This window comes from Oncorhynchus mykiss, chromosome 22 (genome assembly GCF_057628025.1).
Source record: "Oncorhynchus mykiss isolate SJ-2025 chromosome 22, ASM5762802v1, whole genome shotgun sequence".
Taxonomy (NCBI): Eukaryota; Metazoa; Chordata; class Actinopteri; order Salmoniformes; family Salmonidae; genus Oncorhynchus; species Oncorhynchus mykiss.
Window position 1 is genome coordinate 21,185,713 of NC_143043.1, and position 71,734 is coordinate 21,257,446.

The following is a 71,734-nucleotide window of genomic DNA, read 5'->3' on the forward strand; positions in this document are numbered from 1 at the left end:
GTACAAGACGAGACATGGTTTGTGTTCAAAGTCATTTTCAAGCTTCTTTAGAATACATTAAAGCATTACAGAGAACGTCCTCTGTCAACACACTTTCCATCTATACAAAGCCCATTAGTTCATGCATTGCTTAGCCACAGACTAGTGAATAGGCAGCTTTTATTGGCCCAACTAACACAGAAACACACCTCAACAACTGTTTGAACAATCAATATGCCATACAGTGTTTTGAGTCCAGACCTGGGTTTAAATACTACTTGAAATCGTTCAAATACTTAAGTGTTTGCAGAGTCTGCCTGGAGTGCCAGATGGGCAGGGTTTGCAACTGTGTCGAATATTCTAGTGGTTCTATTAAGCCAGGCAAGCTCAATCAACCACAGATAAAATATTTGGAATAGTATTTGAACCCAGGTCTGTCTGAAACATGTCATTCCCAAATGTCATTCGTAAACTGACTGGTCATCACTTAATTCTACCACCTCACCACTACAACGGACTGAAATGCTGTATGCTGAACATATTCATATCAAACACTCTTGTTTTCGTCCGAGTTCACTGTCAACAAACCAATGTTTTGAGTGCCCTCTACACTTAAGATCTGCTTTAATCTCTCTCCTTTGCCTTCATATCGACCATCCCCAAGTCTCAGGCAGCTTTTTAAAACGGCACTTGTAAACTTACCTGCTCCACCTCCCCTGGGTGCAGTCGGTTCATTTAAAACCCATTGAATTAATTATTCAAGGGTATTATATTTCACATTCAATCTATTTCCTGCATCAGCGATGCTGATAATGGCTCCCAGAAGATTTGGGGGTGCCATGCATCCCTTGTTTATTACACACACTGCCTTCATAAAAGCACCACAGATAAATACTACACACTAAAATCAACGCTCAAAGGTCCAGCAGTGTTAGACATGCTCTGGAATTTTGGCGACTACTAAGTTTCTTTTCTTTATCTTCCGCTTTAGGCTGGTTCTGTTAATGTGTAGTTCATACATGCATAATCTATGAGCGGAATTACTGTTACCTCAATTTGCCACAAAACCGCTAGTTTGAAAGCAACCGTTTTTGTAGAAGCTGTGCTGCACCACCCCCCCCCCCCCCCCCCCCCCCCCCCCACACGTGGGCCAGCCCCTAGCAATTCAAGTTCAACCAATGAGCTTCAGTCCCTCGCCATATGATTGACAGCTAGCAAGATGAACACGATGCACCCACAGCAGAGAGCAAGAGAGAGAGAAATGACATGCCACACATGTATGACTTAGTACACAATTTTCAGGGACCACTTTAGGCTTGTGAGCGCTACTTTCAGAACTACTACTACCCTTTAAGCAAAGTACACCACTAAATTAAAGTTCTGTACTTAGCAGAGTGGTGTACTTAGCAAATGGTATCATTCCATTTGAGGGATTTGATGTTGACACTGGAATGGCCACCACTCAAGATTGACAGAAGCAGGCAAGGCTTTTAAGCAGAAAACTTCAGAATCGACCACCTAATAGCAACTTTTTCCAATGGCCAAATCATTTAGGGTTAATACCCATGCCCAAGACCCCATTGTCTTTGCTCAATTATTTTTGGATAACATCCTTACATAAAGGAATAGTTTGTGATTTTGGCAATGAAGCTCTTCCCCAGAGTCAGATGAACTTGATACCATTTGTATGTCTCTGTGTCCAGCATGAATGAAGTTAGAGGTAGTTTCGCAAACCAATGCTAACTAGCATTAGCACAATGACGAAGACTAAAGGAACAGCTAGAAATCTAGTCTTTGAACTGACGCTAGTTAACAATTGCGCTTACAATAATTGGCAACTTCCTTCAAACTGCACGCAGACATAAAAATGGTATCCACGAGTTCATCCGACTGTAGCGAAGTAGAAAAAGGGCTTCACAGACAAAGTCCCGAACAAACCCTTTAAGACAGGTATTCCAAAACTGGGGTACATGCAATGCCGTCGGGGGTACGCCAAATAAAAATGTGATTCACTTTTTTTTTTAATATACAGTGGGGAGAACAAGTATTTGATACACTGACGATTTTTCAGGTTTTCCTACTTTCAAAGCATGAAGAGGTCTGTAATTTTTATCATAGGTACACTTCAACTGTGAGACGGAATCTAAAACAAAAATCCAGAAAATCACATTGTATGATTTTTAAGTAATTAATTTGCATCTTATTGCATGACATATGTATTTGATACATCAGAAAAGCAGAACTTAATATTTGGTACAGAAACCTTTGTTTGCAATTACAGAGATCATATGTTTCCTGTAGTTCTTGACCAGGTTTGCACACACTGCAGCGGGGATTTTGGCCCACTCTTCCATACAGACCTTCTCCAGATCCTTCAGGTTTCGGGGCTGTCGCTCGGCAATACGGACTTTCAGCTCCCTCCAAAGATTTTCTATTGGGTTCAGGTCTGGAGACTGGCTAGGCCACTCCAGGACCTTCAGATGCTTCTTACGGAGCCACTCCTTAGTTGCCCTGGCTGTGTGTTTCGGGTTGTTGTCATGCTGAAAGACCCAGCCATGACCCCTCTTCAATGCTCTTACTGAGAGAAGGAGGTTGTTGGCCAAGATCTCGCGATACATGGCCCCATCCATCCTCCCCACAATACGGTGCAGTTGTCCTGTCCCCTTTGCAGAAAAGCATCCCCAAGGAATGATGTTTCCACCTCCATGCTTCACGGTTGGGATGGTGTTCTTGGGGTTGTGCTCATCCTTCTTCTTCCTCCAAACATGGCGAGTGGAGTTTAGACCAAAAAGCTATATTTTTGTCTCATCAGACCACATTGCCTTCTCCCATTCCTCCTCTGGATCATCCAGATGGTCATTGGCAAACTTCAGACCGGCCTGGACATGCGCTTGCTTGAGCAGGGGGACCTTGCATGCACTGCAGGATTTTAATCCATGACAGCGTAGTGTGTTACTAATGGTTTTCTTTGAGACTGTGGTCCCAGCTCTCTTCAGGTCATTGACCAGGTCCTGCTGTGTAGTTCTGGGCGGATCTCTCACCTTCCTCATGATCATTGATGCCCCACGAGGTGAGATCTTGCATGGAGCCTCAGACCGAGGGTGATTGACCGTCATCTTCCATTTTCTAATAATTGTGCCAACAGTTGTTGCCTTCACACCAAGCTGCTTGCCTATTGTCCTGTAGCCCATCCCAGCCTTGTGCAGGTCTACAATTTTATCCCTGATGTCCTTACACAGCTCTCTGGTCTTGGACATTGTGGAGAGGTTGGAGTCTGTTTGATTGAGTGTGTGGACAGGTGTCTTTTATACAGGTAACGAGTTCAAACAGGTGCAGTTAATACAGGTAATGAGTGGAGAACAGGAGGGCTTCTTAAAGAAAAACTAACAGGTCTGTGAGAGCCGGAATTCTTACTGGTTGGTAGGTGATCAAATACTTATGTCATGCAATAAAATGCAAATTAATTAATTAAAAATCATACAATGTGATTTTCTGGATTTTAGATTCCGTCTCTCACAGTTGAAGTGTACCAACGATAAAAATTACAGACCTCTACATGCTTTGTAAGTAGGAAAACCTGCAAAACCGGCAGTGTATACTTGTTCTCCCCACTGTATATAATAATAATTTCTTCCCATTTTCAAACAGTCCATTTATATTTTCCAACAGGGCTATATATTTGGGTGAGGTTTTTTTCTCGCCTGAGTAGCCTCGTTTCACTGCCAAAAATAAAATTAAACCATCCAGTGTTCAGCGAAATAACACAATGTCAAATACAGGTAGCTTTGTCAAATGATTAACATCCAAACCATTACTCTCTTGTGGGAATTCCACGTATGTAGCCAAACGTAGCTGCATTCACCAAGAGGCTCTTGCTGCCAAGGGAATGCCTGACACCTTGAAAGATGCTTTGGACACTACAGTGAAAATGGTTAACTTTGTTAAAGCAAGGCCCTGAACTCTCGTGTATCTTCTGTGATATGCAATGATATGGGCAACGACCATGTAACGCTTTTACAACATACAGAAGTGCACTGGTTATCAAGGGGCTTAGTATTGACACATTTTTTTTAAATTGAGAGACAAGCTTAATTACGCAGGTACTTTCCCGAAACAAATGACAACAAACAACTGCATTCGTTATCCCTTTCATGCCCTGTCTCCAGTCCACTTACCGATATTTGAACAAGAGAGCCTCATCGAAATTGCAACAAGCGGTTTTGTAGAAATGTAATTTAATCAGAAGCCACTGTCAAATTTCTAGATTGGCCTGCGCTCAGATTATCCTTCCTGTAACGGTTTTCCGTATGAGAAGGAGAGTCGGACCAAAATGCAGCGTGTAGATTGCGATCCATGTTTTAATGAACAAACGTAAAACACGAATCAATGCAAACACTACAAAATAAAGAACGTGATGAACGTAACGAAAACCTAAAACAGCCTATCTGGTGAAAAACACATAGACAGGAACAATCACCCACAAACACACAGTGAAACCCAGGCTACCTAAATATGGTTCCCAATCAGAGACAATGACGAACACCTGCCTCTGACTGAGAACCATATCAGGCTGAACATAGAAATAGACAAACAAGACATGAAACATAGAATACCCACTCAGATCACACCCTGACCAATCAAAACATAGAAAATACAAAGTAAACTATGGTCAGGGCGTGACAGTACCCCCCCCCCCCCCCAAGGTGCGGACTCCGGCCGCAAAACCTGAACCTATAGGGGAGGGTCTGGGTGGGCATCTGTCCGCGGTGGCGGCTCTGGCGCTGGACGTGGACCCCACTCCATGACAGTTTTAATCCCCCTCCTAAACGTCCCTAAATAGGTTACCCACCACAATGATAACATGGGACAGAGGGACAGCTCGGGACAGAGGTAACTCGGGACAGATGGGTAGCTCAGTACTGAGAGGAAGCTCAGCACTGAGAAGAAGCTCAGCACTGAGAGGAAGCCCAGGCAGGTAGTAGAAACTACCAGAACCTGGCTGGCTGGCGGTTTCAGCAGATCCTGGTCGACTAGCAGATCTGGAAGAATCTGTTCGACTGGCGGATCTGGGAGAATCTGGTCGACTGGCGGATCTGGGAGAATCTGGTCGACTGGCGGATCTGGGAGAATCTGGACGACTGGCAGATCTGGGAGAATCTGGACGACTGGCAGATCTGAGAGAGTCTGGACGACTGGCAGATCTGGAAGAGTCTGGACGACTGGCAGATCTGGAAGAGTCTGGTCGACTGGCAGATCTGGAAGAGTCTGGTCGACTGGCAGATCTGGAAGAGTCTGGTCGACTGGCAGATCTGGGAGAGTCTGGTCGACTGGCAGATCTGGAAGAGTCTGGTCGACTGGCAGATCTGGGAGAGTCTGGTCGACTGGCAGCTCCATGCTGACTGGCTGCTCCATGCTGACTGGCAGCTCTGGCTGTTCCATGCTGACTGGCTGCTCCATGCTGACTGGCAGCTCTGGCTGCTCCATGCTGACTGGCAGCTCCATGCTGACTGGCAGCTCCATGCTGACTGGCAGCTCTGGCTGCTCCATGCTGACTGGCTGCTCCATGCTGACTGGCAGCTCTGGCTGCTCCATGCTGACTGGCTGCTCCATGCTGACTGGCAGCTCTGGCTGCTCCATGCTGACTGGCTGCTCTGGCTGCTCCATGCTGACTGGCTGCTCCATGCTGACTGGCGGCCATGGCTGCTCCATGCTGACTGGCGGCCCTGGCTGCTCCATGCTGACTGGCGGCCCTGGCTGCTCCATGCTGACTGGCGGCCCTGGCTGCTCCATGCTGACTGGCGGCCCTGGCTGCTCCATGCTAACTGGCAGCTCTGGCGGCTCCTTGCAGACTGGCAGCTTTGGCGGCATCCTGCAGACAGGCAGCTCTGGCGGCTCCTTGCAGACTGGCAGCTCCTTGCAGACTGGCAGCTCTATGCAGACTGGCAGCTCCTTGCAGACTGGCAGCTCCTTGCAGACTGGCAGCTCCTTGCAGACTGGCAGCTCCTTGCAGACTGGCAGCTCCTTGCAGACTGGCAGCTCTATGCAGACTGGCAGCTCCTTGCAAACTGGCAGCTCTATGCAGACTGGCAGTTCTGAACAGGCGGGAGACTCCGGCAGCGCTGTAGAGAAGGAAGGCTCTAACAGCGCTAGACAGGCGGGAGACTCCAACAGCGCTGGAGAGGAGGAGGGCTCCGACAGCGCTGGACAGGCGAGGCGCACTGTAGGCCTGATGCGTGGTGCTGGCACTGGTGGTACTGGGCCGAGAACACGCACAGGAAGCCTGGTGCGGGGAGCTGCTACCGGAGGGCTGGGGTGTGGAGGTGGTACTGGAAAAACCGGACCGTGCAGGCGCACTGGAGCTCTTGAGCACCGAGCCTGCCCAACCTTACCTGGTTGAATGCTCACGGTTGCCCTGCCAGTGCGGCGAGGTGGAATAGCCCGCACTGGGCTATGCAGGCGAACCGGAGACACCGAGCGCAAAGCTGGTGCCATGTAAGCCGGCCCAAGGAGACGCACTGGGGACCAGCTGCGTAGAGCCGGCTTCATGGCATTAGGCTCGACGCTCAATCTAGCCCGGCAGACACGCGGAGCTGGAATATACCGCACCGGGCTATGCACCCGCACTGGAGACACCGTGCGCACCACTGCATAACACGGTGCCTGTCCGGTCTCTCTAGCCCGCCGGTAAGCACAGGGAGTCTGCCCAGGTCTCCTACCTGGCGTAGCCATACTCCCTGTTAGCCCCCCCCCAATAAATTTTTGGGGCTGCCTCTCGGGCTTCCTTGCCAGCCGTGTTCCCTCATATCGCCGGCTCCTCTCTCCGGCTGCCTCTGCTCTCCTAAGTGCCTCCACCTGTTCCCATGGGAGGCGATCTCTTCCAGCCAGTATCTCCTCCCAAGTGTAACAGCCCTTGCCATCTAAAACGTCCTCCCATGTCCATTCCTCTTTACGCTGCTGTTGCTGCCTGTTGACACGCTGCTTGGTCCGTTGGTGGTGGGTGATTCTGTAACGGTTTTCTATATGAGAAGGAGAGTCGGACCAAAATGCAGCGTGTAGATTGCGATCCATGTTTTAATGAACAAACGTAAAACACGAATCAATGCAAACACTACAAAATAAAGAACGTGATGAACGTAACGAAAACCTAAAACAGCCTATCTGGTGAAAAACACATAGACAGGAACAATCACCCACAAACACACAGTGAAACCCAGGCTACCTAAATATGGTTCCCAATCAGAGACAATGACGAACACCTGCCTCTGACTGAGAACCATATCAGGCTGAACATAGAAATAGACAAACAAGACATGAAACATAGAATACCCACTCAGATCACACCCTGACCAATCAAAACATAGAAAATACAAAGTAAACTATGGTCAGGGCGTGACACTTCCTTGGCAAATTGCGCTGTTAAGACACTGATGCCCATTGCAACCACGTACCTATGTGAAAGTGGATTCTCGGCCCTCACTAGCATGGAAACTAAATACAGACACAGACTGTGTGTGGACAATTATTTAAGACTGAGACTCTCTCCAATACAACGCAACATTGAGTTACGTGCATCCTTTTCAAATGAACAAATAAGGTTTTATATGTAAGATGGTTAAATAAAGAGCAAAATTATTGATTCTCATTATATTATTATTTGTGCCCTGGTCCTATAAGAGCTCTTTGTCAATTCCCACGAGCCAGGTTCTGACAAAAACTCACACTCATTCTTATGTTTAATAAAGTATAGTGTGTGTGTGGCAGGCTTACAATGATGGCAAAAAACAACATTTGAGAGTGCGCTGACCCTGGTGCTAGAAAGGGTACGCGCTGGAGGTTGAAAGTTTGATGGGGTACAGGAATATAAAACGTTTGGGAACCACTGCTTTAAGACATAGGCCTAAATATCTCAGCCGAACACTACTCAACTTGCATCAGTCGTCTTGCCTAACCAGACATTTTTACAAAATACTCTTGTTTATTGAAGTGCATTGCCACTGATAGCTACTGGCTGAGACAAACAATATAGCAGAAATGTATATACTGAAGGTATAATTTGATTACAGATGGTTGAGATTGTGTTAATGTCCAGCCTGAATGCTTCATAAGACTAGACCCTCTTAGGGCCATGTTCTTCCTTTTATTTAGACTGTGTGCTTTAGACTGGATGGGACAACAGTTTAAATGAATTATGAGGACCCAGCGTGAGAAAGGAGGTGGTCAAGACTGTTTAATCACTGAGGCGAGAAACAGAAGCTTGCCCAAATGGAGCCTCATTACTAAAATCATCTTTAAAATATGCATGTGAACATGTGACTTCCAAAAGACTGTAAACATGGTTGCTTAACACAGGGCTATATCTTGTAGTAATTTCAAGTAAGTTTAATAGTTTATTATACTTACTTATAGCATCTCCCTGAAGTCCAATTCCTCAATTTGAAAGAAACCAATCAACAATGGTGGAACTCATAATATAATAGAAAACAAAATCCCGTAAGAGCTTTAAATGGTATGCTTATGATGGAGCAAAAACTATTTTCTCTACAAACATTAACAGCAATAATGTGTGTTAATCCGAGGACAATCATTTGCAATGTCAATTTAAACCACAAATGATGGCTTTCATAAATGAATGCATGTTTTCTCCAAATGAACGTACCAAATGAATCGAATGTCTTATCGCCAACTGATTATTTTAAGGGTTTTCAAAACAATGCAAATAGGAATACACTCCGGAAAATAAGATTTTGCATTCAACACAACACTCCCGATCAGAATAACATTTTTATCAACAGGGCACGGGGAGAGCATTTAATTTAGAGAGAGAATCACTCCATTTCTAAAAATCACACTGGAATTATATGCAACGGGTGGGGAGAGAGAGAGGGGCACAAAGAGAATGGAAGTGTGTGAGAGAGGAAGCAAAGATAGAGAAATAGTGGTGGGTAAAAGAGAAAGAAATGAGAAATTGCTTTATACAAAGGATTCATTAAAATACCTCTAGTCTATGCTCGTTCAAATAGACAGCTAGAATGGGTTGGCAATGTCGGAGTGTGAGTGGGGGCTCACCTACAAGATTAGGCCAACATTATCTTTCTCCCAGATGTAGCGTTCCTATTTGCATCACAGAAAGTAAAAATGTACATCTTATACAGTACCTTTTCGAAAATGTCCATAAAAATCTACTCAGCCTTGTGTTGAATATTCAAAAACATTTACAAATGCACTTTTGCTAGGCATAGGCCATATCAATAAAGTGTTTTTCCATTAGTTCTCACCAATGTACTTTTCTTATTTTAAAAATTATTGGTACATTAGTGTTATGAGGGAGACTAGCCAATCCTTATTATTTTGTAAGTGTTACAGTAACCAGGTTTCCATCCAAACATTTCATGCAGATAAAAGTTGTCGTTAGAACCTCCTAATGTCGACAAAACAAAATAAGTTAGACAAGGAGGTATATTTATTTTGTTGGTGAAGTAGATTATGCGACAGTGGAAACTCATGTATGAGCAAATGATGATAGAAAGAACATAATGATGCAGTAAACTTGGGAGTCACGAGATGTTGTAGCCTACTATTACCACGACATGGAAAAGCATGTCGAGTTCTTAGTCAGATAGAATAAGTTATGATGAACTACATAAGTTATTTCACAACGTATGGTGTTTAAGTGCACGATGATAAGCTTCAACCAAATGTCCAATAGATAGATGGTTGGCTATCATTTGAATGATGCTGGGGACATGATCCATGCTTGGGATTATTTACTTTTCTTTTATTAAAAAAGAGGATCTTGGTTTTATCCATCATATAACCAAGCCTGTCCACTGTTTCAGCAAACTTGTCTACAGAGCATGCGCCAAAACCAGATTGGGCAAGTATGCCATTTATCGCAACAGTTTGTGACAAAACCATCCTTAAGAGTTGAAAATGCAATGGATACACAATCCCCCTGCCGAGAGCGCTAATGGACACTATGTCACTGTTTGAGCATTTGTTTATTTGCTTTCTGGAGTCATGCTGTCTGACTCTCACCCATACTCACCCTTTCATTGAAAATAAGAATTTGTTCTTAACTGACTTGCCTAGTTAAATAAAGGTTAAATAAAATAAATAAATAAAAACTCTCCCCCTCATGTGAGAGATCGATATCTCCTGCAACTCATGGCTTCAGCCAATCGGACAATGGCCATGTGTCTCACCCCTGTGCACGCTCTAGCCATGCAGTCTCTCCAGGTCCTGATTGGCTAGCCAGCCTGCCCCACACTCTCCAAGGGAGTAAATATTGCCAGGTACGGTGTTATTCCAGTCTGTGAGTGTGGGTGTATATATGTGCATCGGATGCGTGGACACAGAAAACATACCCATGTTCATCTTCTCCTGTGTGTGATTAAAGTTCCTGTGTGTGTTAACTCTTGGGCTCCTTTATTCCCCTCTAACCGGGGGCGGTATCAGTGAGTCACAAACCAATAAAATACGTAGAACTGGGTCACTGTCTTTCAACATTAAAAGTCGTGTTGATGGAAACACATCTGGTGGGAAAATGCACATATTTTTCTATGCAGACTTTAGAATATTCTCGTGAAAATCTGTCGCCAATTGGATGGAAACCTAGCTGGTGGTAAACTTTAATTCCCAGGTAAAATCTCTACAAATGTCTCAAAGAGGCTTTCTAATCCGTCTAATAAATGGTGTTATTGACTTAAAGTCAATAATCCAAAATCAATATAAACAGGATATTAAGACCCTGGCAAAACATTCTGTTCAAACTAATAAAGTGTTCAAACAATGTCTGAGATTAGCTCAAAATGAACAAATGCTGAAGGCACACCTGTATCTCAAATTTAGAACTAACCAAACAGGGAGGCTTGAGATCTGACTTATACTCAAGGGTCTCATATCACATCAAAATTTGGGGCTCTAAATTTAACTGATTCAGAGCCCGCTAACTACAGTTTGTGTAATAGAGTAATTCCAAAAATGAGGGGGGAAAAAGCCTTTGATACCAGCAAACAGGTCATTTTTTATTGCGAGTCGTGTAACGTCAAACAAACATGACAAAAGGTTGCAACAAACATTGTCCTAATCACTGAGACCACACAACCACACACTAAGACAAGGTACTGACATCCCTAGAATGAATAGGCCTACCACAGTGTCCTCTACTGGGCGAAAAAACAATGTCCCACATCGCCTCGGCGCTACAGGATCAGTATGCACCTAAATGGAGCTAGAGGATCAGTATGCACATGTATGGAGCTACAGGATCAGTTAACACATGTATGGAGCTACAGGATCAGTATGCACATGTATGGAGCTACAGGATCAGTATGCACATGTATGAAGCTACAGGATAAGTATGCACATGTATGGAACTACAGGATCAGTATGCACATGTATGGAGCTACAGGATCAGTATGCACATGCATGGAGCTACAGGATCAGTATGCACATGTATGGAGCTACAGGATGAGTATGCACATGTATGGAACTACAGGATCAGTATGCACATGTATGGAACTACAGGATCAGTATGCACATGTATGGAACTACAGGATCAGTATGCACATGTTTGGAGCTACAGGAACAGTATGCACATGTATGGAGCTATGCAAACGCTATCTGAGGGAAATGATAAAACAAAAAGAGCACAATTAATGCTGCATTATTAATCAAACAATAAGCCCTGCTCTGGCAACTTTCTAGAGATTGAAACATCAGATTGGTTTGATTTTTTGGTTTTGTATGCCAATGTTGAGAATCAAGAAACAATGTAGAAAATTATTTTATAGCCTGTAAAATGCACAGTCAATGACTATTATCTCATCACCCAAGATATTTCATGCAATCAATACAAAGGCTATAGAAGTAGCCTAACTGGGTCAACAACAGCCTATCCCAGTTCCAATTTATCAAAATAGCACAGTATAATGTTATACATTTGTCTGGGGTTTGCAACTATTTCAAAGTCTTAAAACAATAAGGCTCCCCCAGTTTGCCTTTCTCACAAGGCTTATACAACATGTTTTTTAGGGTGACGTAGACGGAAACGTTTCATATTTTTCTGCAGGAGATGTAGGCGTATGAACAGTCAGGTTATAGGGAAAATATCATGGTCACTTTGCTAAACGTGTTATCCAGGAGCCAAGGTGTAGAACCTCAAAAGCGTTGCTTTTTTTTTAAACATACCCCTTGTGCTCAATCAGAGCAGGGTAGCTGAGATTTGTTAGTGAAGATAACTATAGTTTGACACGGCATCAATATAACACTTATCATATAGGGGCTGTCTGACAGCTGCTGCCAGCAAAGAAGAAAAATACATCTCCGAGGACACCAAGTTCCTACGATGCTTTAATCTTAAAATGTAGAGAGTGTGCAAAATGATGTTCTTATGGAAATGATGCAAATAATAACACTACCATCTCCTATAAATAAGTGACAGCATTACATTCTGCAATCAAACTAATGGCATTCCTTCTTAAGAATGATGGTGTGCATGCATTAAAGCAGCATACATTAACATCTGCTCATGAGAACATCCACCAAAGGAATTACAGCCCTGCATTAGGCCAATTTACAATTCAGGAATAGACTGCTACCCTGGTGTGACCCCTCTGCATCTGGAAATGTACTGCCAGTACTATGGATATGGAAGAAAGGACTAAAAACCTCACAAAATTAACCTTAGACTAGGCCTACTGAGTAGATTTACAGGTTCACAGCCAACCTACATAATTGAACACTGGATCCCATATTTTATTGCACTGCAATAATGCACATTATAACATAATTCATATAGTAAACAAAAACAACGTAGCCTGCATATTTAATTTACCCTTACCTGATTTGGTGGCGGGAAGAGTAAGATGTTTGCGAAGTTAACGTTTCAATCCCAACAAGGCTATTAAATACTGCAATAGATTTTTGTTCATCTCCATAAGAAGTACTTGTAGGCTAATAAATATCCTACTGTTAACGCCGAGCTGACTGACTGGCCTAGCTTCCAGACCTCGTGGTACAATGCGAGCTGACAGTTCTGGGTCTGGTAATAACTGGTGGGTTTTTCCTGAAATGCCAAGTACCACGACAACACATTGAAAAATACAGGTTATTAAAATCATAGGCTAGCTAGCCATTGCAATAAATACTGTTTTCCAGCTACACGTGGCAACATGAGGAACACGGGGTCAATGACTACAAATAAAAACGAATGTGAATACCAACAAAAAAAGTAACTTTTCTTTTTTTTAAATTGGAGGATATCGTCATAGATTGAGTCTTTTGGGATAATGGTTCCATTTGACAATACGCACTAGCTCAAAAGCCGGCAGGTGGCGATATTGAGTCGTGTCATTTTACATGATTCAATCTCGCCATCTGCCAGCCTTTGGGCTAGATACCCACTTGGACGTCACTAGTTACCACAGTCAGTCATAAACCCCGCATATTTCTACAATTTCTCTTAAAATCTGATTTTAAATCTAACCATAACCACACTGCTAACCTTAAATTAAGACCAAAAATAAAATGTTGGTTTTCATGAAGTTTGACTTTGTGGCTGTGTTATTTAGTGGAAACCTACGCACTGGGATATAGTTTTTCGGCACCAACCGTTCGATAACGTTTGTTGCAGCATTTTAACTACAAGCATATTTATGGTCACTTCGATAATATCCAGCAACAAGGGCGTGCGTTTTGTAGTTATAACGTTGTATGTTGAGTGGTGAATTCCTAATATTTATTCGTCAAATGTTCATGTGATATTATATCCACATTTGTGGAAGTGTTTTATTTGTTAGCCATCGATATTGAAACAAGTGAAAAGTAGGCTATTGATTATTTAAGCAGTAATACATGAGAGGCCATATGTTTTGACATGTTTATCATGGATGTGATGCGGTCATAACCAGGAAGCGAACGGAGTGGTGTGGAACACAACAGCCATGATTTTTTTTTAAGTCATAGCACATGGCCTCTTATGTATTAATGCTTTCATACAACGGTTACCAGCATAAAACATCTAGATTATTTCCCAAACTATCCATTTTTTAACAAAACGTGATGCTACATTCACTAACACTGCTTTCTGCATGTATAACATTAACGCTGGGCTCAGGTTGTTGGTCCACGTTCTCTTCTTGTTTAATATCTTTAATATCCTCCTCTTCTTGTTGGCACCATTCATTAAACGTTTGTGGATAAAACAAATCAAAAGTAACTCTAAAATCATCCATGACGAATTACAGGTGCTAAGAATCGTAGTTGTAAAAGTAGTTGTGATAGTGTGTTGCTAGGTAACGATGTAAAGATGCCACTTTATAAGAAGGTGGCCATGTGTATGTTGTCTCATATTTCATGGGCAGGAGAGGCTCTAACAATGGGAATTCCAAACCACCTGTTGTATAATACAATATTAATGTTCATTCATGAAATAACCTACTTGTTCAGGTGCATTTTGGATTATCCCAGTGTTAGGGATGGGCATAGGGACGGGCCAGAAACATAAAACATATATTTTCTATAAATAAATAAAAATGTTTGAATTATCTAACCAGTTTTCATTGGGAAGACATATTAAGTGTTTTTATCAAAAGCAAGCACTTTTGCATGGTAAAAAACAGAATCCTATTAATTACCATACATGCTTTATTAAGTAACTATTGTTTTGAGCCAACTTGGACAGAGCTGTGCAAAACACGCCTACAAAGGCACCCAGGCAAGATTAATTGTACCCTCTTATTGGTTTCCTAAAGCAGAGGTTCCCAACCTTTTTTTGGTTACTGTACCACCGACTGAATTTTGCCCAGAGTATTGCTAAATTTCCCCCCATGTGTATTTTACCAGTAGGTCTATGGTCTCATGAGTCTTCTCAAGTACCCCCTGTGGATAGGCCAAGTATCCCCAGGGGTCCTTAGTACCCTTGGTTGGGAACCACTGCCCTAAAGCATGCTCATTTGACAGCGTGCTTCCTACCTAAAAGGTAGGATGTAGAACTATTGTTTGTGTTTAGGCCATTGCCCTATGCTTCTCTGAATTGAGAATTCATTTACTTAGATGCATACTTTTCTATCATCAGTGAGAACAAGAGTTTCTATTGGACACATTAAGGTAGGCCCCTCCTCATTTCGTTCTGATTGCTTCCGTTTGGTTCTGTTTGGTTCCTAGTGAATACACCCCTGATGTTAACTTTCCATAAGCTAATGCTGCGTTTGCAACCAAGTGGGAAGTGGGGAATTTACCACATATAGGACTGGGAAAAGGAACTTTGAACGGCCCTCCAACTGGTAGGTACTAGTGAGAAAACTTGTCCATCATCCTGAGCTCATATTTCTCCCACATGCTGACCTCTGACGTCACATACTAAGGAAATTACCTTGATAAAAGCATGTTCGGCAGTTAGATGCAACAGCAAAACATTATTTATAAAAAGCAATCTATTAATATGCACTCTAAAAATAAAAGGTTCCTGGAGTATCCTTTAGGGGTTCTTCAAATTAAAACTGTGGGGGAACCCCTATAAGTTCCTCAAAGAACCCCTTTAAATGAATCCTCGAAGAACCTTTTGAATAACATTTTGGCGTTAATTTTTGAACAACCCCCCTCCCCTATTATTATTATTAATAATAATAATGCTATTATTGTTTTGTTAGTCATCTGTATAATTACATTTTTTTCATCCTCCCTACACCTCTGATGAATATAACAGGAAATCTGTTCGATCACCATGCACTGCAAAATCATTCTGGCTAAGGATAAGGAGAACAACATATATTGGACATGGGGCTCTGCTGGGAGTTTACCTCATATTATTATTAATAATAATAATACACACAACAATAGCACAATACTTTAGTTGTCAGTGTTCATTATGATGAACCCCACCTCCTATGGGGTTCTTGGAAGAACCTTTTGGGGGCAATTTTCAGTACTAAGAACCCTAAGCTTCTTAAAAAACTTTGAGGATCTTAGAAGGATCCTTGTTGAACCCCTAATTTTTTGACAATAACAATAATTTGTTTACAAGCATGATAGCTGTACTTTTAGTTTATGGTTTACGCAGCTTGTTGGCCAAACAGCGTTTCGCAATGAGTTCAAAGTACTTGAATATATCAAAGCATTATTTACGACTTCACTACTGGTAAATTCCCACCTCCCACTTGGATACGAATGCAACATTATCCTGGGACTTGTAAATAAGTGAATGCCCAGTCAAATTAATTTTTGTGTGTAGGCTACATGATATAAATGTTGGCACATTACTCCACTATGCCATTTTGCTTTTGTTCAGTTCAGAACATTACAGCCCCTAAAAAGATGTGACAAGACAAAATGTTGAATGGTACACAATATGGCTTCAGACATGTTGTCACTTGAGACACATTTCAAGACGTATTCCATTCTAATGCGTCAAACTAAAAGACATGTTCATGTGTGAATGGTTGTGAGATGTTATGGCCAAATCTTGCAATTCGCATGTACACATTTCATGTCATGGCATATTCTCTTTTTTTGTTCTATCATTATACACATTTGGAACATAGAATGATGTCTAACACAAGACTTGTCACTTTGGTATTTTCTTTTCATGCCAGAATTCATTGAAGTAGTGAAAAACTATGATGCCACCAAGAGGAAATGGCTACCTGCGGAGCTGGAGCTGAAGAGACACAAGGAGCTGATGGTGAAGTCAGACATAGCCCAGGCTGCCCTGGAGGTTAAACTGAAAAAATGTCGCAACCAGGTCAATGTGGAGATTAAGAAGCGCTATAAGCCCGAAGCAGACTTTCAGCACTTGGTATGGATCCCTTTAACTTTGTTAGGCTGTCCTATTGGAGCTCATGATTTAGACTTTGAGGTCAATAATTCATTATCATTAGGTCATTATCATGGTACGTGTCCGATTGTTATTAGCACCATCATCTCGAACTTCCCAACATGCTTCTCATAAACTGAAGCCACTTACAGTTTGTTGATCAATAAATGCATGGTTTATTTGGTTAATGTTGTACTTTCTGCAGTCTGTAAGATGATGGGATAAACTTTTACCTTAAATGTCATACAGTACATTCGGAAGGTATTCAGACCCCTTTACTTTTCCCACATTGTTAACTTACAGCCTTATTCTAAAATGTATTAAATCGTTTTTTTCCTCATCAATCAACACACAATATCCTATAATGACAAAGCAAATATCACATTTACATAAGGATTCAGACCCTTTACTCAGTACATTGTTGAAGCACATTTGTCAGTGATTACAGCACTGAGTCTTCTTGGGTATGATGCTACAAGCCTTGTACAAATGTATTTGGGGAGATTCTCTCATTCTTCTCTGCAGATCCTCTCAAGATCTGTCGCTGCACAGCTATTTTCACGTATCTTCAGAGATGTTTGATCGGGTTCAAGTCCGGCTCTGGCTATGTCCTGTTGGAAGGTGAACCTTCGCCCCAGTCTGAGGTCCTGAGTGTTCTGGAGCAGGTTTTCATCAAGGAACTCTCTGTACTTTGCCCCGTTCATCTTTCCCTCAATCCTGACTAGTCTCCAAGCCCCTGCCGCTGAAAAACATCCACACAGTATGATGCTGCCAGCACCATGCTTCACTGTAGGGATGGTGGCAGGTTTCCTCCAGACGTGACACTTGGCATTCAGGCCAGATAATCTTGTTTTCTAGGTCTGAAAGTCCTTTAGGTGACTTTTGGCAAACTCCAAGCGGGCTGTCATGTGCCTTTTACTGAGGAGTGGCTTCCAATTGGAAACTCTACCATAGAGGCCTGATTGGTGGAGTGCTGCAGAGATGTTTGTCCTTCTGGAAGGTTCTCCCATCTCCACAGAGGAACTCTGGAGCTCCATCAGAGTGACCATCGGGTTCTTGGTCACCTCCCTGACCAAGGCCCTTCTCCCCCAATTGCTCAGTTTGGCCGGGCGGCCAGCTCTAGGAAGAGTCTTGGTGCTTCCAAACATCTTCCATTTAAGAATGGAGGCCACTGTGTTCTTGGGGACCTTCAATGCTGCAGACATTTTTTGGTACCCTTTCCCAGATTTGTGCCTCGACACAATCCTGTCTTGGAGCTCTACAGATATTTCCTTTGACCTCGTGGCTTGGTTTTTGCTCTGACGTTGACTGTCAACTCTGGGACCTTATATAGACAGGTGTGTGCCTTTCCAAATCATGTCCAACCAATTGAATTTTCCACAGGTGGACTCCAATCAAGTTGTAGAAACATCTCAAGGATGAATAATGGAAACAGGATGCACCTAAGCTCAATTTCGAGTCTCATAGCAAAGGGTCAGAATACTTATGTAAATAAGGCATTTCTGTTTTTTATTATTCATAAATGTGCAAACATTTCTAAAAAACTGTTTTTGCTTTGTCATTATGGGGTATTGTGTGTAGATTGATGAGATTCTTTTCATTTTTTTTTACCACTTTTAGAATAAGGCTGTAACTTAACGAAATTAGGAAAAAGTGAAGGGGTCTGAATATTTTCAGAATGCACTGTATATCCACACAGCAGCGACAATTGCAACTGATGTGTGATATACTGGTTCACGACAGGAAGTCCAATGCATGCCTAAATGATGAGCAGAGATCTATGCTGGCCAACTTCAACCACAGGGGAGCCAATGTCACCCAACACAAGAGCAAACAATAGGCATAGTATAGTCATATCCCAGTTCTTTTTAAAATGACCTCATACTTTATTAATTTGGGTTTTGTTTCTTGATATCTCATTCGATTATCTGTCATTGACGAGTCTTCATTCCCGTCTCACTCTGATATTAGTTATGATAGAACTGATGATGACACTTTATCACTGAAAATCCACATTTAAACCAAGATTAAATTATTTCATATGTACCCTTATATGACCGTGTAAAAGCTTGTGGCTTGTGGATGGTCCGTGTATCACTCTTTCACGTAGTGTTTCAATGTGTACAGGTCCTGGATGTCACAGTGGTAAACCACTTAAGTCGAGGGCAAGAGAAAAAAGGGTAAGTGTGGACCAGAGGAGGCTAGTGGGAGGAGCTATAGGAGGATGGGCTCATTGTAATGGCTGGAATGGATTTAAGGGAACGGAGTCAAATGTTGTTTCCATATGTTTGATGTGTTTTGTTACCAATCCATCCTCCCATCAGCGTCCTATGGTGTGGACCTCTTGAGGTTTAAGTTATGATTCATTTTGATAGATCTTTGACCCATGTTCTGCACTTTTGGGCATTCCAAGTTATCTTCCATGACACCGAATGCAGGTGCTCCCGCTGGAAAGACAGGAAGAGTAGGTGGTCGCTCAGAAGATCACCTTGGGGGAAGACGAGTGGAAAAGGTAAGCAGAGGCATAATGTGGATTTGACCCATACTTTTCATAAAAACAAGGCTGCAACATGGAGGTCTATGGATTGGTTAACTTTAATAATTAGAAAACAATTCAATGGGGTTTCAGTTTCAACCACATAAAAACGATTAACTGAATTGTTCAAGTTGAAAATCGATTCTTTGTCCTTTGTTTCAAAATTGATGCTTCTGGTTTTACACTAAATCTTTTACTAATAAACGATATCTTAACCGCCATCGATAAGAAACATTACTGTGCAGCCGTATTCATTGATCTGGCCAAGGCTTTCGACTCTGTCAATCACCACATCCTCATCGGCAGACTCGACAGCCTTGGTTTCTCAAATGATTGCCTCGCCTGGTTCACCAACTACTTCTCTGATAGAGTTCAGTGTGTCAAATCGGAGGGTCTGCTGTCCGGACCTCTGGCAGTCTCTATGGGGGTGCCACAGGGTTCAATTCTTGGACCGACTCTCTTCTCTGTATACATCAATGAGGTCGCTCTTGCTGCTGGTGAGTCTCTGATCCACCTCTACGCAGACGACACCATTCTGTATACTTCTGGCCCTTCTTTGGACACTGTGTTAACAACCCTCCAGGCAAGCTTCAATGCCATACAACTCTCCTTCCGTGGCCTCCAATTGCTCTTAAATACAAGTAAAACTAAATGCATGCTCTTCAACCGATCGCTACCTGTACCTACCCGCCTGTCCAACATTACTACTCTGGACGGCTCTGACTTAGAATACGTGGACAACTACAAATACTTAGGTGTCTGGTTAGACTGTAAACTCTCCTTCCAGACCCATATCAAACATCTCCAATCCAAAGTTAAATCTAGAATTGGCTTCCTATTTCGCAACAAAGCATCCTTCACTCATGCTGCCAAACATACCCTTGTAAAACTGACCATCCTACCAATCCTCGACTTTGGCGATGTCATTTACAAAATAGCCTCCAATACCCTACTCAACAAATTGGATGCAGTCTATCACAGTGCAATCCGTTTTGTCATCAAAGCCCCATATACTACCCACCATTGCGACCTGTACGCTCTCGTTGGCTGGCCCTCGCTTCATACTCGTCGCCAAACCCACTGGCTCCATGTCATCTACAAGACCCTGCTAGGTAAAGTCCCCCCTTATCTCAGCTCGCTGGTCACCATTGCATCTCCCACCTGTAGCACACGCTCCAGCAGGTATATCTCTCTAGTCACCCCCAAAACCAATTCTTTCTTTGGCCGCCTCTCCTTCCAGTTCTCTGCTGCCAATGACTGGAACGAACTACAAAAATCTCTGAAACTGGAAACACTTATCTCCCTCACTAGCTTTAAGCACCAACTGTCAGAGCAGCTCACAGATTACTGCACCTGTACATAGCCCACCTATAATTTAGCCCAAACAACTACCTCTTTCCCTACTGTATTTAATTTAGTTATTTATTTTGCTCCTTTGCACCCCATTATTTTTATTTCTACTTTGCACATTCTCCCATTGCAAATCTACCATTCCAGTGTTTTACTTGCTATATTGTATTTACTTTGCCACCATGGCCTTTTTGCCTTTACCTCCCTTATCTCACCTCATTTGCTCACATCGTATTTAGACTTGTTTATACTGTATTATTGACTGTATGTTTGTTTTACTCCATGTGTAACTCTGTGTCGTTGTATGTGTCGAACTGCTTTGCTTTATCTTGGCCAGGTCGCAATTGTAAATGAGAACTTGTTCTCAACTTGCCTACCTGGTTAAATAAAGGTGAAATAAAAAAATAAAATAAAAAAAAATAAGTATTGGCCTTCACAATGCAAAAGCAGTCCAGTTTTCTGAATGTTATTTGAACCACCTGGAGTGGAACTAAGGCCTTTTTACCAGGGAGACAGTTACGTGGTTCAGCCAGTCTATCTTAAGCCCTTGGCACAAAAACATTAGTTTATTTTTAGTTCAAACATATAGATTCATTTGATCAGCCGGTCGTTAGGTCTTTGAAAATAAATCATTAGACATTGTGTGGGACAGAAATAACCTTACTGGATAATCAATTAACAGAGAACCCTTAATATACACCATGATTTGTCTAGTGTTACAGTTATCAAAACATTAATGCGGAATCATCTGATGTGTTCCTGGCCATTGTGTCCCTGTAGTTGGGCCTAGTGTGTTGTCACTTCCTATTAGCTGGCATATTAATCAGGCCCTCTGCTCAGCGTCATCCTCTCAGTGCACAGAGCAGCACACCCGTCTGCTCAGGTGGAAAAAGCACAGGACCATTCACATTGTGCGTCCCAATTGGCACCCTATTCCCTATATAGTTAACTACACTATATATACAAAAGTATGTGGACACCCCTTTAAATGAGTTGATTTGGCTATTTCAGCGACACCCATTGCTGACAGGTGTATAAAATAGAGGACACAGCCAACTTTAAACATCTGCTATCTGAGCAGCTAACCGATCGCTGCAGCTGTACATAGTCCATCGGTAAATAGCCCACCCTATTTACCTACCTCATCCCCATACTGTTTTTATTTATTTACTTTTCTGCTCTTTTGCACACCAGTATCTCTACCTGCACATGACCATCTGACCATTTATCACTCCAGTGTTAATCTGCTAAATTGTAATTATTCGCCTACCTCCTCATGCCTTTTGCACATAATGTATATAGACTCTTTTTTTCTTTCTTTTTTTTCTCTACTGTGTTATTGACTTGTTTATTGTTTACTCCATGTGTAACTCTGTGTTGCTGTCTGTTCACACTGCTATGCTTTATCTTGGCCAGGTCGCAGTTGTAAGTGAGAACTTGTTCTCAACTAGCCTACCTGGTTAAATAAAGGTGAAATAAATAAAAAATAAAATCTCCATAGCCAAACATTGGCCGTAGAATGGCCTTACTGAAGAGCTCAGTGACTTTCAACGTGTTACCGTCATAGGATGCCACCTTTCCAATAAGTCAGTGCCCCACTCAACTGTAAGTGCTGTTATTGTGAAGTGGAAACATCTAAGAGCAACAATGGCACAGTTGAGAAGTGGTAGGCCCCACAAGCTCACGGAACGGGACCGTCAAGCATGTAGCGCGTAAAAATCGTCTGTCCTCGGTTGCAACACTCACTACCAAGTTTCAAAATGCCTCCGAAAGGTCACTGGTTCGAATACCTGAGCCTTCGAGGTGCCCTTGAGCAAGGCAGTTAACCCTAATTTCCTCCAGGGGCGCCTTACTACTAAGGTTGACCATGTAAAACAACAATTTCACTGAACCTATCTGGTGTATGTGACAATAAAACCATTTTTTACATTTTTTTTTACTACTTTTAGTGCAGGAAGGAATATGGTATCATCTGGGATGTAGCCTTTCTGACTGCCTTGTCACATTTTTTTCTCCTCCCACATGCACTGTAGAGATCGCTTCACTCTGAGGGAGCAAAGACTACTCAGCACTGTGTGAGTTCATTCAATATGAGTAGGCCCACTCATTAATCTTGAAAATGGTAAGTGTTTCATACTTTTAATCAGGAAGTTGAGACTACGATTGTGAAAGCAACCGTCACAAACCCAGAGACTTTCCGGCAAGAGCATTTGGAAAGGACAATAAAGCCTACTTAACTCAATCCCTGTGGCTCAAGCTGTTTTTCCCCAATTCCCATGCAATAAAATTGTCAATGTTCTTGACTCCCAATGATGAAACCACTGATGACCCTGAAACCACCGTGGAGCTCGACACCATAGCAGAGATGGAAATGACCACCACCACAGAGCCCAGACTCAAACGGGTCTTCACTCCCACTTTGAGACACTACTTCCTGTCTAAAACTGTCTCATTGATACCATCTTCTCATGTTAAACTACAGTTGAAGTCGGAAGTTTACATACACCTTAGCCAAATACATTTAAACTCAGGTTTTCACAATTCCTGACATATAATCCTAGTAAAAATTCCCTGTCTTAGGTCAGTTAGGATCACCACTTTATTTTAAGAATGTGAAATGTTGATTTATTTCAGCTTTTATTTCTTTCATCACATACCCAGTGGGTCAGAAGTTTACATATTAGTATTTGGTAGCATTGCCTTTAAATTGTTTAACTTGGGTCAAATGTTTCGGGTAGCCTTCCACAAGCTTCCCACAATAAGTTGGGTGAATTTTGGCCCATTCCTCCTGACAGAGCTGGTGTAACTGAGTCAGGTTTGTAGGCCTCCTTGCTCGCACACACTTTTTCAGTTCTGCCAACAAATATTCTATAGGATTGAGGTCAGGGCTTTGTGATGGCCACTCTAATACTTTGACTTTGTTGTTTCTTAAGCCATTTTGCCACAACTTTGGAAGTATGCTTGTGGTCATTGTCCATTTGGAAGACCCATTTGCGACCAAGCTTTAACTACCTGACTGATGTCCTGAGACGTTGCTTCAATATATCCACATAATTTTCCCCTCATGATGCCATCTATTTTTCATGATGCCATCTATTTTTTTGAAGTGCACCAGTCCCTCAAGCAACAAAGCACCCCCACAACATGATGCTGCCAAACAGTTCTATTTTTGTTTCATCAGACCAGAGGACATTCATCCAAAAAGTACGATCTTTGTCCCCATGTGTAGTTGTAAACCGTAGTCTGGCTTTTTTATGGCGGTTTTGGAGCAGTGGCATCTTCCTTGCTGAGCGGCCTTTCAGGTTATGTCGATATAGAGCTCGTTTTACTGTGGATATAGATACTTATGTACCGGTTTTCTCCAGCATCTTCACAAGGTCCTTTGCTGTTGTTCTGGGTATGATTTGCACTTTTCGCACTAAAGTACGTTCATCTCTAGGAGACAGAATGCGTCTTCTTCCTGAGCGGTATGACGGCTGCGTGGTCCCATGGTGTTTATACTTGCGTACTATTGTTTGTACAGATGAACATGGTACATGCAGGCATTTGGAAATTGCTTCCAATAATTAACTAGACATGTGGAGGTCTACAATTTATTTTGATTTTCCCATGATGTCAAGCCGTCGGCACTGATTTTGAAGGTCGTCCTTGAAATACATCCACAGGTAACACCTCCAATTGACTCAAATGTTGTCAATTAGCCTATCAGAAGCTTCTAAAGCCATGACATAATTTTCTGGAATTTTCCAAGCTGTTTAAAGGCACAGTCAACTTAGTGCATGTAAACTTCTGACCCACTGAAATTGTGATACAGTGAATTATAAGTGAAATAATCTGTTTGTAAACAATTGTTGGAAAACATACTTGTGTCATGCACAAAGTAGATGTTCTAACCGACTTGTCAAAATTATAGTTTGTTAACAAGAAATTTGTGGAGTGGTTGAAAAACAAGTTTTAATGACTTCAACCTAAGTGTATGTAAACTTCCAACTTCAACTGTACCCAGCGACTCTTGAATAGAAATTGTTTGTACTATTTAGAATATGTATAGAACTTTTAACCGTCTGGGCTCTATTCAGTTGATTAGTCCAGAAACGTGTGAGCCATGTCGGAAGAGGATCCAGTTCGGATAGATGGCCATGAAGTCCAGGGACTGCTTTGTGGTAGCTCATCCCGAATGTAAACAGAAGTGCCTGAACTACTCTGTCTCTGCCTCATGTGGAGCTCATGGATCTGAAGTACCTCAACTCAATATTCCCAAAAGTTCCAACCTTGCTTTGTTCTGTTTGTTAAAAATAAGCATTTCTCATTCATTTGCAGGACACGTTAGAGAGCTTTGCCCCACCTACCCAGCTTAGGATCCCTCAGATAATTGTTCAGTGCGTGAATGAAATTGAGAAAAGAGGATTGGCGGAGCAATATTATTCTCAATCTGGAATAGTTTCTATTCAGACATTTATATTTGACTAGTTATCAGCATGTTTGACTTCCTCCTCCCTCTGTTGTTGCAGAAAGGCATTTAACGTGTTCCTGGGGGTGAGCGTATGGTGAAGCAGCATGCCCAGCAGAGTGGATGACATACACATCATTTCCTGAGGAAACTGAAGGAGTCTCTCATCACCTTCAGGCTGCATAGAACCTTCATGGAGGCCTGTGGTATGTGATCACTTTTAATGACAGGGTTGGGGTCAATTCGGAATTACTGAATTTAATTCAATTCAAACAATGAATTTGAATTGGCTACACCTCACAGCAAGCATAATTTGAATTGCATTTGAATTGAAGGAAGCAGAATTGAATTCAAAGCTGTGAGATGTGAAACATGAAAGTTTCATTCAGCTGACAAAAGGATAGGCCACTTATTATTGCAAAGCGTACAACAAATAAAGACTATGATGATGTGTAGAATAAATATGCCTTTTGAATTTTGTTTCACAGTCATCAGGGAGTTGTCAAATATTACAACAATAACCATCTACCCTAAATGGGTCAGGTTAACGCATTCTCCAACACTTGGTACCTAAGGGTTTGCGAGGCGATTTTTTGATGCTCATTAAAAATCCATCCATGAGCGTTACTGCCAAATGCACTGCATCAATCATTATATTCATGTAGATTACACAGCTCAGATACTTTAGTGCGGCTTCAAACCAGAGGCCAAATCACTGTAAATGTTTGAGTGCAACACTCAGAAATCCTGCTTTACACACTCAGGGTCGAGTCCTAACTTCCACTTAATTCAAATTCTCACTTCGTCTCCCAATGACATCAAAATGCATGACTATAAAGTGAAAATTCTACTGAAGTGGAAGTTATGCTTTGCCCAACACAATGAACAGTCACAGGGTAATTTCTTGGGGTGCGACCAATTCAAAAATGTCATTGTAATTAAAGGAACCCCCCCACCAGAGGAATTTGCCACCACTATTTTAACGTAATTTCCTGTCCTGGAGAGGAAATGCACGTTTAGGTTCCACCTTCAAATTCAGAATTGACCCTAACCCTGTTTAATGATAATCAATTACCCTATGGCTCTTTATAAACTTCCACTTAAGTAGAATTTTCACTTTAGCTTGAAAATTTGAGTTGAGTGGAAGTTAGGATTCCCTCTGAGTGTGTGAAGCAGGATTTCTGAGTGTTGCACGCAAAGTGATTTGGCCTATGGTTTGAAGCCACACTAAAGTATCTAAACTGTGTAATCTACATTAATATAATGATTGATGCAATGCATTTGGCAGTAATGCTCATGGATGGATTTTTAATGAGCATCTCAAAATCACCTCGCAAACCTTTAGGTATCAAGCGCTGGAGAATGTTTACACTTAACCTCTTAACCAGGGCAGATGGTTATTTCCTTGTTGTAATATGACTCCCTGATGACTGTAAAACTCCCTGATGACTATAAAACAATCAACACTCAATATTTCTCCCAGCCCAGTTTGTCTACTTCCAGCATATTAATTTCAATCTTATATATGGTTTTGAGTGAAGAGTAAGTGGTAATTTGTGGCATGCTGGGAATGAGCCCATTTAAATCACTCTCTTGCTCTCTGCCTCAAAGCCGATTGACTTCAGGACATAACACCAACCCTTTTGTAAATTGCATTGAGATGTCTGAAGGAGCCCAGGGCATTTGCCATCCACAAAACGACTAATGCTACAAACTAACTAGAATGTATCTCTAGAGGCCTTCTGAGTCATAATGGAGTGAGTGAATCAACAAAGAGATAATTGCCAGAGGGAGTGTAGATTATTTTGAGGTATAACGTTATTGTATGTCTCTCAGCATTTTTCTCTGCTGTTCTTTGTCCTAAAGGGCCTCACTGATGGGTTGTGTATCGCTTACAGAGATTACAGATGATGACAACAGCGCAGCAATCATTTACCAGGCCATAGCAGATCTGCCAAAGCCTAACAGAGACACTGGTTTTCCTCATGCTGTATCTGCCGAGGTAACACCTAAGGGTGATGGGATACCTCCCTGTGTCTTTAGAGTGATTATTATTTTTTCTCCCCGAGAGGGTACCATTTCCTTAACTTACAGTTCCATAAATGACGAATCCCATAACTTGTCAGGAAATTGAGCAAAATTGGACCACTCAGATGCAGGTTATTGCAAGAGTAAACAGAAAGTTTATATTCGATAAGAGGTTAATGTCTTCTTAATAAGTTTATTGCACACTGCCTTACTGCCCACTGTAGAGTCCTGCAGAGCCAGAACAGAACAATTTGTCCAGGATGTTTGGACCAACCATTTTGGGACATGGAATGGCAGAGCCCTTCCCCACAACCCTTATGAGAGAAACAAACACAAAGCCAAAAGGTGGGCACTGTCTTGTGTATAAATGTCATGCAATTGTGATCTTCACTATTTCACAGTGTTTCAGTATTTAAAAAAAAATAAAAAAATCAAGTGTCACATTGAGTATTTCCATTGATCTGGTCCTTTCAGTGCTGTAACATTTCTGCAATGCTACCCATGTAGATGCATGCAGTATGTGTAATACCTCTGCATTTGTGAACCAGGTTACTGTCGATTTCATCATCTCTCTCAGATCACAGGCCGAATGCTGTCGTTCCCTGCTGAGAACTGGAAACGCCACCTCATGGTGTAGAACCAGGTTATATCAGTGATCGATGCCAATGTCAGCCACAGCATAGACAGAGGGCAAACAAACAACCTGTCACCAACACTCAGCTGCTGTGTGCTATTGAGAAACTCCACCGTCAATGACTACTCAACAGCCCTTGCCCAAATGTAACCAGGGTGATGTGTCAGTTTTAATGTACACGATGCTGGATTAGGACAAAAGCTGAATCCTCATGGTGCCTCCAACACGTATCTACCATCTCTTCAGATTGTCTGTTTAACCCGCCGACTTCCCCTGAGCTGTGTATATACCCTAAGACTCCTACCCATGGTTCCCTAAAGGGCAGAATGAAGAATGCCTTCAATACGTAAGACCACTTTTATTTAATTAAAATTGTTTTTGAAATCTTTTAACACTTTTGAAATTTGTCAAAATAGTTTTGCGGATAGCATATGACAATTTGCTACCTTTTCTCATTGTCCTTGTTAGAATTTGCTTTTTTGCAGTAGCAGGGCAAAGACTGATACGGTTAAAGTTATTTACATCCCTCAACTGATATCACTGTGGTTTCCTGACTTCTTTAAATTGGATTAGTTTTGTGTGGATAGTTCAGTGGAACGAAGAACGTTGGTATGTTCTTGGGAAAATAAAAGCACTTCACATTTGACTACATATCTTTGTGTAAAAATGTTAAATATTATATGAAATGTTAAGTATTGTCAAATGGAGTATGATAGGGCAGTGTACATTTGAGGAACTCTCAGCACTAATGCATGACAAACACAATTGGGTAGCTGTGATTGAATAAACTGCATTATGAAACATTTCTGCATGGTCGTGAGAATCAATGTTTTTTTTCTTAAACTTGGAACTGACGGTTGCAATTTTGTTATAAAAAAACACTTTTAGTAATTAAAAAAGGTACAAACTCAGTCTGAACCATTAGTGATTGATTAAAGCCAAAATCATTCCATTTCAAAATGAGTCACACAGGAACAAAATTTTATTATGGTTAACTATATCCCATTATGATTGTCACAAATAACAAAGTACAGAATCGAAGGACAGAATTTCCAGGTCACCTGTTATGTTCAAATTTCAAGCAAACATTTCTTGATTGCTATTTAAAAGTGGAAAACGGCAATTGGTACATCCATTTTTGGACTTTTGCAGATTGCCCCTTTAATCAAAAGAAACATGAGACGGTCAACAATGTATTTCAGAGAAGAATGTCAGAATAACTCTTGCAATTAAAATGGTCACGTTTTAAATCAAAGCACTCATGTTGAAATGCCCCCAAATTACCACTCATAATTAAACAGTTTGTAACCAATTCCTTTTATTTTGCAATCTTATAAAAGTCTGCAGCTGATTAGTTTACATTTTCAGGGCGCAATTTGAGTAACAAAAGGTTAGCACCACCACCTAAAATAAGTAATGCCAGCAACCCCATGCCAAAATATGATCATTATTTTATAATTCCCCTTACATGGTAGTGAATCCATCATACAGAGCTCATTATAGGGCTAGTGCAGAAATGTAACAGTTAAAATACATTTTATGAAACGTACGTTTCATAAAAGTGGTGGGATGACATTCAGACGTGTCGAAGTAATCAAACCAACCAACGCTCATCATCAGCCTCCCAAAGCATCTCAAATGATGGTAACGTCAGTTAATGCATAAAGGGGGGGGGGTACACAATATCAAATCTAGAACTTTCCAAACACCTAAATAAGTGTCATCTCCTTTTTATATATTTATCTTATGTACAATAACCCAGAGGCAGTGGCATTGTTCTTCAAGCTAAAATCCTTCATTTGGTTTGACACTAAATGAACAGCGCACACAGAAAATTAACTACAATATAATTTGGTTTTTGAAGCTCCGGTTGAGGTCTTTGTATGGCAGAACAATTGAGTTGAGTATGATTACCTCGGCCGGGATAGTTACATTACAACCTGAAAAAAATTGCAATATTAAAACATTGTCATGGTTACATGCTCCAAAAATCAACATGAATCCAATACCCTTTTCACACTATTGCCCTGAAATGCACTGTGCTGGCTCAGATATTTCCTTTTCAGCTAGTCCTTTCCAGCAACTATGGTGGAGGTGTAACCAGTCCAGCTCAACTTAATGTTATAAGTTTTATAGGCAACTTACCAAGAATGGTGATTGATGGTGTGAGTTCTCCATCTCTGAAGAGTGTTTCACTATCTATTTTGGCATAGGGGTCATTTGGATTGGGGTCACTGGGAGTTCCTTCAACTCTGGCCCACTTGCCGATAGTGCTGTCCCATCCCACTATACAGTTCAACACACAACTGTGATCCTAAAAGAACCATATGAAAATGGAATTAGGTCAGTGTTAATTATCAATCCTACTTTAAACAAGTGGACATAATAAAAACATGATCTGTGTGCTATGATCAAGAGAAGAACAGCCATTTCAGCATTTACTTTTTGACTGAGGAACTGGCCAATTTTTCACTTTTTTTTTGCCATAATGTTAAGGTAGGCCAATAGGAACTGCTTGCCTGTAGAGTAGCCCCATGGAGAATAATGGACTCCCTCACTCGCACCCCAGCCCCGATGGTCACACCTGTGCCTATGGAGACGTTGGGACCCAACTATAGAAAGAGATTTATTTAGATGTTTTATTAGGTATCATTTATTGTCTTTTTGTTGTTGTAGCATGTAGTGTCTTTGACTGTTGAGGAGTTGAATTGTATAGTATATACACCACCGTTCAAAAGTTGAAAGAAAAGCACATTCTGTCCATTAAAATAACATCAAATTGATCAGAAATACAGTGTAGACATTTTTAATGTTGTAAATTACTATTGTAGCTGAAAAAGGCAGATTTTAATGGAATATCTACATAGGCGTACAGAAGCCCATTGTCAGCAACCATCACTCCTGTGTTCCAATGGCACGTTGTGTTAGCTAATCCAAGTTTATCATTTAAAAAAAGCTAAATGATCATTAGAAAACCCTTTTGCAATTATGTTAGCACAGCTGAAAATTGTTGTTCTGATTAAAGAAGCAATACAACTGGCTTTCTTTAGACTAGTTGAGTATCTGGAGCATCAGCATTTGTGGGTTCGATTACAGGCTCAAAATGGCCAGAAACAAAGACATTTCTTCTGAAACTCATCAGTCTATTCTTGTTCTGAGAAATGAAGGCTATTCCATGCGAGAAATTGCCAAGAAACTGAAGATCTCACTGTGTACTACTCCCTTCACTGAACAGCACAAACTGGCTCTAACCAGAATATAAAGAGTGGGAGGCCCTGGTGCACAACTGAGCAAGATGACAAGTATATTAAAGTGTCTGAGAAACAGACATCTCACAAGTCCTCAACTGGCAGCTTCATTAAATAGTACCCGCAAAACACCAGTCTCAACGTCAACAGTGAAGAGGCGACTCCGGGATGCTGGCCTTCTAGGCAGAGTTGCAAAGAAAAATACATATCTCAGATTGGCCAATAAAAATAAAACATTAAGATGGGCAAAATAACAGACACTGGACAGAGGAAGATTGGAAAAAAGTGTTATGGACAGACGGATCTAAGTTTGAGGTGTTTGGATCACAAAGAACAACATTCGTAAGACGCAATTTTTTTTTTAATGATCTGTCAAGCATGGTGGATGCAATGTGATGGTCTGGGGGTGCTTTGATGGTGGTAAAGTGTGAGATTTGTACAAGGTAAAAGGGATCTTGAAGAAGGCTATCACTCCATTTTGCAACACCATGCCATACCCTGTGGACGGCACTTAATTGGAGCCTATTTCCTCCTACAACAGGAAAATCACCTAAAGCACAGCACTAAACTATGCAAGAACTATTTAGAGAAGAAGCAGTTAGCTGGTATTCTGTCTATAGTGGCCAGCACAGTCACTGGATCTCAACCCTATTGAGCTGTTGTGGGAGCAGCTTGACCGTATGGTACGTAAGAAGTGCCCATCAAGCCAATACAATTTGTGGGAGGTGCTTCAGGAAGCATGGGGTGAAATCTGTTCAGATTATCTCAACAAATTGACAACTAGAATGCCAAAGGTCTGCAAGGCTGTAATTGCTGCAAATGGAGGATTCTTTGACGAAAGCAAAGTTTGAAGGACACAATTATTTATTTAAATTAAAAATCAATATTTATAACCTTGTCAACGTCTTGACTATATTTCCTATTCATTTTGCAACTAATTTCATGTATGGTTTCAAAGAAAACAAAATTTCTAAGTTCTCAAACTTTTGAATGGTATTGTATGTAGGTAAGTAGTAAGAGCAAGGATAAGCACTTACCACCGCAGTAGGGTCAATATTGGCTGTTGGGTGAATGTAAACATTTCCTGGAAAAAAAAATATTAAAAAAATGTTGGTATAAATACACTGTAAAGACAACCAAAAACATCAAAAAAGTAACAAAAGGCAAGTAATGTACTATAACCTACCACTTATTCTAGGCCCTCCTTCCTTGTTTGTAGCCAGTCTTTCAGGGTGGGTTTTATGGTACTGGTTGAGGTACAAGCGACTGGCGTATATTGCAGACCTGTCATTTTTTATTTACAAAAAGCAAATTGTAAAATGGGGAAATGTAAGATGACTAAAGTTAATAAACTCAGCAAAAAAAGAAGTCCCCTTTTCAGGACCCTGTCTTTCTAAGATAATTCATAAAAATCCAAATTACTTCACAGATCTTCATTGTAAAGGGTTTAAACACTGTTTCCCATGCTTGTTCAATGAACCATAGACAATTAATGAACATGCACTTGTGGAACGGTCGTTAAGACACTAACAGCTTACAGATGGTCTGCAATTAAGGTCACAGTTATGAAAACTTAGGACACTAAAAGAGGCCTTTCTACGGACTCTGAAAAACACAAAATAAAGATGCCAAGGGTCCCTGCTCATCTGCGTGAACGTGCCTTAGGCATGCTGCAAGCAGGCATGAGGACTGCAGATGTGGCCAGGGCAATAAATTGCAATGTCTGTACTGTGAGACGCTTAAGACAGCGCTATACACAATCAACAGATATTCTCATATCTGTTGATAGTGATTGCCACCAGACTGGAGGTACAAGGACAAAAGACACATTATGTACGGTTGTATTGTATTGATGCCATTCGGTGAACACTGTATAGTTCTGTAGCCACTGACAAAGTCACTGCCTTCTGGTTTTTAGCTCTTGCAAGCCTCTCGGGCTGGCGTTTACAGAACATTTGGTGATTTCTGATTAAGATAAGGGCCTGCCTGCTCATAGAAGGCCAGTTAGACATTTTCCTGTGCTTGTGGCAACTCCTAATAAAAAAATATATCCGGCTTATTACCTTTACCTATGACTGGTCTCCTTTTTGTTCACCTGTAAATTCCTATTACACAGATTCAGAAGATGGTTGAGTATCCTACTCCAACATCTTCAGGTCCCACTGACCACACAAGTTATTCACAGATTGAGACGACCTACTCACCCTGCAGATTTGATTTGGCTCCAGATGGCAGGTGTTTTGTAGACATAGAGCTTGCCCTGCCCAGCCAGGGCTGTGAAGATGTCTTGTTCTAACCGAATGGCCTCAGCCCGATGCCAGCCATTGCCATTGGTCTGCTCGTCTCTGTGAGGAAGAGACCAATCTATGAGACCATGCTCTTAACATTTATCTCTGGGCGCGTTTGTTTTGCATCATCCGGTAGCCACATTTTAGACCATTCAATTGGTTTTAAAGTGATAACTCCACCCAGAGCACCAGGCGATACAAAACAAGCGTGATAAATAATTCTCTAGTACAGTGTTTTCGAAATGTTAGCTCACAACCACTTCCGATTGGATTGTGACCTAAAGGCTAGCTTGAAGGTCACAAGAAAGTTTGAAAGACTTTAGATGGGTCTTTAACAGCACCAAAGTCACCAAGAAGAGTTGTCAAAAAGAGTAACTGATTCACCAAGTGCCCAAGGATACAGTGGGGATTGTTAAAAGTTGATAAAGCACAGTAGTATTAAAATGGATTGTGAAAGCAAAAGTAATTTGACAAAAGAGGGATCAGAGGCAACATGGTTGACTTGAGTAATGGAACACATACTCAAGGAAGTCCAAAAATATTCTTATATCAAGGTCAATGTCACAACAGTCCCTTTGAATGGGTCCAAATTTGATAGTTAAATATCTGATTGTGCGATTTACTACTATCAAATTGTATAAATGTGTATGCCAACTCCTTCAATCTTGACAAATGATGATGATGTGCACATCAAAAGATAAGTGAGTGTGTGGAAATAAACCTTCCAAAACACACCTTTGAGAGTGATTTATCACCCCATGTGCTAGTATTGTGACTCAATGAAGAGATACGCTTTTTAGATAGATATTTTTGTGTGACGTATTTGACTAATGCGTATCTCTACTCTAAAACCACACTGTGCAGTGGCCTAGTTGTACCGACTTACCCCTCGTATGGATATCTGGTGATGGGGACGGGAAACAGAATGATGGCAGGAAAGGGAAAAGGGAAAAAGACAAATGAGGAGAAACAACGATAGGAAATTATCAAATTTGCATGCACCACTCCCATGCATAGAGATCCTAGGATCTCCCACGATAGGGTCCCTGGGGGATCCCTCCCACTCACAACAGCATGTCCTGCTGGTTCTTCTGGAAGACTGCCCCAATGTGTTGGAAGATCTCCGGGGTAAACAGGTAGATTCCACAGTTGATGATGTCACTCACAAAAGTGCTAGGCTTCTCCACATAATGTAAAACCTGAAATAAGAGCGAGAGAAAAACTTTCTGGGTCAAGTAATAATTGTAAATATAGAAGCGTGACTAAAATGTGCTGCATCACCTCATTCGTTTGCTGGTTTTCCACAATACAGCCATAGTTCATGGACTGCTTTCTGTTTGCCTGCAAAATAAAGAAAAATAAAACAAGTGAGAGACAAATAATGATATCCCATTGTCTCCATCAAGCATATTCCCAACTTTTCCCTGTATTGTTGAAGGCCTAAAGCCATAGAAATCATGGATGTCTCCTCACAGTTGTCCCCAGGATGACGAAACTGCTAGACTCTCCGTGTTCCTTCTGGAAGTTGAGCATCTCTGGTAGAGGAAACTCAGAGCACACGTCAGCATTCATAATGAAGAACGCCTCAGGGCCACCAGATAGAATCTGATCTCTGAAATGGTAGATGCCGCCTCCAGTGCCCAAAGCAGCATACTCCTGCAAATACCTACATATTTTCAACAAGTTCATCAATTAGACTACTGTCCATCCATGTGTTCTAGGCTTTGTCTTATTATGACAACGTTGACACAAAATTACTATGATCCTCTCCTTTACCTGATTGAGATTTTGAATTCCTGCTGTGCGCTAGACATGAATCTGGTAAGTTCTTCATTTGGCTGGTAAAAGCCAATTAGCAAAATCTCCTTCATATTTGGCACCTATGGGAAAAATGCAAACCATGTTTCTTTCTACCAATGATGAAGAGAGGGACATTTATTATTTTTGTCAGTGCTAACCTACCTTGGCACATTCTTCAACGTGATGCTGAAGCATGGGCACACCAGCCACTGGAAACAAGGGTTTCGGGACCTCAAAGGACAATGGTCGAAACCGTGTACCTGTATGACAAGTAGGGCAAAAGTCACCTGCTCAGTTGATCATAATTACATTTTGATGACCTGTCTATCCTCAATCAGCACGCCAGTTCTTTCTGGAAATAATTAGATACCTTGGGAAAAGTAAAGAAGCTATACTATCCTAGATTCTATTCTATGGAGTTGAAAGCACCCCTATTCTATTATTTTCTGTTCTATTTTGGTCTAGTGTTGAAAGCACCAAACTTGTGCAATGTGACAATTCAAGTATCTATGCAAGGCTATCTTGACAGCTAGCTGTCAGCCCTTTTCGACAACGCTCATCGGAAAAATGATTTGATATGGCAAGCTGCACCTGAGGGTTTCCATGATCACGCCACGTCATTCATTAGCCTACAACTAGGGTGTATTCATTATGCAGATTATCTTGCAAAACGTTTTGCTCCAAACGCTCTTCAACGTGACGGAGAAGCGGTTTTCTTAAACGTACATTGTCGTTCATTTTAATTGTATGGTTTCCACGCGTTGCCATTCAAATCTGTAATAGTCTGCGAAGTGTTTGGCACAAGCACCTATCGATTCGGCTATGCGGTGAAGTCCGCTTATTTTTTATGAAGAGAGACACGACTTCACTTTAACTTCCGTTTATGAACCAAACGGAACTCAACAGCGTTTGGAATAAACGGTTTCTGTTGCAAAAAGTTTTGTAACAGAATTGTCGTAACGAATGCACCCCTAAACTAGCCCTTCAGAGCCAGGCTAGCTAACAGCTAGCTAGATATGTGGCTCTAGATAGCAGAACTGGAGGAATTAACATGTATGAATTTAGTAATTTACTTAACACTCACCTTTCTGTGGGCCTCCAATGAGAATCACAGATTTCAGCATCTTGAATTTGTTGTAGCTAACGTTAGCTGTCTACTAGTAATCTGGATCAAATCCTGACTTTGTCTTCTTCCTGTTTGTTTGTTTTTGCTTAATACGTCATCACGTAAAACGGAGGATTGTGGGAAGTGGTGTTTTCTATACCTTTGTATATCAGAGGCATGTAAAATAATGAGTGGATGAATGCCGTGATGTTATATTCTGCTAGTTGTGACATGAATTATATTTGATTGTAAAACTTTAATGGGGGTATTACATGAATGTATCCTGCTCATCACATTCTCTTCTTCCCACTACTAGGATTCCTTTATGTCTCTCCAAAGTCAGTTCAAACCGGGTCAAACACCTGCTTCACACGGATACCTGTTGTTTCACATCATATTTATGCATGAAAACTGCCTAAGGTCAAAGAAGATCATGAACTTCAATAAAAGAGAACTATACATAAACAGATACAATAACAGAGGAGTTTACTTTCTCATTTGCTCATTAAAATGTTACCTGCAGTAAAATGATCTCCCAAGTGGTTTCTAAAGCACATCTTTTCCACGTTAACTATAACATATGCAAAACCACAGATAGCGTTTGTATCAAACGGATGGAACACCATACTCTGCAATAATCATAAAATTAGATGCTGCTTAGAGCAGCAGTAAGCATGAGGTTGGATCCGCTGCTATTCTTAACTCCGTGTCATATATGACTTGAATTTGAATAAACCAGCACATGTAAAGTGCTCTATCTACCCATTCCCCTACCCTTCACAAGAACAAAATGATTAACCACTAGGGTGCAGCAGCATAATAAGATAATGACATTTCAGGATGTCAGTACTGCGTATGTTTAGTTAACGACAATGCAAAAAGTCACCTCCAAAATGTTTGGCACCTATGATAAAGATGAACAAAAAACATAATACCAGTAGTAAACTGTCATTTTCTAACATGTGGGATTATATTTTTCTCTATTAATGATTCAATGGAATTAAACAAAATTACACATCTCAAATAAAATGAAAAACGTAGCCAAAAACGAAGTGTCATAATTATTGGCACCCCTGTTTTCAATACTTTGTGCACTGAGACTGAGATTGGAGAACACATTGGGACAGATCTTAGACCATTCCTCGATACAGAATATTTCCAGATCCTTGATATCCTTTGGTCTGCGCTTAATGACTGCCCTCTTCAATTCAAACCACAGGTTTTTAATGGGGTACAAGTCGGGAGAATGAGATGGCCATTGCGAAATGTTTACTTTGTTGACAACTAAACCATTTCTTTGTGGATTTTCATGTGTGCTTAGGGGTCATTTTCTTGCTGGAAGATTCACTTGCGGCCAAGTTTAAGCCTTCTGACAGAGGCAACCAGGTTTTTGGATAAACTGACATTTTTGGGCACATTCTTACCATAATTCTGTAAACAATTTAAGATCTTCATACTGTATATCTGGTACACCTGGGTCATTTGGTTTTGTATTCTACATCACTGTAAATATGTGTATACACACACACTCTACCTTTCAAAAGCTTGGGGTCACTTAGAAATGTCCTAGTTTTTTAAAGAAAAGCATATTTCAAAAAACGCTGTGATCTCGTACAAACACCCGTCTCAACTTCAACAGTGAAGAGACGTTGCACCAGATCTTCAGTTTCTTGGCAATTTCTCACATAGAATAGCCTTCATTTCTCAGAACAATAATAAATAGACTGATGAGTTTCAGAAGAAAATGATTTGTTTCTGGCCATTTTGCTTCTGTAATCGAACCCACAAATGCTGATGCTCCAGATACTCAACTAGTCTAAAGAAAGCCAGTTTTATTGCTTCTTTAATCAGAACAACAGTTTTCAGCTGTGCTAACATCATTTGCAAAAGGGTTTTCTAATGATCAATTAGCCTTTTAAAATGATGAACTTGGATGAACTTACACAATGTGCAATTGGAACACAGGACTGATGGTTGCTGATAATGGGCATCTTTACGCCTATGTAGATATCCATATCCATTTAAAAAATCTGCCGTTTCCAGCTACAATAGTCATTTACAACATTAACAATGTCTACACTATATTTCTGATTATTTGATGTTATTTTGAAAGAAAATTGCTTTTCTTCCAAAGCAAGGACATTTCTGAACGGTAGTGTTTATACAGTTGAAGTTGGAAGTTTACATATACTTAGGTTGGAGTCATTAAAACTTGTTTCTCAACCACTCCACAAAATGTGTGTTAATAACAAACTATAGTTTTGGCAAGTCGGTTAGGTCATCTACTTTGTGCATGACATACTAATTTTTCCAACAATTGTTTACAGGCAGATTATTTCACTTATAATTCACTGTATCACAATTCCAGTAAATCAGAAGTTTACATACACAAAGTTGACTGCCTTTAAACAGCTTGGAAAATTCCAGAAAATGATGTCATGGCTTTAGAAGCTTCTGATAGGCTAATTGACATCATTTGAGTCAATTGGAGGTGTACCTATGGATGTATTTCAAGGCCAACCTTCAAACTCAGTGCCTCTTTCCTTGACATCATGGGAAAATCAAAAGAAATCAGCAGAGACCTCCACAAGTGTAGACCTCCACAAGTCTGGTTCATCCTTGGGAGCAATTTCCAAATGCCTGAAGGTACCACGTTCATCTGTACAAATAATAGTATGCAAGTATAAACACCATGGGACAACGCAGCCGTCACACCGATCAGGAGGGAGACGCGTTCTGTCTCCTAGAGATGAATGTACTTTGGTTTTTGAAAAGTGCAAATCAATCCCAGAACAACAGCAAAGGACCTTGTGAAGATGCTGGAGGAAACAGGTACAAAAGTATCTATATCCACAGTTAAACGAGTCCTAAATCAAAATAACCTGAAAGGCCACTCAGCAAGGAAGAAGAAACTGCTCCAAAACCGCCATAAAAAAAGCCAGACAACGGTTTGCAACTGCACATGGGGACAGAGATCGTACTTTTTGGAGAAATGTCCTCTGGTCTGATGAATAGAGCTGTTTGGCCATAATGACCATTGTTATGTTTGGAGGAAAAAGGGGGAGGCTTCCAAGCTGAAGAACACCATCCCAACCGTGAAGCACGGGGGTGGCAGCATGTTGTGGGGGTGCTTTGCGGCAGGAGGGACTGGTGCACTTCACAAAATAGATGGCATCATGATGGAGGAAAATTATGTGGATATATTGAAGCAACATCTCAACACATAAGTCAGGAAGTTAAAGCTTGGTCGCAAATAGGTCTTCCAAATGGACAATGACACCAAGCATACTTCCAAAGTTGTGGCAAAATCGCTTAAGAACAACAAAGTCAAGTTATTGGAGTGGCCATCACAAATCCCTGACCTCAATCCTATAGAAAATGTGTGGGCAGAACTGAAAAAGCGTGTGCGAGCGAGGAGGCCTTCAAACCTGACTCAGTTACACCACCTCTGTCAGGAGGAATGGGCCAAAATTCACCCAACTTATTGTGGGTAGCTTGTGGAAGGCTACCCGAAACGTTTGACCCAAGTTTAAAGGCAATTTAAAGGCAATGGTACCAAATACTAATTGAGTGTATGTAAACTTCTGACCCACTGGGAATGTGATGAAAGAAAAATATAAGCTGAAATAAATCATTCTCTCTACTATTATTCTGACATTTCATTCTTAAAATAAAGTGGTGATCCTAACTGGCCTAAGACAGGGAATTTTTACTAGGATTAAATGTCAGGAATTGTGAAAAACTGAGTTGAAATGTATTTGGCTAAGGCGTATGTAAACTTCCGACTTCAACTGTATATATTGTGGCTTACAGCAGGTCAGCCACCAGGGGGAGACTCGTCGAGGCCTGGTGAGAGACGGAGTATACATCACGAGGCGATGGCTCCATCTGCTGGACATGCCAGGTCTCTAATTGGGGCTGATTGGGAGCTTGTGAGTAATCAAGGGCTGATTGCTCACCAGCTGTGCAAGGCCCATAAAGCTGCCAGAAGGGCAGTAACACAAGGGAGAGCGGGGGAAGAAAGGACTCCCGTATAGTTGAGGGCGGTTGCAGAGGTATGTGCAGGGAGTTCAGTTTTTGTGCCCAATAGGATACAACAAGATCCGGAGCCCAGAAGACGGTATCCCGGAGAGGGTCTCATGGGGGAGACCTATCCTTTTCTTTTTGATTTATTATTTAAATAAACGCCATTGAAACCGAGCTAATCATACTCTGTCCGTCTCGGATCTGTGTAAACATCTTGACCAAACCCCCTGGTCTGCCACAAGTGGTGGAGAATGCGCGCATTCTGATAAAGTGGTCAAATCGGGGTTGACGTTTACACAGCATCATCATGGACGAGTTGATAGCTCAGTTCAGACCAAAGGAAGTGTTTTGAGTGTAGCGCCCAGGGGCACATTGCCTGGAATTGCCCGGCTCGAGAGGAGTCAATGCCATCAGCTAGCCCCGGATGTGAGGTGGGTCACGCTGTAAACTATGTCACCTCCTGATGGGCGCACCACAAATCAACTGCACCCATGGTCCCGGGGAAGGTTGACGGACACGACACGGAATCGCTGTTAGACTCCGGAAGTATGGTTACGCTCGTAACCACGAGCCTGCTGAACCAGGAGACCGAAGGGGGTAGGAAGATGTCCAATTCCTGTGTTCACGGTGACATAAAGCGGTATCCAAACATATGGACCAACCTCGTGACGCCACCAGGGAGCTGCCAGATGATGGTGGGTGCAGTACCAGAGTTGCCGGTACCTCTCCTAGTGGGACGGGATTGTCCGCTGTTCGCGGCCCTATGGGGGCACGAGTTGAGGAAAAATATACGAGCCGGCCGAAGAAGAAAGCGGGGACGACCCATCGCCTATGCGGCCCGGAAGCAACTGGTTAACCAACCTGTATCGACGGGTTTGGAGGCGGCGGGAGCGCCGGTATCCAAGGGAATCGCACGGGAGCTGTTTCACCTTTTTAGCCGGGTGGGCATCCTGAACGAGATCCTGACAGATCAAGGTACTGAGTTTAGGTCCCACCTAATGAAAGAGTTGTGTGCTCTCTTGCAGATCAAGCAGATCTGGACCTCTGTCGGAAGGTCATCGAGCAGGACGGGAAGAACTGGGACCAGCTACTACCCTACCTACTGTTCTCAATCCGAGAAGTACCCCAGTCCTCCGCTGGGGTTTCCCCTTTCGAACTCCTCTACGGGAGGAGGCCACACGGCCTACTGGACATCGCCAAGGAGGTGTGGGAAGCCCAACCGACCCCATTACGCAGCGTGGTAGAACATGTGGACATCATTGGACTGAGCTTGTTGTCATTGCAGGCAATCCCAATGCTGTGCGTTACAGGGAAGACATCCTTCTCCATCATGTGGTACCCTTCCTGTAGGCTCATCCTGACATGACCCCCCAGTATGACAATGCCACCAGCCATACTGCTCATTCTGTGTGCGATTTCCTGCAAGACAGGAATGTCAATGTTCTTCCATGGCCAGGCGAAGAGCCCGGATCTCAATCCCATTGTGCATGTCTGGGACCTGTTGGATCGGAGGGTGAGGGCTAGGGCCATTCCCCCCAGAAATGTCCGGGAACTTGCAGATGCCTTGGTGGAAGAGTGAGGTAACATCTCACAGCAAGAACTGGCAAATCTGGTGCAGTCCATGAGGAGAAGATGCACTGCAGTACTTAATGCAGCTGGTGGTCACACCACACACTGACTGTTACTTTTGATTTTGACCCCTCCCTTTGTTTAGGGACATATTATTCAAATTCTGTTAGTCACGTGTGTGTAACTTGTTCAGTTTATGTCTCAGTTGTTGAATCTTGTTATGTTCACACAAATATTTACACATATTAAGTTTGCTGAAAATAAACGTATTTGACAATGAGAAGACGTTTATTTGGGCAGTCTACAATTATATTTCATACAGGTATGGTCATGCGAAATTGTCCCAAAGACCTCATTGAGTTGTTTGATGGCCATTTTGAAAAAAGGCTTCTGTGGGGTTAATGTATAAGTTGTGTGATGGCCCTGTATCTACACATCTTTTCAAAGCCCTGTTCTTGCTGTGTGTGCGCAATTTGGTGCCTCTATCACCAAAGTTACAATCCAAAAACATAGCTGCCCCAATACTTGGAATTCTATGGCTAAACTTCCAACATTCTAATGTCAATGCTCAATGGCACAATATGGGGGATTTTTTAACTAATAGTTGTAGCTGGTGCTTTACAAAGTTTGTTATTTTATTGATCATTTGAAAGGTAATTTCATGGCCTTTCAGAACCACTTGTCAAACTGGTAATTCTGATATGCACCCTAGAGGTCAAAGGACAATGTTCTGTTGACCAGAACATTCTGAAAATGAATGGGATGGAGGGATGAAAGAAAGAGTGATAACACAGCAAGCTACCATTGCTGCACTGCTTTCACACATTTACCAACTCTCAGGACATAGACTTTCAAACAAATCACTATGCAACATCGTTGGCCCAAGTGAGCCCGACGGTCCAAATTTGGGGGTCTGGCTCATGGACTATTTGGACTATTTAGATATTAGATACAAGCATCATGAAACTGATGGGGTCACCTTGGTGTCATGATAGGAGCTGCACCAAATGATTTATGTATTATAATAATTGATTATGCTTATGTTGTATTAATAGAAGGGGAATGGCTTTAAGACCCTCCCCCCACTACATTTATAGGGTCCTGGACCACAGATGAGCAATATATGCATCATAAGGTTTAATAGTGTTCCACAATTCTTTTCTAGTGTCTGCCTCTTAAGAAACGGTCTGAGCAGATGTGTGAGCCATTGCAGTCAAAACAGGGTGTCTGTGAGAAAGCACCTCAAGGCTAAAAGAGATACATAGACAAAGACCCCTACAGGGGAGTAAATAGATATGAGACAAGTCAGACATACCACTGTAAGCCACACGTGAATGGAAAATTACTGCTGAGCCCTTAGAAAACACAGGACTATTGTTTTCTCCTTTAGGTTTGTATAACTGTATATGCATGGGCTTGGTCTCATGATTAGAAGGTGTTGACGTAGGCAGTTACATCACTAGGGGTTGACTGCAAGTATATTAAAGCAACTTTGACCTTTTTTATTTTGCAGAACTCTGAAACATGTGTGCTGTGTTTCCATTGTCAACTTCTGTCTGCAATTTCATTAATAAAGGTTTGATTGATTTACTTAAAGACGATATTGTCAGCCAATCAGCATTTTCAGGGCTTGAACCACCCAGTTTATAATACATTTTAAAAATGTACTACATTGGCTGATCTATGAAGGTCAAGAACCATGTTTGTTTGTGAGTTCTTTGCCTTTCACCATGGTGAAGGATGACATTGGGAGAATCTCAATTGTGTACTCCTCACATCCTCCCTTTTTTAAAACCCATTGGATAGGAAGCCGATTCTAGATTTAATTTTGGATTAGAGATGTTTAATATGAGTCTGGAAGGAGAGTTTACAGTCTAGCCAGACACTTACAGTGCCTTGCGAAAGTATTTGGCCCCCTTGAACTTTGCGACCTTTTGCCACATTTCAGGCTTCAAACATAAAGATATAAAACTGTATTTTTTTTGTGAAGAATCAACAACAAGTGGGACACAATCATGAAGTGGAACGACATTTATTGGATATTTCAAACTTTTTTAACAAATCAAAAACTGAAAAATTGGGCGTACAAAATTATTCAGCCCCTTTACTTTCAGTGCAGCAAACTCTCTCCAGAAGTTCAGTGAGGATCTCTGAATGATCCAATGTTGACCTAAATGACTAATGATGATAAATACAATCCACCTGTGTGTAATCAAGTCTCTGTATAAATGCACCTGCACTGTGATAGTCTCAGAGGTCCGTTAAAAGCGCAGAGAGCATCATGAAGAACAAGGAACACACCAGCCAGGTCCGAGATACTGTTGTGAAGAAGTTTAAAGCCGGATTTGGATACAAAAAGATTTCCCAAGCTTTAAACATCCCAAGGAGCACTGTGCAAGCGATAATATTGAAATGGAAGGAGTATCAGACCACTGCAAATCTACCAAGACCTGGCCGTCCCTCTAAACTTTCAGCTCATACAAGGAGAAGACTGATCAGAGATGCAGCCAAGAGGCCCATGATCACTATGGATGAACTGCAGAGATCTACAGCTGAGGTGGGAGACTCTGTCCATAGGACAACAATCAGTCGCATATTGCACAAATCTGGCCTTTATGGAAGAGTGGCAAGAAGAAAGCCATTTCTTAAAGATATCCATAAAAAGTGTCGTTTAAAGTTTGCCACAAGCCACCTGGGAGACACACCAAACATGTGGAAGAAGGTGCTCTGGTCAGATGAAACCAAAATTGAACTTTTTGGCAACAATGCAAAACGTTATGTTTGGCGTAAAAGCAACACAGCTCATCACCCTGAACACACCATCCCCACTGTCAAACATGGTGGTGGCAGCATCATGGTTTGGGCCTGCTTTTCTTCAGCAGGGACAGGGAAGATGGTTAAAATTGATGGGAAGATGGATGGAGCCAAATACAGGACCATTCTGGAAGAAAACCTGATGGAGTCTGCAAAAGACCTGAGACTGGGACGGAGATTTGTCTTCCAACAAGACAATGATCCAAAACATAAAGTAAAATCTACAATGGAATGGTTCAAAAATAAACATATCCAGGTGTTAGAATGGCCAAGTCAAAGTCCAGACCTGAATCCAATCGAGAATCTGTGGAAAGAACTGAAAACTGCTGTTCACAAATGCTCTCCATCCAACCTCACTGAGCTCGAGCTGTTTTGCAAGGAGGAATGGGAAAAAATTTCAGTCTCTCGATGTGCAAAACTGATAGAGACATTCCCCAAGCGACTTACAGCTGTAATCGCAGCAAAAGGTGGCGCTACAAAGTATTAACTTAAGGGGGCTGAATAATTTTGCACGCCCAATTTTTCAGTTTTTGATTTGTTAAAAAAGTTTGAAATATCCAATAAATGTCGTTCCACTTCATGATTGTGTCCCACTTGTTGTTGATTCTTCACAAAAAAATACAGTTTTATATCTTTATGTTTGAAGCCTGAAATGTGGCAAAAGGTCGCAAAGTTCAAGGGGGCCGAATACTTTCTCAAGGCACTGTAGGTATTTGTAGAACCGTCCAGAGTAGTGATGCTAGTCGAGTAGGCGGCTGCGGGCAGCGAATGGTTGAAAAGCATGTATTTGGTTTCACTAGCGTTTAAGAGCAGTTGGAGGCCACGGAATGAGTGTTGTATGGCATTGAAGCTCATTTGGAGGTTAGTTAACACAGTGTCCAAAGGGCCAGATGTATAAAGAATGGTGTCATCTGCATAGAGGTGGATCAGGGATTCACCAGCAGCAAGAGCGACATCGTTGATATATACAGAGAAAAGAGTCTGCCCTAGAATTAAACCCTGTGGTACACCCATAGAGACTGTCAGAGGTCCGGACAATAGGCCCTCCGATTTGACACACTGAACTCTGTCTGGGAAGTAGTTGGTGAACCAGGCGAGGAAGTCATTTGAGAAACCAAGGCTGTTTAGTCTGCCGATAAGAATGTGGTGATTGACAGTCGAAAGCCTTGGCCAGGTCGATGAAGACAGTCTTTTATCGATGGCGGTTATGATATTGTTTAGTACCTAGAGCGTGGTTGAGGTGCAATCGTGACCAGCTCGGAAACTGGAGAAGAGGAGAAGGTGTGGTTGGATTGGAAATGGTCAGTGATCTGTTTATGAACTTGGCTTTCGAAGACTAGAAAAGCAGGGCAGGATGGATATAGGTCTGTAACAGTTTGGGTCTAGAGTGTCACCCTCTTTGAAGAGGGGGATGTCCGCGGCAGCTGTCCAATCTTTAGGGATCTCGGACGATACGAAAGAGAGGTTGAACAGACTGGTAATAGGGGTTGCAACAATGGCAGCAGATAATTTTAGAAAGAGAGGGTCCAGATTGTCTAGCCCAGCTGATTTGTACAGGTCCAGGTTTTGCAGCTCTTTCAGAACATTTGCTATCTGGATTTGGGTGAAGGAGAAACTGGGGAGGCTTGGGCAAGTAGCTGCGGGGGGTGCGGAGCTGTTGGCTGGGGTTAGGGTAGCCAGGAAGAAAGCATGGCCAGACGTAGAGAAATGCTTATTGAAATTCTCGATTATCGTGGATTTATCGTTGGTGACAGTGTTACCTAGCCTCAGTGCAGTGGGCAGCTGGGAAGAGGTGGTCTTATTCTCCATGGACTTTACAATGTCCCAAAACTTTTTGGAGTTAGAGCTACAGGTTGCAAATATCTGTTTGAAAAAGCTAGCCTTTGCTTTCCTAAATGATTGTGTGTATTGGTTCCTGACTTCCCTGAAAAGTTTAATATCGCGGGGACTATTCGATGCTAGTGCAGTCCGCCACAGGATATTTTTGTGCTGGTCGAGGGCAGTCAGGTCGGGAGTGAACCAAGGGCTATTGAAAGTAACGCAGGCATTGTTTGACAAAGTAACCGTAATAATATTAGCCAATTTGAAAAAGTAATTTGTTACTTTACTCCGTTACTCACAAAAATTATGTGATTAGGTAACATGTTATTTTTGAAATACGTTACCCCCAACACTGATCCCAGATTAAAATCCCACCCACAGCTCTAATCTGGAACGCATTTCAATGTTGGAATCTTCCTCTGCTAACTTCAAAGCCACTGGCAGGGTGGGATCACTGACAGGTGGCTATTTTTTGTCTCCTACATGTAGGTTTCATAAACATGAGCTTATGAGAAGTGATAAATACCTTTTAACATGTTCGGCATAGATACAGTAGATACACTGTCCGTTGCACCACCAAAAAGACCTGTACATGATGGGAGCATTCAGAGAAGTGCGAAGGCATTCTGACAAAGCCTGTCCTGTGGACCACTGATGAGCCTCTCTTCCACGTCGCCCAGGATAGTGAATACCTTTGGGATTTGATGCTAGTAAGGAATAACAATGAAGATGAATTGTTCTCTGTACCGTACACAGCTTTTGACCTCTCTGTTGTAGGATCCACTGATGTTTGTTTTCCCTGGCAGTGTTGCCGGGCTCCACCTCAGCAGCAAACATCAGGTATTCCTCTGCATACTCATGGCCTGGGAAATACGAGTCCACACACGGAACACAGACATCAATACAATTCTTACAGAAGACTGGTGCAGAGATAGTGTTTCTAATTCCCATGTGTCCGTTTGAATTTAATGCACAGAAAATAAGGAGGTAATTTCCCTACCAGGCCATAAAAGGGTTTCAGACTATGTCTAATGATGACAGCATTGTTGAGGCACTGCCTTCATACATTTCCCTGAAGACAAAATAAATATTTGTTGAACTCATGCGCAACAAATAGACCTATCTCCCATCATTACCACGATATATACCACACAGCGGATGAAACTCAAAACAAACTGCAGCATAGTGCAAAAAAACAAAAACTCATAAAAGTGAGATGCTTCAAAGTATAAAAATCCTTGTTTTTACTCTTACCATGTACAGTGGCAAGAAAAAGTATATGAACACACACCGTGTAAACATTCACAGTGCAGGGTGGGAAAAGTATGTGAACCTTTGAATTTATAACTGGTTGACCCAACTTTGGCAGCAATAACCTCAACCAAACGTTTTCTGTAGTTGCGGATCAGAGCTTCACAATGGTCAGAAGGAATTTTGGACAATTCCTCTTTACAAAACTCTTTCAGTTCAGCAGTATTCCTGGGATGTCTTGTGTGAACCGCTTTCAAGGTCATGCCACAGCATCTTAAATAGGGTTTAGGTCAGGACTCTGACTGGGCCACTCCAGAAGGTGTATTTTCTTTGGTTGAAGCCATTCTGTAGTTGATTTACTTCAGTGTTTTGGGTCATTGTCCTGTTGCATCACCCAACTTCTGTTGAGCTTCAGTTGGCAGACAGACAGCCTCCTGCAAAATGTTTTGAAAAATGTGGGAATACATTTTTCCGTCGATGATAGCGTTTTTTATAGGGCAGGGCAGCTCTAACCAACATCTCAAATCTCATCTCATTGATTGGACTCCAGGTTAGGTAACTCCTGACTCCAATTAGCTTTTGTAGAAGTCATTAGCCTAGGGGTTCACATACTTTTTCCAACCTACACTGGGAATGTTTAAATGATGTATTAAATATAGTGTCACGCCCTGACCTTAGAGATCCTTTTGATGTCTCTATTTTGGTTTGGTCAGGGCGTGAGTTGGGGTGGGCATTCTATGTTTTGTGTTTTTATGATTTTCTATTTCTATGTATTGGCCGGGTATGGTTCTCAATCAGGGACAGTTGTCTATCATTGTCTCTGATTGGGAACCATACTTAGGTACCCTTTTTCCCACCTGTGATGGCACATAGCCTTAGGCTTCACGGTTTGTTTTGTTTATTGTTTTGTTGTCGTCATTTTGAATAAAGGAGAAAATGTATGCTCACCACGCTGCACCTTGGTCCTCATCCTTCAACAGCTGTGACATATTAGTTGAAACACACTGTGTTGTCTATTGTTGTGACTTCGATGAAGATCAGATCAAATTTGATGACCAATTTTTGCAGAAATCCAGATAATTTCAAGGGTTCACATACTTTTTCTTGACACTGTATACAGCAGTGGTGGAAAAAATACCCAATTGTCATACTTTAGTAAAAGTAAAGATGCCTTAAAAGAAAATTACTCAAGAAAAAAGTAACCCGGTAAAATACTACTTGATTAAAAGTCTTCAAATATTTGGTTCTAAATATACTTAAGTATCGGAAGTAAATGTAATTTCTAAAATATACTTAAGCATTAAAAGTAAAAGTGTTAATCGTTTCCAATTCCTTATGTTAAGCAAAACAGACGGCACCATTTTTATTTTTTATTTACTGATAGCCAAGGGCACACTCCAACACTCAGACATCATTTACAAACAAGCATGTGTTTAGTGAGTCCGCCAGATCAGAGGCAGTAAGGATGACCTGGGATGTTCTGTTGATACAGTGGAAAGTATTCAGACCCCTTGACTTTTTCCACATTTTGTTACGTTTTAGCCTTATTCTAAAATTGATTACATTCTTTTTTTCCCTCATTAATCTACACATGGGGGCAGCAGTAACCGAAAGGTTGCTGGATCAAATCCCCGAGCTGATAAAGTAAAAATCTGTCATTCTGCCCTAGAACAAGGCACTGTTCCCTGGTAGGCCATCATCATAAATAAGAATTTGTTCTTAACTGACTTGGTTAAATAAAAAATTTAACACACAATACTCCATCATGACAAAGCAAAAACAGGTTTTCAGTATTTTTTGCAAATGTATAACCCTCCTATTTACATAGGTATTCAGTACTTCATTGAAGCACCTTTGGAAGCGATTACAGCCTCGAGTCTTCTTGGGTATGACGCTACATGCTTGGCACACCTGTATTTGGGGAGTTTCTCCCATTCTTCTCTGCAGATCCTCTCAAGCTCTGTCAGGTTGGATAGGGAGCGTCGCTGCACAGCTATTTTCAGGTCTCTCCAGAGACCTGAAAATAGGTAACACTACAGGTAACACTTAGCATAGGCCAAAGAGTTGAATCTTGATTTCATCAGACCAGAGAATCTTGTTTCTCATGATCTGAGAGTCCTTTAGGTGCCTTTTGGCAAACCTCAAGCGGCTGTCATGTGCCTTTTACTGAGGAGTCGCTTCCGTCTGGTGGTGGAGTGCTGCAGAGATGGTTGTCCTTCTGGAAGGTTCTCCTATCTCCACAGAGGAACTATGGAGCTCTTTCACTTGACCATCGGTTTCTTGTCACCTCCCTGACCAAGGCCCTTCTCCCCCGATTGCTCAGTTTGGCTGGGTGGCCAGCTCTAGGAAGAGTCTTGGTGGTTCCAAACTTCTTCCATTTAAGAATGATGGAGGCCACTGTGTTCTTGGCGACCTTCAATGCTGCAGAAATGTTTTGGTACCCTTCCCCCAATCTGTGCCTCGACACATTCCTGTCTCGGAGCTCTGTGGACAATTCCTTTGACCTCTCGGCTTGGTTTTTGCTCTGACATGCACTGCTGTATTTAACATTCAGCAAAAAAAAGAGCTTGCGTCCCTCCTGGAATAGTCTATAGGTATAAGAAATGCAAAAAAATGTCCAGAAAGCTATTCAAGTCTAGCTTTTCCTGCATGGCACTACAAGAGCTAAGTAGCGTTTTTTTAAAGAGGCCAGTAGAGCACAGGTACTTGCGTATTGCACAAGAGACAAAGGCTATAAGTTAAAAGCTTATTATGCATAACCCATCATTAATTAGATACATATCAGGCTAATACTCCATTGAATGTATTACCTGAAAATGGTAGGCTAGGACATCTATATATGTGGCAATATATCAATCTAGAACAGGATATTCTATTTTGGATGGAGAGTTGATGGAGAGAGAGTGCTCAAGCATGCACTGATTTAAAGCAACGATATTCGAGTGATGGGCTTTTTTAAAACTCTGCAGCTACAATTAAAAATAAAACGTCTTTACAATTGAAAAATAAAGGTGAGGCCAGGGGTTTTCAAACTGACCCCCGAAAGCCAGATGGAGATGGGTAAATTAGACATGAATTATATTACTGTAGCATAGGCTATGCTGCAGCAAATGTATGCCTACATGTCACAAGAATAAAAAATTCCAAGATGAGATAAGCCTACATGCATTGTGAACTGCGCTGGCTGTCCCTACCCTGAGCGTTGATTCATCATACAGAGGCCGTAGAGAAACTCATTTCATTTCACGCCATGGTGTTCATATATAAATCATTTACAGGTTTCTCGCAGTTATTTATCTCAGGAAAAGATAACCGCGTTCCCGCCATTCAACCCTAATTGACTCCGCCTCTAGCGTTGCAGTGGTCATAGACCCTGCAGACCCACAGAGAGTTGAGGTGGGTGATGGGTCATGGTTATGCCTACTTTGTAAATATTACTTTTTCTCTCGTGAAATAATACTCCCTCTTGAAATAGTTGGGACACTATGAAGTCTATATCAGGTTAATAAACAACACATATGGTGAGGTAGGAATACTACAGGCTATACAGTGGATTTCAGGAAATAAGTCACCATCCATAAGGTTATTTGGGCGATTGAGGAAACCCAGAGCAATACACTTTTAGATGATCATCCATAAATTTACCTCTGGAAGGGCTTTTACTGACTGTCATAATGCCTCATTATCTCATATGTGGCACTTCCTCTTGGCTGGAATAAAACCCTTTTTGATTGGATGTAGCCAGCTCTGGTGCCAATCTGGCCTCTGTCCCATATGCATACAATGATTGCTTAGTCTGGATTAGGCCACGGATTTTCAAACTTTTCTTGCCCAGAAACTCCCGCACAGGCAAACCAGTGACCCAGGACCCCCATCACGTCAGCAAGAAAAAAAGAGCCACGTCTTGTCTTATCATTAGGTGAATGATACTGGCAAGTAGAAGTAATGAACGTTTTAAAATTAATACATTTGGTAGACAGTTTCATTATTTATACCTCCCCACAGTTCATTGGAAGAGGAAGTGTAAACTCTAGCGTAGTGTATTAGCTAGAAAATAATCTTGGCGGCGTAGAGAATGTTCCTGTTGTTAAGCACATTTTCAGCAATTCTACACATATTTCCAATGAACTGAGCATTTTTTTGTTGTTGCACTTGTTAAAGTCATTTCCAGTCATTTAACACTGTTTGGCATGAAGCAGAGAGATAATTTGGCGGTTTTAAAGCTATTTTCCTGCAATTATACTAAACAAAAACATAAACGCAACACAACATGTAAAGTGTTGGTCCCATGTTTCATGAGCTGAAATAAAAGATTCCAGAAATGTTTCATATGCACAAAAATCATATTTCTCTCCAATTTTGTTCACACTTCTTTTTTTACATTCCTGTTAGTGAGAATTTCTATTTTGCCAAGATAATCCATCCACCTGACAGGTGTGGCATATCAAGAAGCTGACTAAAAAGCATAATCACTGCATTATCACAGGTGCACCTTGTTCTGGGGACAATAAAAGGCCACTCTAAAATGTGCAGTTTTGTCACACAACGCAGATGTCTCAACTCAAAGTGCAATTGGCATGCTGACTACATGAATGTCCACCAAAGCTGTTGCCAGATAATTGAATGTTAATTTCTCTACCATAAGCCACAGCCAATGTAGTTTTAGAGAATTTGGCAGTACATCCAACTGGCCTCACAACCGCAGACCACGTGTAACCACGCCACACCAGGACCTCCAGATCTGGCTTCGTGAGCTGTGGGATCGTCTGAGACCAGCCACCCGGACAGCCGATGAAACTAACTGGCTAAATAAAGTTGGCTTTACTTCACATCAAATCAATGTTTATTTGTCACGTGCGCCGAATACAACAGGTGTAGACATTACAGTGAAAAGCTTACTTACAGGCTCTAACCAATAGTGCAAAAAAGGTATTAGGTGAACAATATGTAAGTAAAGAAATAAAACAACAGTAAAAAGCCAGGCTGTATACAGTAGTGAGGCTAGAAAAGTAGTGAGGCTACATACAGACACCGGTTAGTCAGGCTGATTGAGGTAGTATGTACATATAGATATGGTTAAAGTGACTATGCATATATGATGAACAGAGAGTAGCAGTAGAGTAAAAGAGGGGTTGGCGGGTGGTGGGACACAACGCAGATAGCCCTGTTAGCCAATGTGCGGGAGCACTGGTTGGTCGGCCCAATTGAGGTAGTATGTACATGAATGTATAGTTAAAGTGACAATGCATATATGATAAACAGAGAGTATCAGCAGCGTAAAAAGAGGGGTTGGGGGGGCACACAATGCAAATAGTCCTGGTAGCCATTTGATTACCTGTTCAGGCGTCTTATGGCTTGGGGGTAAAAACTGTTGAGAAGCCTTTTTGTCCTAGACTTGGCACTCCGGTACCGCTTGCCATGCGGTAGTAGAGAGAACAGTCTATGACTGGGGTGGCTGGGGTCTTTGACAATTTTTATGGCCTTCCTCTGACACCGCCTGGTGTAGATGTCCTGGATGGCAGGCAGCTTAGCCCCAGTGATGTACTGGGCCGTACGCACTACCCTCTGTAGTGCCTTGCAGTCAGAGGCTGAGCAATTGCCATACCAGGCAGTGATGCAACCAGTCCGTATGCTCTCGATCTTGCAGCTGTAGAACCTTTTGAGGATCTCAGGACCCATGCCAAATCTTTTTAGTTTCCTGAGGGGGAATAGATTTTGTCATGCCCTCTTCACGACTGTCTTGGTGTGTTTGGACCATTTTAGTTTGTTGTTGATGTGGCCTACCACTGCTGTGTTGTCTGCAAACTTAATGATGGTGTTGGAGTTGTGCCTGGCCATGCAGTCATGGGTGAACAGGGAGTGCAGGATGGGACTGAGCACGCACTCCTGGGGAGCTCCAGTGTTGAGGATAAGCATGTCAGATGTGTTGCTACCTACCCTCACCACCTGGGGAAGGCCCGTTAGGAACTCCAGGATTCAGTTGCAAAGGGAGGTGTTTAGTCCCAGGATCCTTAGCTTAGTGATGAGCTTTGAGGGTACTATGGTGTTGAACGCTGAGCTGTAGTCAATGAATAGCATTCTCACATAAGTGTTCCTTTTGTCCAGGTGGTAAAGGGCAGTGTGGAGTGCAATAGAGATTGCATCATCTGTGGATCTGTTTGGGCGGTATGCAAATTTGAGTGGGGTCTAGGGTTTCTGGGATAATGGTGTTGATGTGAGCCATTACCAACCTTTCAAAGCACTTCATGGCTACGGACGTGAGTGCTACAGGTGTGTAGGCATTTAGGCAGGTTGCCTTTGTGTTCTTGGGCACAGGGACTATGGTGGTATGCTTGAAACATGTTGGTATTACTGTCACGAGAATTATGTTCTCAGTGTTCATAAAACCAATTGAATTGATTACTCAGCCTGAAACCCAGAATTTGTCGGAAACTGGTTGGAATGAATCAGACGGAGGCCCAGCTACAAAGTCATGAATGTTTATTTAGAGAGCTCTGCCATGCATATACAAAGACGTTCCTTTTATAATATTCTCTTAACCTACACACATACATACACACTAACCATGGGATTTTCTCATGAAGTCTCACCACAGTTTAATACCACTCAGCTCACAGTTCCAGTCTCCCCCAGATACGAGAGCTCTGGAGTGGCTCTCCCTGTCCTATCTTATCTCCCCAGAGTTACAGCCGGGTCGGTTCAAACATAGGTTAATGTCCCTCTTCGTTCTCTTTCGACACACATATACATTCCTTTCTTCCTAGGTCTATGCTACATAACCCCTTCCTAATGAACAAACATTATTTGTCATTATATAAAGACAGGGTAGAATTCTGTTAGTTATAGTTCTACGTTAAACGTATACATCATTTAGTCATTATTCATAAAAATCCCATAACAATTACAGACTCAATTAGGGACATGTTGAAAATGTCAGTGAAGGCACATGCCCGGAGCACACGTCCTGGTAATCTGTCTGGCCCTGCAGCCTTGTGTATGTTGACCTGTTTAAAGGTCTTACTCACGTCGGCTACGGAGAGCGTGATCACACAGTTGTCTGGAACAGCTGATGCTCTCAAGCATACCTCAGTGTGGTTGGCCTCGAAGCGAGCATAGAAGTGATTTAGCTCGTCTGATAGGCTCGTGTCACTGGGCAGCTCTCAGGTGTGCTTCCCTTTGTGGTCTGTAATAGTTTGCAAGCCCTGCCACATAAGTCGAGTGTCGGAGCCGGTGTAGTATTCAATCTTAGCCCTATATTGACGCTTTGCCTGTTTGATGGTTCGTCGCAGGGCATAACAGGATTTCTTGTAAGCTTCCGGGTTAGAGTCCCGCACCTTGAAAGCGTCAGCTCTACCCTTTAGCTCAGTGCGAATGTTGCCTGTAATCCATAGCTTCTGGTTGGGGTATTTACGTACAGTCACTGTGGAGACGACGTCCTCGATGCACATATTGATAAATCCAGTGACTGATGTGGTGTACTCCTCGATGCCATTGGAAGAATCCCGGAACATGTTCCAGTCTGTGATAGCAAAACAGTCCTCTAGTTTAGCATCTGCTTCATCTGACTGCTTTTTTAAAGACCGAGTCACTAATACTTCCTGCTTTAATTTTTGCTTGTAAGCAGGAATCAGGAGGATAGAGTTGTGGTCGGATTTACTAAATGGAGGGCGAGGGAGAGCTTAGTACGCGTCTCTGTGTGTGGAGTACAGGTGATCTAGAATTTTTTTCCCTCTGGTTAAACATTTAACATCTTGATAGAAATTTGGTGATTATCCATGTCGTCATTCAGCCACGATTCCGTGAAACACAGGATATTACAGTTTTTGATGTCCTGTTGTCTAATTTATTGTCCAATGATTGCATGTTGGAGAGTAGTATTGATGGTAACGGCTGCTTTCCCACTCGCCTTCGCCGGGTCCTGACGAGGCATCCGGCTCTTTGTCCTCTGTACCTGCGTCACTTCCTCTGTGGGGTGTTTGGAGAATGTCCTGTGCGTCCTCCTTGTTGTAGAAAAAAATCTTTGTCTAATCCGAGGTGAGTGATCGCTGTCCTGATATCCAGAAGCTTTTTTTGCTGTAAGATACGGTTGCAGAAACATTATGTACAAAATAAGTTACAAATAACGCAAAAAAAAACCTTCATAATAGCACAATTGGTTGGGCGCCCGTAAAACTGCTGCCATTTCTTCCGGCGCCATTTTTAGTACTTCCAGACACAAACGAGAGAACACCTCACTCTAATAATTTTATTCGCCCTTGCAGAGCTGGTTAGGCTGTTTTCATGTTATCTAGAGCGTTGGTGACTGTCACTGTGCTGGGGGCAACAATTTAATTACGTTTTTTTTACGACGTTCACTGACACCGGTCATATTCAACGGGTATTGTGTGTTCGGTCAATCACGGATTACAAAAAGAAAACCAGCCCCGTCACGGACCAGGATGTCTTGCTCCCAGGCAGACTAAATAACTTTTTTGCTCGCTTTGTGGACAATACAGTGCCACTGACACGGCCCGCAACCAAAACATGTGGACTCTCCTTCACTGCAGCCGACGTGAGGAAAACATTTAAACGTGTCAACCCTCGCAAGGCTGCAGGGCCAGACGACATCCCCAGCCGCGCCCTCAGAGCATGCGCAGACCAGCTGGTTGGTGTGTTTACGGACATATTCAATCAATCCCTATCCCAGTCTGTTGTTCCCACATGCTTCAAGAGGGCCACCATTGTTCCTGTTCCCAAGAAAGCTAAGGTATACTGCAGCGCCAGCTGTGCCATCAGAGTCCTGGGTTCGCGCCCAGGCTCTGTCGTAACCGGCCGCGACCGGGAGGTCCGTGGGGCGACGCACAATTGGCCTAGCGTCGCCCGGGTTAGGGAGGGCTTGGTCGGTAGGGGTGTCCTTGTCTCATCGCGCACCAGCGACTCCTGTGGCGGGCTGGGCGCAGTGTACGCTAGCCAAGGTGGCCAGGTGCACGGTGTTTCCTCCGGCACATTGGTGCGGCTGGCTTCCGGGTTGGATGTGCGCTGTGTTAAAGAAGCAGCGGCTTGGTTGGTTGTGTATCGGAGGACGCATGACTTTCAACCTTCGTCTCTCCCGAGCCCGTACGGGAGTTGTAGCGATGAGACAAGATAGTAGCTACTACAACAATTGGATACTACGAAATTGGGGAGAAAAAGGGGTAAAAAAAATAAATAAAAAAAAAATAAAAAAATTTAAAAAGAAAGCTAAGGTAACTGAGCTAAACGACTACAGCCCCGTAGCACTCACTTCCGTCATCTTGAAGTGCTTTGAGAGACTAGTCAAGGACCATATCACCTCCACCCTACCTGACACCCTAGACCCACTCCAATTTGCTTACCGCCCAAATAGGTCCACAGTGTCATGTACTGTCATGTTGTCTTGTCTCTGTCCTTTCCCTTCACCCTGTCTCCCTCTGCTGGTCGTGTTAGGTTACCTTTTCTCCCCCGCTTTCCCCCAGCTGTCCCTTGTCTCCTCTAACTACCCATTCACCCCGTTCCCCACCTGTTCCCTTTTTTCCCTCTGATTAGGTCCCAATATCTCTCTCTGTTTCTGCTCCTGTCCTTGTCGGATTCTTGTTTGTTTGTGTCATTCATGCCTGAACCAGACTGTCGTCATGTTTGCTGTAACCTTGTCCTGTCCTGTCGGAATCTGCCGGTCCATCTGAGCCTACCTATGTTTGGTAATTAAAGAAGCTCTGTTTAAGTTGATTCGCTTTTGGGTCCTCATTCACGCACCGTAACAGAAGAATCCGACCAAGAATGGACCCAGCGACTTCGGATCCTCTCCACTCAGCCGTCGAGATCCAGGGAGCGATGCTAGGCAGACACAAGCAGGAATTGTCTGCTGCTCGACATGCCGTTGAGACCCTGGCCACCCAAGTCTCCAACCTCACAGAACAGGTTCACCATCTCCGCCTCGATCCACCGGCCACTTCCAGGGCTTTCGAATCTCCGGAGCCCAGAATCAATAACCCGCCGTGTTACTCTGGGGAGCCCACTGAATGCCGCTCGTTCCTCACCCAGTGTGATATTGTGTTTTCTCTCCAGCCCAACACTTACTCCAGGAGCACTGCTCGTGTCGCCTACGTCATATCTCTCCTTATTGGACGGGCTCGTGAGTGGGGCACGGCAATCTGGGAGGCAAGGGCTGAGTGTACTAACCAGTATCAAGACTTTAAGGAGGAGATGATACGGGTTTTTGATCGATCTGTTTTTGGGGAGGAGGCTTCCAGGGCCCTGTCTTCCCTATGTCAAGGCAATCGATCCATAACAGACTACTCTATTGAGTTTCGCACTCTTGCTGTCTCCAGTGGCTGGAACGAGCCGGCCTTGCTCGCTCGTCTTCTGGAGGGTTTCCGCGCAGAGGTAAAGGATGAGATTCTCTCCCGGGAGGTTCCTTCCAGCGTGGATTCCTTGATTGAACTCGCTATTCGCATTGAGCGACGGGTTGATCTTCGTCACCGAGCTCGTGGAAAGGAGCTCGCGCTCTCCGTCGCCTCCCTCTCCGCATCACTACCATCTTCCTCTGCCGGCTCGGGTGCTGAGCCCATGCAGCTGGGAGGTATCCGCATCTCGACTGAGGAGAGGGAACGGAGAATCACCAACCGCCTCTGTCTCTATTGCGGTTCCGCTGGTCATTTTGTCACTTCATGTCCAGTAAAAGGCCAGAGCTCGTCAGTAAGCGGAGGGCTACTGGTGAGCGCTACTACTCCTGTCTCTCCTTCAAGATCCTGCACTACCTTGTCGGTCCATCTACGCTGGACCGGTTCGTCAGCTTCCTGCAGTGCCTTAATAGACTCTGGGGCGGAGGGCTGTTTTATGGACGAGACCTGGGCTCGGGAACATGACATTCCTCTCAGACAGTTAAAGGAGCCCACGGCCTTGTTCGCCCTGGATGGTAGTCCTCTCCCCAGGATTCAGCGTGAGACGCTACCTTTAACCCTCACTGTTTCTGGTAATCATAGTGAAACCATTTCTTTTTTAATTTTTCGTTCACCTTTTACACCTGTTGTTTTGGGCCATCCCTGGCTAGTTTGTCATAATCCTTCCATTAATTGGTCTAGTAATTCTATCCTCTCCTGGAACGTCTCTTGTCATGTGAAATGTTTAATGTCTGCTATCCCTCCTGTTTCCTCTGTCTCTTCTTCACAGGAGGAGCCTGGTGATTTGACAGGGGTGCCGGAGGAATATCACGATCTGCGCACGGTGTTCAGTCGGTCCAGGGCCACCTCTCTTCCTCCACACCGGTCGTATGATTGTAGTATTGATCTCCTTCCGGGAACCACCCCCCCCCCGGGGTAGACTATACTCTCTGTCGGCTCCCGAACGTAAGGCTCTCGAAGATTATTTGTCTGTAGCTCTTGACGCCGGTACCATAGTCCCCTCCTCCTCTCCCGCCGGAGCGGGGTTTTTTTTTGTCAAGAAGAAGGACGGGTCTCTGCGCCCCTGCATAGATTATCGAGGGCTGAATGACATAACAGTGAAGAATCGTTATCCGCTTCCTCTTATGTCTTCAGCCTTCGAGATCCTGCAGGGAGCCAGGTTTTTCACTAAGTTGGACCTTCGTAACGCTTACCATCTCGTGCGCATCAGGGAGGGGGACGAGTGGAAGACGGCGTTTAACACCCCGTTAGGGCACTTTGAATACCGGGTTCTTCCTTTCGGCCTCGCTAACGCTCCAGCTGTCTTTCAGGCATTAGTCAATGATGTCCTGAGAGACATGCTGAACATCTTTGTTTTCGTTTACCTTGACGATATCCTGATTTTTTCACCGTCACTCCAGATTCATGTTCAGCACGTTCGACGTGTCCTCCAGCGCCTTTTAGAGAATTGTCTTTTTGTGAAGGCTGAGAAGTGCACTTTTCATGCCTCCTCCGTCACATTTCTCGGTTCTGTTATTTCCGCTGAAGGCATTAAGATGGATCCCGCTAAGGTCCAAGCTGTCATTGATTGGCCCGTCCCTAAGTCACGCGTCGAGCTGCAGCGCTTTCTCGGCTTCGCGAACTTCTATCGTCGTTTCATCCGTAATTTCGGTCAGGTGGCAGCTCCTCTCACAGCCCTTACTTCTGTCAAGACGTGCTTTAAGTGGTCCGTTTCCGCCCAGGGAGCTTTTGATCTCCTCAAGAATCGTTTTACATCCGCTCCTATCCTTGTTACACCTGACGTCTCTAGACAGTTCGTTGTCGAGGTTGACGCGTCAGAGGTGGGAGTGGGAGCCATCCTTTCTCAGCGCTCCCTCTCTGACGACAAGGTCCACCCATGCGCGTATTTTTCTCATCGCCTGTCGCCGTCGGAACGTAACTATGATGTGGGTAACCGCGAACTGCTCGCCATCCGGTTAGCCCTAGGCGAATGGCGACAGTGGTTGGAGGGGGCGACCGTTCCTTTTGTCGTTTGGACTGACCATAGGAACCTTGAGTACATCCGTTCTGCCAAACGACTTAATGCGCGTCAGGCGCGTTGGGCGCTGTTTTTCGCTCGTTTCGAGTTCGTGATTTCTTATCGTCCGGGCTCTAAAAACACCAAGCCTGATGCTTTGTCTCGTCTCTTCAGTTCTTCAGTAGCCTCCACTGACCCCGAGGGGATTCTCCCTGAGGGGCGTGTTGTCGGGTTGACTGTCTGGGGAATTGAGAGGCAGGTAAAGCAAGCACTCACTCAAACTCCGTCGCCGCGCGCTTGTCCTAGGAACCTTCTTTTCGTTCCCGTTCCTACTCGTCTGGCCGTTCTTCAGTGGGCTCACTCTGCCAAGTTAGCCGGCCACCCTGGCGTTCGGGGTACGCTTGCTTCCATTCGCCAGCGTTTCTGGTGGCCCACCCGGGAGCATGACACGCGTCGTTTCGTGGCTGCTTGTTCGGTCTGCGCGCAGACTAAGTCCGGTAACTCTCCTCCTGCCGGCCGTCTCAGGCCGCTTCCTATTCCCTCTCGACCGTGGTCTCACATCGCCTTAGATTTTGTCACCGGACTGCCTTCGTCAGCGGGGAAGACTGTTATTCTTACGGTTGTCGATAGGTTCTCTAAGGCGGCTCATTTCATTCCCCTTGCTAAGCTTCCTTCTGCTAAAGAGACGGCACAAATCATCATCGAGAATGTTTTCAGAATTCATGGCCTTCCGTCAGACGTCGTTTCGGACAGAGGTCCGCAATTCACGTCTCAATTTTGGAGGGAGTTTTGCCGTTTGATTGGGGCTTCCGTCAGTCTCTCTTCCGGCTTTCACCCCCAGTCTAACGGTCAAGCAGAACGGGCCAATCAGACTATTGGTCGCATCTTACGCAGTCTTTCTTTTCGCAACCCTGCGTCTTGGTCAGAACAGCTCCCCTGGGCAGAATACGCCCACAACTCGCTTCCTTCGTCTGCGACCGGGCTATCTCCTTTTCAGAGTAGCCTCGGGTACCAGCCTCCGTTGTTCTCATCTCAGTTCGCCGAGTCCAGCGTCCCCTCCGCTCAGGCTTTTGTCCAACGTTGCGAGCGCACCTGGAAGAGGGTCAGGTCTGCACTTTGCCGTTATAGGGCGCAGACTGTGAGAGCTGCTAATAAGCGTAGAACTAAGAGCCCTAGATATTGTCGCGGTCAGAGAGTTTGGCTCTCCACTCAGAACCTTCCCCTTAAGACGGCTTCTCGCAAGTTGACCCCGCGGTTCATTGGTCCATTCCGTATCTCTCAGGTCATTAATCCTGTCGCAGTGCGACTTCTTCTTCCGCGATATCTTCGTCGCGTCCACCCGGTCTTCCATGTCTCCTGTGTTAAGCCCGTTCTTCGCGCCCCCGCTCGTCTTCCCCCCCCCCCCCCCATCCTTGTCGAGGGCGCACCTATCTACAGGGTCCGTAAAATCTTGGACATGCGTCCTCGGGGCCGTGGTCATCAGTACCTAGTTGACTGGGAGGGGTACGGTCCTGAGGAGAGGAGTTGGGTTCCCTCTCGGGACGTGCTGGACCGTGCGCTGATTGATGATTTCCTCCGTTGCCGCCAGGTTTCCTCCTCGAGTGCGCCAGGAGGCGCTCGGTGAGTGGGGGGGTACTGTCATGTACTGTCATGTTGTCTTGTCTCTGTCCTTTCCCTTCACCCTGTCTCCCTCTGCTGGTCGTGTTAGGTTACCTTTTCTCCCCCGCTTTCCCCCAGCTGTCCCTTGTCTCCTCTAACTACCCATTCACCCCGTTCCCCACCTGTTCCCTTTTTTCCCTCTGATTAGGTCCCAATATCTCTCTCTGTTTCTGCTCCTGTCCTTGTCGGATTCTTGTTTGTTTGTGTCATTCATGCCTGAACCAGACTGTCGTCATGTTTGCTGTAACCTTGTCCTGTCCTGTCGGAATCTGCCGGTCCATCTGAGCCTACCTATGTTTGGTAATTAAAGAAGCTCTGTTTAAGTTGATTCGCTTTTGGGTCCTCATTCACGCACCGTAACACACAGACGATGCAATCTCAACCACACTGCCCTACCCATGTGGACAAGAGGAATACCTATGTGAGAATGCTGTTCATCGACTACAGCTCGGCATTTAACACCATAGTGCCCTCCAAGCTCGTCATCAAGCTCGAGACTCTGGGTCTCGACCCCGCCCTGTGCAACTGGGTACTGGACTTCCAGACGGGCCGCCCCCAGGTGGTGAGGGTAGGCAACAACATCTCCACCCCGCTGATTCTCAACACTGGGGCCCCACAAGGGTGCGTTCTGAGCCCTCTCCTGTACTCCCTGTTCACCCACGACTGCGTGGCCATGCATGCCTCCAACTCAATCATCAAGTTTGCGGACGACACAACAGTGGTAGGCTTGATTACCAACAACGATGAGACGGCCTACAGGGAGGAGGTGAGGGCCCTCGGAGTGTGGTGTCAGGAAAATAACCTCACACTCAACGTCAACAAAACTAAGGAGATGATTGTGGACTTCAGGAAACAGCAGAGGGAACACCCCCCTATCCACATCGATGGAACAATAGTGGAGAGGGTAGTAAGTTTTAAGTTCCTCGGCGTACACATCACAGACAAACTGAATTGGTCCACCCACACAGACAGCATCGTGAAGAAGGCGCAGCAGCGCCTCTTCAACCTCAGGAGGCTGAAGAAATTCGGCTTGTCACCAAAAGCACTCACAAACTTCTACAGATGCACAATCGAGAGCATCCTGGCGGGCTGTATCACCGCCTGGTACGGCAACTGCTCCGCCCACAACCGTAAGGCTCTCCAGAGGGTAGTGAGGTCTGCACAACGCATCACCGGGGGCAAACTACCTGCCCTCCAGGACACCTACACCACCCGATGTCACAGGAAGGCCATAAAGATCATCAAGGACAACAACCACCCGAGCCACTGCCTGTTCACCCCGCTATCATCCAGAAGGCGAGGTCAGTACAGGTGCATCAAAGCTGGGACCGAGAGACTGAAAAACAGCTTCTATCTCAAGGCCATCAGACTGTTAAACAGCCACAACTAACATTAAGTGGCTGCTGCCAACACACTGACTCAACTCCAGCCACTTTAATAATGGGAATTGATGGGAAATGATGTAAAATATATCACTAGCCACTTTAAACAATGCTACCTAATATAATGTTTACATACCCTACATTATTAATCTCATATGTATACGTATATACTGTACTCTATATCGTCTACTGCATCTTTATGTAATACATGTATCACTAGCCACTTTAACTATGCCACTTTGTTTACATACTCATCTCATATGTATATACTGTACTCAATACCATCTACTGTATCTTGCCTATGCCGCTCTGTACCATCACTCATTCATATATCTTTATGTACATATTCTTTATCCCCTTACACTTGTGTCTATAAGGAAGTAGTTTTGGAATTGTTAGCTAGATTACTTGTTGGTTATTACTGCATTGTCGGAACTAGAAGCACAAGCATTTCGCTACACTCGCATTAACATCTGCTAACCATGTGTATGTGACAAATAAAATTTGATTTGATTTGACTGCTTTTTATTGTAGTTTTTATTGTATTTATTTTATTGTAGTAAAATTCTAGTTAAGGCAAACTTTTTTATGGGAAATTGCATGTAACGTGCCCAATTCTGTGATTCAAAGTCAAAGGAAGTTGGAATATGTACTTGATGATATTGAGCCAGAGGGCAAACATGTATTTCACTTGCTTAACAGAATGTCAACAGCAGTTTCCATAGCATTGTCTTTTAATTGGTCTATAGATATCTAGAATAATTTTTTCTTCTCCGATGACAAAATCTGTAAAAGGTTCAATTATTCACTGTGATATCACAGTTTCTCAGTATCATTGGTTTGTATTTACCATGTGAATCAGTAAATATGAATCCATTTATTCAGATTTAGGCCACATGAACTACTGTATATCAGTGGTGTAAAGTACTTAAGTAAAAACACTTGAAACTACAGCTTAAGTAGTTTTTTAGGGTATCTGTACTTTACTATTTATATTTTTGACAACCTTTACTTATATTTCCCTACATTCCTAAAGAACATAATGTACTTTTGACTCCATATATATTCCCTGACGCCCAAAAGTACTTGTTACATTTCGACAAATGTCTAATTCACACTCTTACAGTGCATTTGGAAAGAATTCAAACCCCTTGACTTTTTCCACATTTTGTTACATTACAGCCTTATTTTAAAATGTATTAAATATTTTTTTCCCTCATCAATCTTCACACCCATAACAACAAAAGTTGAAATTGAGCTCAGGTGCATCCTGTTTCCATTGATCATCCTTGAGATGTTTCTACAACTTGATTGGAGTCCACCTGTGGTAAATTCAATTGATTGGACATGAGTTGGAAAGGCACACACCTGTCTATGTAATGTCCCACAGTTGACAGTGCATGTTAGAGAAAAAACTAAGCCATGTCAAAATAATTGGCTGCTGTAGAATTTTCAATTGAATTTTCCATAGGTGAACTCCAATGAAGTTGTAGAAACATCTCAAGGATGATCAATGGAAACAGGATGTACCTGAGCTCAATTTCAAGAGATCTTCCGGCGCCAACAGAGATGGCTGCCTCGCATCACGTTCCTAAAAACAACACTAAACAATGCATTAATTGCACTATAACGGTGACAAACGGCGCCCACAAACTGTTAAGGCCTGCATAAAGCTGTCCCAACAGCAGAACTTCCTTTTCAGCTGAGTCTTGTCTGGCAGAAAAAACAGTTCATTCAGCCTCATTTCCTGCCTTTAAAAAAAAAACTGCGGATATGGCTGACTTGCTTAAACAAATGTGGTTTCTACTGACAATTGAGATTTACAAACTATGGCATAAGACTTGGTCAATAAAACTATTTATTCAGCACTTTTGAAATGTGCAGTGACCAAATTCAGAACATGGGCCATTCTTACAGTTTTCTCCTTGTACAGCAAGTCAGAACCGTATGATAAATAAAGAGGGCATATAAGCAGACAATGAAAGTTCTTACAATATTCAATGATGACATTTCTCTAAAACAGGCTATAGGCTACATGTGCACCACCATGTCAGAACAGTAGGCTAAGTTATAAGGGGGCAAGAGAACAAATTATTAAGGTGAGACACATGGGCTACTAACAGCTTACTACACAACATACACCTATTATTATTTTCGTAGCTACAGTATGCATCTCTCCCAGGCATATTACATAATTGATTTAATAATTGATTCATACAATACATTTTTGGACTCACCTTGTTGTGCTGTGCTCACTTGAACAGGAAGGTGGCATGGCGGTCCTTTTTGTGGACAAATTTTGTCATCAAACTTTATCATCAAAGTCTGGGATTCTCTGGATTTATGGTGCTTTTAAGACAACTGAGAACTCGGGGGAAAAACAAGGTTGAATCATGACGTCAGTGATCTTCAGGTCGGAGGTCTATGAAGAGGCTAGATTTCCCGAGTTGGAATTCCGAGTTGGATGACCGTTCAAAACATATTTTCCCAGTCAGTTCCCAGTTGTCTTGAACTAACTGAGGTCTGAGATTTCCCAGTTCCGAGTTTCCAGTTGTTTTGAACAGGGCAGAAGTCATGCTGGATTGACAGAATGGCCAATGTATTCTATATTTTCTGGCACATTGTTTTGCATGTGAATGTTTATCCTTTTAAGCTTGGAAAGGAGAACGTTAAACCCAGACTTGGTCCACACACCCACTCCACTGAATAGCAGGCTAGTGATTGCTTTGCAATGCTTGCAGTTAGCCACTGATTGCTTCCAAACCACTCATTATTGAATGAGCGATTTCCAACTTTTTGTTTAATGTTTATGTCCTATGGCCAATGAGCACTGATACGTTTTATCTAGAATTTCTCTTCATTTGACAAGTATTGAAAACGATTTGCCAGTCGATTGTCGACTTGATTCATGATGATGACTGCTTGTCTAGCTGGCTAGCTAAGATTTTGAAAGTATGATGTTGACATGATATGTCCAATCAAAACTACGGTAGATATAGTGTGATTTGATGCCATTTTATCTGTGACCAATGACCTTGAGCCTTCTTGGATGGGCACTTCTAATGTAACTCTATGGCAGCACCCAAGGGGCTTGAATTTTCGAGCTCTTCCCGTGGATTCTGCATTGACGTAGTGTCCCCATGAGTGACAGAACACTGAGCCAATCACATCGCAACTAGAGAACGTTATCAACCCCTATGCTCTGTATTTTCCGCTGGCTGCCCCACCCCCACAGAATGCGCTGAGCTAGGCGGAAACATCTGCATTTTGGAGCGGCATTAGACAAGAAATCAAAAAAGAGACCATGTTTGTTTGCAGATTTTTTTTGTACATTGTTTGCAAACTCATATGTGACACGTATTAATGCCAAAATAACATGCCAAACAAAAAAATATATCTGCCCCACCTGCCCTGAACGACTGGTCGCCACTGCCTGTAGACAAAAAATGTGACGTGTAAGTAATATACTAATCTTTACAGTAGCTAACATTAATTGACTTAACATGAATAACCTGTTGTTAAAATCACATTTAGGTTTTACTTCCATGGGCTGTGCTCTGGAATGTCCTGTGGGGAACCAATCGCTAGACTTTCTCATCTGTTTCTTGTAGTATATATAAACAAGTTAAGTTCTTGTGTACAATGTATACCTACAATTGAATAGCTTGTCTTAGTAAGTTGTTTTCATACACCTTTTGCTGGCAAAAATACAATGACAGATGTAGCTACCTAGCTGACAACAAATGTTCCCACAACATTAGAGAACGTTCCTGTCACGCCCTGATCTGTTTCAACTGTCCCTGTGCTTGTCTCCACCCTTCTCCAGGTGTCGCCCATCTTCCCCATTATCCACTGGGTACTTATACCTGTGTTTTCTATTTGTCTGTTGCCAGTTCGTCTTGTTTGTTCAAGTCAACCAGCGTTTTGTCTTAGCTGCTTTTTCCCAGTCTCTCTTTTTCTCGTCCTCTTGGTTTTGACCCTTGCTTGTCCTGACTCTGAGCCTGCCTGCCGCCCTGTGCCCCTACTCTGGATTACCGACCTCTGCCTGACACTGGGCCTGCCTGCCGTCCTGTACCTTGGCCCCACTACTCTGGATTATCGACCCCTTTCTGCCTTGACCTGTCATTTGCCTTCCCCTGTTGTTGCGATAAACATTGTTACTTGAACACAGTCTGCACTTGGGTCTTACCTGAGACCTGATAGTTCCCTTAAGAGTCTCCTTATGCCAGTACCTAGCATTTTCATAGGAATGTTCCAGTGATGTACAAGGAATGTTTCTAACAGACCATTCCCTTAATGTGAAACAGACCTTACCCAGGTGCTGGGTCTCCGCTAGGGATGTCCTGGACTCAGGCCTCATATTAATGTTCTAGACACGTTTTATGGGAACGTTGCAAGAACATTCTATTTCTTTGGGACCGCCTGGAACGGTCCTGATGAACTGACACACAGGAATGTTCTTGCAACGTTCTCATGAAACGTATCTAGAACATTATTATCTTATATTCTGAGAAAATGGCAGTCATGTTCTGTGTATGTTTGGTGGGATGTTGATGGAATATTCTCCTATCCCTCAAACTGGACACAGGTCAGGAATGTTCTTGCAACGTTCCCATGAAACGTGTATACAACATTAATATCTTATGTTCTGTATATGTTTGGTGGGACGTTGATGGAACAAAAAAATGGTATGTGGATGAAGGTCATGCTTCGGCAGAAGATAGCCCTATTTGGTAAAAGACCAAGTCCATATTATGGCAAGAACTTATCAAATAAGCAAAGGGAAATGACAGTCCATCATTACTTTAAGACATGAAGGTCAGTCAATACGGAACGTTTCAAGAACTTTGGGTAAGTTCATTAGAGTTACCAGGCCAAATAGATTCTTCACAAGAGTTCAAATAACAGACACATCTCAACATCAACTGTTCAGAGGAGACTGTGTGAATCAGGCCAAAAAAAACACTACTAAAGGACACCATTAAGAAGAAGAGACTTGCTTGGGCCAAGAAACACGAGCAATGGACATTAGACCTGGGGAAATTTGGCATTTGGTCTGGAGTCCAAATTGGAGATTTTTGGTTCCAACGGCCGTGTTTTTGTGAGACGCGGTGTGGGTGAACGGATGATCTCTGCATGTGTATTTCTTGGCCCAAGCAAGTCTCTTCTTCTTATTGGTGTAGTTGTTTCTTTGCAGCAATTTGACCACGAAGGCCTGATTCACATAGTCTCCTCTGAACAGTTGATGTTGAGATGTCTGTTACTTGAACTCTGTGATCTGCCGGGTATTTGTGGAAAATATGTTATCAAACATGTCATGTCAACTATGCAGGAATCCCATAACCTATTTGATAAGAAGTTACTGCGACTGTGTATTTTAAACCCCAAATGCCCCACCTGTCATTTGTAATTCTTATGTGATGTCATTGTCGTAGTGTTTTCCTCTTACCCCTCTGTCTTATAAAGGTGCCCATATCGTATCATAATGTCAAAGTCGGATTTCCCTATAGCGTATGAAGGTGTACTACATGGCCCCAGGCATGGGAACTACCCACAGCCCCGACCAGGATACGGGTTACCTGCACCCCAACCACCACCATCCGATGGACCATACCCAGCTCAGTCCTCAGCTCAATACCCAGGACAAGCAGGGTACCATCTGGGCTACCCTCCATCCAGGAGGCCCTATTCCATTCCTCTAGGGAATGCCCACCTCCAACCCAGGTTCTGGAGCTATGTAGTACAAAGAAATACTTGGTCATTACTGACTTCATATCTTAACTCACTTATTTCTAATGCAGTGGAATATGATGAATTTGCATATTCTACTGCATGGGAAAGCACTTCTATTCGAGATGCATTCATCCGAAAAGTATGAGACCTTATACCTTTTACACATTATACTAATTTCTACTTATACTTGCTATGATCATTATCTTATATCTTTATCAGGTATATATTTTGGCGGCTCAGCTCATCGTCACTGTATCAATTGTGGCTGTTAACATTTGTGGAAGTGTCAAGAATGTATTGTATTATTTCTGTCTTACCATTTCATATTAATATGAGCAGTTTTCTGTTTGTGTTTTCTGTTGTTTTTTTGTATTTGTGTAATGGTAACATGTCAATATTTAATCTATCTTACAGTGAGGAAGTACGTGTTTTTGTCATTAAAAACCCAGTTGTGTATTGGACATCATTGTAAATACTTCATATTTCATTTAGCGTCCTTACTACCTTCATTACTCAGTAATTATTACAGAATTATATAATATCGTAACATATTTTTACATGAGAAACTTTCTGAGGTTTAAATATTTATTTACCTACCATTTTTTTGTTGTCACCTACTGTATTCTTGTCTGCTGCAAAGGGCCAAGGTAATATTATCCATGCCCTTTTCACACTGTATATACAACAGTCCAGTGTTAAACATCGGAGATTGATATTTGATCTTAAAATTCTATGTTTAGGAGGCGCTTTCCTTTGAACTTTGTGCTGGCCATTTTTGTCAGTAATGACTGCACAAAATAATCTCTATCATGTCTTAACCGACGATAATGCATAATGGAAATATATCTACAGTATAGATATTTTAAGACTTTTTTTATATTTCATATTTTAGAAAGTGGCAGGAACAATATCAAGGTTTGTAATAGCATTGTAATACATTTGTATTTCATTTTAATGCTACTAGAAATACTCATGTAAGGTGCAGTGTAATTTTTGTTTTGTCACTCAATCTACTTTGAATTTCTTGCAGTTACTATGACACAAAAGCAGTGTTTCTAACCGATGGAATAACAACAATTGTGTGTATAATTGTCACTATCTTCTGCATTCAAACTAAGGTACATGTTGTAAAAACCCTGCCTCTTTAGAACCTAGCAGCGTAGCTTGTGAGAGTGTCTTTGTTGTCAGTGTCAAATGACTCCTTTGTCTAGGATTACAATGGGCGACTGTCTTTAAAATATTCATGACATTTTGGGTAAGATCTTGCGCAATCCCCCCTTATGAAACCAATTATTTAAATAGCAGAAATGTATGCTTATTGTACTGTTACACATTCCACAGCTGTTTATTTTTTTAGACCTTCTACAGTGGGGAGAACAAGTATTGGATACACTGACGATTTTGCAGGTTTTCCTACTTACAAAGCATGTAGAGGTCTGTAATTTTTTATCATAGGTATACTTCAACTGTGAGAGACGGAATCTAAAACAAAAATCCAGAAAATCACATTATATGATTTTTAAGTAATTAATTTGCATTTTATGCTTAACAGTGGCTGTTAAGCAGCGAAAGGGGGACGAACTCCATATTAATGCACATGATTTTGTAATGAGATGTTTTCATTTTTAGGCAAGTCAGTTAAGAACAACAAGTTCTTATTTACAATGACCGCCGACACTGGCCAAACACGGACGACGCTGGGCCAATTGTACGCCGCCCTATGGGCCTCCCAAATCACGGCTGGTTGTGATACAGCCTGGATTCGAACCAGGGTGTCTGTAGTGACGCCTCTAGCACTGAGATGCAGTGCCTTAGACCGCTGCACCACTCGGGAGCTCGTGTTCGATGAACAGGAATCTACATACCTCTGGTCATGTCGTGTATCTGATAAATGTAGGCCTATACATACAGTACAGAAGGTCCTGTGTTTTATTCCACTCGCAGGTCCCACGGCTTCACATGCTATACGCTGCAATCGGAGCTGTCGTTTACACACTGGTGAGTTCATTGAAAACCCTCAGTATTTCAGAGGGAATTGGAGAAATGTACATTTCTCTTGAACCAACCTGTATGGAATTAACCATTTCTATTTTGACATTTTTAGCACCTAGCTACTCATCGGAAAACGTGAGCTTTCCGTCATCCCAGAGGAGTGTTTTTTGGAGCACTATCACTTTATGTTGACATCGTCCAGATCTTTATTTTCCTCTTGCAACTAGTTGGCGCTTCCACAGAACAAAGGCAGGAGGATGACGTTTGACCTGGTGTGGATCATCCTTCTATTGTATTTATTCGCCCAATCTGTCGCTGCTCCTAAACAAAACAAAAAATGTTTTTGTCTTTTGACGCCGTTAACATGGTAACCTTATGAGAGTGCTGCGCAATTTCAATTAAGGTGAAATATATACCACAGTATATTTATTATTCGCAGAATGGATGTTATGAATGCAACAGGCTTGTCTGAATGACATATGACTTGACCTAAGTATTTTTTTCAAAAACTTTGTCCTTACGTTGCCTTTTCTCCTGAAACAGTACATTAAATGTTAAAATAGCTCAATAAACTGTGTGCTTGAATGCATCCATTGATACTATATTACTAATGACAGTATATTCTAACATCGCTTCTCTTAGAAATTGAATGTGATACACTGTAGAAAGGGATGAACTTTCCTTGAGATATATATTTCTGATTATCAGAACCCCTCCTTAATCGAGAAAAGTACATATCAGAAGGTCCCTGTAGTTCTGCAGTTCGGTCTGTGAAAAAGCAATTATTCCATGGGGACTTAATTACAACCCAATCACCAACCTAACTGATTTAGGATGGAATAGAGGGGGGGATGTAATGAAAA

General features: G+C 42.6%; 1 protein-coding gene and 2 pseudogenes across 2 annotated transcripts; 2 read left to right on the top strand and 1 right to left on the bottom strand.

The window, feature by feature from the left end:
• The first annotated feature begins 16,308 nt into the window (after window positions 1-16,308).
• Window positions 16,309-28,190, top strand: LOC110502061 (rac GTPase-activating protein 1-like; annotated as a pseudogene).
• A 901-nt stretch (window positions 28,191-29,091) lies between these two features.
• On the bottom strand, window positions 29,092-36,360 carry LOC110501540 (mannose-1-phosphate guanylyltransferase regulatory subunit alpha-A). 2 transcript variants are annotated; one of them, XM_021579187.3, is made up of 13 exons: window positions 36,211-36,360; window positions 35,289-35,386; window positions 35,103-35,206; window positions 34,800-34,992; window positions 34,608-34,667; window positions 34,395-34,525; window positions 34,213-34,227; window positions 33,243-33,383; window positions 32,225-32,322; window positions 32,076-32,122; window positions 30,310-30,402; window positions 29,936-30,104; window positions 29,092-29,730 (listed from the first exon to the last, which is right to left on the bottom strand). In XM_021579187.3, the coding sequence occupies exons 1-13, from the start codon at window positions 36,248-36,250 to the stop codon at window positions 29,630-29,632; spliced, it is 1,290 nt and encodes a 429-aa protein (XP_021434862.1). In that variant the 5' UTR covers window positions 36,251-36,360; the 3' UTR covers window positions 29,092-29,629. The 2 variants fall into 2 exon arrangements, with proteins under 2 accessions (XP_021434862.1, XP_021434865.1); XM_021579190.3 differs by lacking the exon at window positions 34,213-34,227.
• Window positions 36,361-68,631: 32,271 nt separating this feature from the next.
• LOC110502062 (protein lifeguard 3-like) lies at window positions 68,632-70,027 on the top strand (annotated as a pseudogene).
• The last annotated feature ends 1,707 nt before the right edge of the window (window positions 70,028-71,734 follow it).

Coding starts and splice junctions, on each gene's coding strand:
- LOC110501540 (XM_021579187.3), bottom strand. CDS start 36,250: ATGCTGAAATCTGTGATTCTCATTGGAGGCCCACAGAAAG. Junction 35,387..36,210: donor CATTGGAGGCCCACAGAAAG/GTGAGTGTTAAG, acceptor CTTGTCATACAG/GTACACGGTTTCGACCATTG. Junction 34,668..34,799: donor TCGTCATCCTGGGGACAACT/GTGAGGAGACAT, acceptor TTTATTTTGCAG/GCAAACAGAAAGCAGTCCAT.